Raw genomic sequence first — 60,948 nt, 5'->3', positions numbered from 1 at the left:
GAAAAAAGTCTTTGGAAAAACTATCTGATTTTTGAAGATACAACAGACTATGAGGCAAAATGTGTAATAAAATGAAGACCAAGAAAGCCTCAAGGAAGAAAGCTCAAGGAGAATCAATTAGCACTTTCCAGTCATCAAAAACAAACATGCACAACCATAGATGTTCATCACAGTTGAATCTATTCTCACACAAACAAATACATGGGTGGTGAAAGTAAATAGCTGCATTACCCTAAGTGCCTCATAATCATCCATAATTACGAAGAACAGCCATTATTACGATTATTATTACTATTAGACCTGTTAGACATAATACTGGCTTCAGAAGGCTTTGAATTAGGCCTTAAAGTGTCCCACACTAATATTGCACTGGTCTATGATTTCCATCTGTATTTTCTGATGCTTCCTCTACTTGTGCTTTACCATAATTTAAAATGCAGCTATTCCAGTGGAAGAAATTTCGTCTCTCATTTTCAAACTCTGCTTTTGCTCAATCACTAACAGAATTTTATTGTGTCTTAGTTTGGTTTTTCATTTCCATAGTGTTTGCAACAGTCTGCATATATGACTCTGACAGATATAAACAGTTTCTATAAGAGCAAAGATTTCTCCCTAACATCATTACGCTAATGCTTTGTGAGCATAGCACCTATGGGAATTTCATGTTGTCAAGGTTTTTTCTAAAAGGCATGTGTTATGCCATTGTATAATATACACTGTCTCTGCTGCAACATTAAACCAAGGGAGAGGAGAAAATTTAATCCAACTTGCAGAGCAATTATTCAGAACTAAATAGAGCAGTCACTTGCAGTAGAGATAACAGCAAAACAAAACTCTGGTACAAACCAAATTCCTGACATTTTATTTCACTCCCTACCTCTTTTTTTTTTTTTTTTTTTTTAATCGCTATGTACTTCTGATTGGAGTAAATTGGGTCAGACTGTCCTTTTCTGTCTACAGAATCTGTTTTTTTTTTGGTTTTTTTTTTGCTTGTTTTTTGTTGTTTTTTAATTATTATTATATTTATTATTATTGTTATGACAGATTTTCCCAAACAGCATTAAATGACTTTCTGTTATGGACTGGGAAATTCTAAATTACATCCCTAGGTACAATTTTCCTTGCATACAACTGCCCACACTCCCAGTCCTCTTGTGAGTGGACCACACGTTACATGTCAGCTACTCCTCCGAAAAGAATTCCATGATTTAAAACGCAGACTCTCATCTATTATGCAAAATCCATGATTACAATGCAAGTTGCTGGCTTCCTAAGAGCGTAGTCCAGCTCTTTCATAATGGAGACTGGATGTCATTGAGTATTTTATAGTGAATGTAAGCACTTTAATAAGAAAGTGATTGATTTTGCAGCTGGCACGAGATTCTAATGATTTAAAATAATGTATTGATTTTTTTTTATTTATTTTATTTTTTAAATTAAAGCCATCTTTCCATTCATAATGGAAGGTCCTGCCCTTCTTGAGATTTATCACCATAGACCTCGGACGAAGCCTGCAATTTTGCTCTACACAGTGAACATAAAGGAAGAAACAAACAATTAAGATAGATGCCTGTTTTATTTTATTTATTTAAACTTTGTTAGTATTAGATTTTTATGTAGACAGAGAAGTGTGAGCAAGAAAATCTGAGAAATTATATGGGAAGAGAAGAACCAAAAGAAGTGGAAGCCTTGACTCTATATCCTGCTTTACCCAGGGTAGTCCTTCAGGACCGAGACTTCAGGCTTTCAGCTGCCTGCCCTCAGCTGTGAATGCCTGATTGGAAAGGTAAGACTCAAGGCATATACCTAAAAAAAAATGTCATTCTGTGCCAGTGACCTGGCTCTGTACTTGAAAGCACAAGAAAAAAGGAGGCAGTGCACTGAATTACAGGTGACTTGTCTCATCACAAACGTAGACTTGATCCCTTTAAGGTAAGTTTGCCATTGCTGTGGCAAACTTACGCTGCTTTTAGAGTTTTCTCTGGGCTAATGGGATCACACGTGCAAGGTCTGAGGCTTTTGATCCAGAATAATCCACAAGAATATGGTGTCCCTTTGCCTCTCTTCATTGCTTTTGTTGATGTACAGCATTGTTTTTGTATTTTCTTAAGCCAATATTTGTAATTATTGTTGAATTTATTATTGCTTATTTTACTAGTTTATAACACCTTCTGCCTAGCAAAAGTGACTTTAATTTAATATATATTTAAATTTTAAAAATCCCCATGAATTAACATGTCATCCCCAACAAGTGCCGGTACTGAAGCCATCACTAACTTGTCACTAGCTGATGATTAAAGCAAGTGGCAGAACAATAATCTACCTAAAGCCACGCAGCAGCAAAAGCTGCATGTACAATATGCAGAGGAGCCTTGTTCCTCCTTGCAAGCAGTATCGCGTTGAGTCCAGCAGACAGGAGACCAACTGTGGGAAGAGGAGTGTGTCTTTCTGGCTCAGTAACAGTGGTTTTGAATTTGTCCAGCCTATTTATGTTATGATGATGTTTTTCTCAGTCTGAATGCTGGTATAACTAACTACAGTTACTTTGCACCTGTCACCGGATATAATCTGTGCCCAATGCTAAAAGCACCTGGGCTTAAATATTCCAGAGCAGAGTGCATGGGCCAGATTTTCCTGGTGGTGTAAAGTAGCTCCACTGAGGAAGGGAATAAATAAAAGCCAATCACTGGACAAGAGTGGTGGAGTCTCGGGGTACCCTGAAGTTGTTTCTGTTCCAGTTGTATTCACAGTCACAGCTGTACCAGCAACACACAGAGGTCTCCTATTTAGCTTTCTACCTGCCTCTAATTTTAAGGCCTGATCCAGTGATCACTAAAGCCAATGGAAATCTTTCAGTTGAGTGAGATTTTGAACTTGCTATATTGTTGCTAATTAGAAACACTCAACCTGTGCTCTATGGGCCTTGTGCAGTTTGCTAGGATAATTTATATATGCCATGGCGTGCCCCGAGCCTCCCTCTTCCCCTGGGAAAACATTGCCTCCCCATCATGTGATGATGATTTGGAAAGATTGCAGATCAGGCAGGCTGGATTGCTGGAGAAGAAGACATCCCTGCCTGTCTCCCTGCTCTTTCAGGGATGTCTCAGGAACCAACAGGCTCCTACCTGTATGCTGCTACTCTACAACGTGTGCAGAGTCAGTCACATAAACACAAGCATATTAAAACTGTGCATGTAGCAGCAAGCCCACAGGAGCCCCACGAATAGCCTCTGCTCCACAGAACAAGGTATGTTCTCCTCTTGGCTGGAAGCACTGGGTCCCACATGATCACAATCATAATATCATGTACCCAGACCGTGCAGACGGCGTGCTGGGTTAGTCTGCGGTCGGGGAAAGGAGGTGTGTAGTTTTTGCTGCTCCTGCTGTAACCGACTTTCCATTCTTTCATAATGTAAAATTCTCCCTGGGTTGCAGCCCAAGCCTTTCAGTAGGCAAAACCACTTGCTGAATGTCATGAAGAAAGCAAGTTGCTATGCTAAAATGCTGGCAGGAGTTCAAACCCAGCAGAAAGTTTAGAGCAGTATGAAAACACAACACAGAAAATTCGTGTGAACAGCACCTTTTGTCTGCTGCAAATACCCAGTGTGCGTTTGGGTGACTTTTTCTATTATACAACAGTGGTTTTGCTTTTGTTTTTGTTTTGTCAAAAAAAGAAAGAAAGCGAAAGAGCATTTTCTTAAAGGGAGACCACCTGGAATGAACATAGCCACGGTTGTTAGCTTTGGCAGTAATTAAGAGGGGGCAGTTATTCATCAGCATAGTCTTGTTGGCAGTCTCTGCTCAGTGCCTATTGCTCTGGTGTTCATAATCACTGACCGAGGACACACAGCAAGAAAATGAAGGGTTTGAATGGGTTTGGAAGGCAGTGACCCGTTGTTCAGCTGTCTCTGGAGTGACTCTTTCTTACAAAGATACGCTGAGTCTGCTTAACCCTGCAAAGTGCGGATTACTGATACGTGCAACAAATTAGGGGTATTAGCCCACTTAAATTAATCTGAGCAGTGCTAATGTGCATAGACTGCTTCTGAGGCTTGGCTAAGAAGCTCAGAGCGAGCTCCTCAGTTTTATGCAGCGCAGACATACTTTCACAGGGCTGCGTGGGACTTCATCACTGTCACACACTGAGCACTTCTTCTGTCTCCCAGTGCTAACACTTGCTGTCTTGTGCCAACACTATCTAGTCCCTCTATAAAAACACTTGGTTGCACATTTTGTAGCTTCTGTAAGCCATGTTCTTGGCTTAGTCTCCTGAGGCTGCAGTCTTCCCTGTCTCTCTCCTGACATGTCAACCTCCTGTTGGTTTTTATTTCTTCACTTCCCTGCAATGCCTCCTCCCTGCTCCTTCATGCCAAGGAGTCAATAGAGCATTAGTTTCATTCTTTTTTATTCTGTTTTACAGATCGGGGAACCTAAAGTCTCTCAATTCAAACTCTCTTCCTGACTCCCCCGTTCCATACTCACACTGTTTTGACTCCATTTGCCTCAGTTATATGTCTCATGCACTTTCTTCCCCTGTATTTGAGTTTCAGTTGGCCCCAGCTCCCCCTCTTCTTTTCCTGCTCCCTTGCATAGTTTCCTTCATGTTTTCATGTCAAAAAATACCCGTATCAAACCTTCAAGTTCTGGCCAGCCTAGCAGTTATCACAAAACAGAGCATTTATTTGACCTTAAATTGCTGTGATGTTTAAGGGTTGTTGTTCTGTGGTTTTTTTTTTGGTGGTGGTGTTTTTTTTTTATTTGTTTGTGTTTTTTTTTAAAGAGCTTTCTCTTTTTACAGGGGATGTATTGCTAACCAGAGAGACAACAGTCAGTCCCTGGGTGTCTGTCAAGGTGGATGGCATTGCAAGTAACTGTTTGCCAGTAGTCACCCCGATACTGAACATGGTTATCCTCGGATGTGCAGCTGTAGGTTTGTGTACCCAGTAAATACACATTTCTTTCTGTGACTCACATTCTTTTGCCATGGTTGGCAAAAGGACCCTTACTTCTCACTTCCCTTCCTTCCTTCTCCTATGAAGTATCTTGCAGATAGGTCGCAAAGTTTTAGTGGTGTTTTAATGGAAACGAGATAACCAGTCCATGTAATGGGCAGTTAACTGGCAGATTCCCTTTTCTTAAAAGTACTAAGTTTAATGAGTTGAAGCTCACAAGTATAATTAGCTAAAGGCTTAAGATACTACTCTCTGAACTTAATTGAATTTAATTTACAGTCTGAACAATTACATTTACATGTTCAAGCAAATGTTTGCCTTTATTTTAAAGTCTTCATCTCTTCTTATCTTCCAGGCCTTAGTGAGGCAAAAGTTCACTCATTAAGCTTTGTGGTGCTAGGACTTCTGACTTTATTTGGCTTGGAAACCAAATTTGTGCAACGTGATCCCTGAACATATTGTAGAAGGATTTAAGCTCTTCTAATGGGAAAAAAATGTTATCAGCTTTTAAAATGTATGTGCTTAAGCCTTAAAGGAATGCTGTGTAGTATTAGCACAGCAACCTGCAAGTTCACGAGAAAAAAAATTCTTACAGTAATTAAGCTGTGGACTGTTTTTGAAAGAGGTAGAGTGTTTTGTTTTGTTTTGTTTTTAATTTCAGAAGAATTTCTAAGCTTATTGCTACAGGTCACTTTGTTGCTTTAAAGTATGTTCATTTTACTCTCTCACTGTAGGACTTTGTTGAAAGAGTTTGTAAATTATATCTGCATAAGCCACAGGACAGTTTGTTTTTCTATGGCATCTTCTAATACGCAGGTATCACAGTTAGCCAAGAACATCGTGCTTACAGATCTGAGCAACTTGGGCAGAAATCCTCCTTCACCAGCCAGAAGTCATGAAACCAAAGGCAGAAATCAGCATGAGGAGACCAGGCACCTCAGACTGATGGCAGAGTTAATCTTCAGAGCCCATTAAGGTAAATAAGGGCTTCTTCTGTTCTGTTCTGGACTTGGAGAGAAAATTCAGTAACAGTTGGGGCCTTTCTCTGAAATGACAAGAAGCCAACTATTCATCAGAATATGAAGTGTTGGAAAGCCATGGATGGCAATATCCTGTAGCAGCAGGTGCAGGGGCTGGTTAGCCCGAGTGGGGGAAGATGTAAAAGGTGAGAAAAATATCAACCTGTGAGCAGCAGAATGCTCCCAGGGCAGGCTGTGGAGAAGGGCGCTCTGAACAGATTCTCCACTGTCCTCCTGCCACTCCTATATCAATATTTTTGGAGAGAAACTGCTTCTTGAGAAAACCAATTAGAGAGAACTGAGTGCTGCAAAAGCAACACTGTTCTGCACAGGCTGTGTGATGGCAACCAGAAGACAGGTTTTACTTGCAGATATTCCTATTTGGTCCTGCTTTGGCAAACAGCAGAAAATTGTGGCCTAAGCAGAACAGTAAAGACTATATTCTGACTCTGACTTTTTCTCTCACCAAAGCAGTAAATGGAATCTTACAGCAAACAGGCTCCCAGATGCCCCAGCTCACGTGGCCTTCTTTCTTACTAGCTGAGAAGGGTCTCTGTTCTCTTCCTCAGTGTCACATGCGGAGAAATCAATAAGCAAGTTCCTGATTTCAAATTTGGTAGTGGTCAGAAGCCCCAAGCAGGAATCACTGAAGTGTAAAACCAGTCGGTCTACAATGCACTTAGTGTTTGTCTCCAGTAATCTTAGGGCAAGGTAAAAGTAAGGCATTAGGTTTGAAGGAGTATCTTTGATTGGTTCTGTGCTGCAGCACGTCTGGAAGCGTGCCCGATGCCTTCGGACTGGCCAGGCTGAGGGCAGCTGGCACGGTGCCTGCAGCAGCAGCATTGCAAGGGCACCTCCAGGAGCAGGCACTGGTGGGTAATGGTGGTAAGTTCGTTTAAAATTTAGTCTGGTTATGTCTGCGAGACCTGCAGGAATGTTTAATGTTGCCTGGGTGTAAGCCTGGAGCAAACCCACTCTGCCTTACTTAGTTAAATTTGCAAAGTCCGGGTCCAAACAGAAGTCTGTTTTGTTTGTGATGGGTGAGGGTGCTCTGAGTCCTCTCAGTGTCCATGGGATTCATTTGGCTGTATCAATGACCCGCCAGGCCTGCAAATGTTTGTACATTAAGTTGTCTCCTTTTAACACTACACCTGTGTGAAAACTGACTGGGGAGCTGCTAACAGACTCTCACTCTGTGGTTCCACAAAGCCTGTGCCATAAAAGCTGTTGTCTTTTATTACACTAACCATCAGCATCAACATATACAAAGGTGCTCATTTTAATTTGACAGCTCTTTCCAAATAGGTGTGCATGGGAAAAGGTCTGATTCACTGTGTGGGGTCGGCTGTGACATTGGCCTTTTGGGAAACCATTTGGCTTCTGGACCCTTGTGCAGCTGTTATCCTGCAGGCGCTGGTCTGGTGGTGTGGGAGCCCCACTGCCCCCTCTTGCAGTCACAGTGCTGCGTGGTGGAATTTGCTCTGGGTTTGTAAAACCCTCCTGTGGGTTATACGGGTCTTACCTGCTTCCTCTCTCTCCTCTTGTTTCAAAGCCAGGAGAATGCTCACAAGGTTTTCCAGCCCCAAGGTTATCAAGTTTTCCAGCCCCATCAGAATGACAGGGAAACACACTGGCACAGTGTGATCAGTCCCAAACACACGCCGCACTCTGGGATGTCAAGGAGAGCTGCTTGGGTGCAAGGAGTAAGGATAGATCCCTCGCTTCTGCTTTTCTCTCACACCCACACACCCGCTCATGTACATAAGGACGAAGCTCTGATCCCATGCCTGTGGCTACCCTGCTTCCTCTCAAATCACACCACCCACAATGTAAGCAGGCTTTAAAACTTGGCATTGAGAAAAACAGAAGTAGATTTCCCTGCTGGTAAATTAATCTGCCAAGGCAGACCCATCCCTTATAACATGAAACTTTAACAAGCTCTTGCATTGAGATGCCCTAATTTGAACAAGGAAAAGTTTGCAGAGAACTGAAACCTGACTTTTCGCTTGGAGATAAGACTATATACATCTCTGCCTACAAGCCCACGGGTATTTAAAAAAACCCACAAAACAAAACAGAATGTCTTTACATATTTAAATGAATTAAAATGATCTGCTCTAGATGAAATATTCAATTCAATTCCTTAACTGAGTTTCGAAGGAGTGAGTTCCACTACAAAAGAAACTTATTAAAGAATAATGAAGACTGTCAAAAACCATATGCTTAAAAGCTAGTAAATAACAAAGTAAGGCTTTTAGTCATCTTGACTGGACAAGGTGAGGTCAGAAAGAAACAACAACACATCCGGCACCATGGCAATGGACTTTTCATGCTTCTTGTCTTTAGCAACTGCTTTTTTAGAGAAGTCTTGCTTTTCCTTGGTCATATATTCTGTTCTGTTAATCATTGTCTTTACTCTGACCTTCTGATGCAGAAATTGTCTTTCATGCAATATTTTACTTGACGTGGTATCTCTCTTTTTTCTTTGTTTTTCTTTTTTTAACTGAAGCTGTAGTTCCCTCATTTGGAAGTACAGACAGCAGAATGAAAGAATAACATATTTTAAGCCACTAGTGAAATATTTTCTCAAACAATGCAATTTTGGATAGGTCCTGGGGCTGTCGTTAATTTCTTGACATCCATTTATACTGAATCAGTTAATAAGTCAGATCCGATGTCATGTAAAACATTTTTCCATGTTTATTTTCTTTGCATTAATGGCTATATTGTAATTGTACACAATGCCCTGAGCAAAATTTAATTCACTGGCACTGATTTACATCTGTAGAACATGTTCTGATGGGGATAGCTGTTGAAAAAAATTATGTTTAAAACATGCACAGCTGTAAAGAACTGATTGGTTGACATTTAGTTTTTTCTGTGTGGGAATGAATCATTTGTTAATTATTTTAGTTTTGTTGTTTTTCATTCCTTAGCATATTCTCTTTTCTTCTTTATAAGTAGGCAAATGATCAATGGTGATCAGGTGCTGTTCCATCTTAAATGCTGTTTGACAGCCTTAGGGTTAACAGAAATCTCATTGCAAAATGTTCATAAACTTATGGTGACAAGAGCAGAGACTTGCAGTACTGTGCTCATTCATGTAACAATGCATCTGAAATTGAACTTAGAAGACAATGGTATCTCAACAATCAGCAGTGCATATGTTACACATTTTTCAAGTAAAGCAAATGGTTTTCCAGTGTGATCTTGATGTGTAAATAAGGTAATTCATGAAGACATTAGTGCAATTTTATAGAACACAAATCTCCCCCTCCAAAATCTTAGCAAGGAAAGTCAAAGTGTATTTTGTTATTTTTAATGGCAATGGCATTAAAAAACAAAAAAGCTTAAGTTACTGAAGAAGGCTTTGATGGCCAGAATACACTGGAGGGACGATAAGGAAATGCTTTTAATAAAATGCAATGCTTATTCCTGTCCCTGGGACTAACATGGTGGTGTAGTTTTGCAGCTTGTAACATCCATTTCTGCCTCTCTCTTCTTCCAACTCTTTTACAGCAGCCAAATAAATAACAAAATATTCTTATCCTCACCTTAATATAAAAACTCTAAACCTGTAAACAATGTATCATTCATAATAAGAAGGCATTCTAAAACTAAAAAGTTTTGTCTGAGTATAACTCTGACACAGCTGAAGAAGATTTTTGACATAAATCTCATGCATAAGAAAAAAAAAAAGAAAAAAAGAAAAAAAATAAAACGTTTAACATAGGCCATCTGCAATTTCTGTGCCAGTAGTGAGTTACATAATTGTTTTGAAAATATACACCATTCATTTTATGTGAAGATTTATATAACCCAAAAAAGACATCACATAAATCATTTGAACAAAAGGGACCAATCCAATTTTGGCCCCGCTGAGTGTGTGAGGCACTCATTTCCAAAATATGAAGTATATTTTAAAATAACCAAGTTAATTTCTTAAATGTTGTATCAAACTGATGTACAGTTGCATACTTAGAGTGACAGAAGCGTTTAACTTTGCTTTCCAGTTGTCTTACCCTGAAAGCCTATGAGGCCTCCTGCTATAAGAAATAAAATATTTTTTTTAAAAAGTTCAGAAAAAGGGAAAAAAAGGAAAAAAATAAGGCAGGGAGGAACAGAAGATTGGAGAAGATGGGGACAAGAAAATAAGGAGGAAAGGAAGTAAAGAAAGAATGGAGGGACACATATGGGCAAAACTTGTGACTCCATACCGAGAAAAGTAACTCATACTATCATTTTCAAACAAGGATTCCTAAATTTTATTGTACATAATTATCTCTTCTTGCAAATTTAAACCTCAAAACTAATTGTTAGGCATCACAGGTAGCATTTACAAAGCATGTGCAATGATCTATAATGTCTACTTAGTCTGTGGCATTGAAAAGTCAAACTGTGAGTGTGAAGTAGGACACTCATTTAATGTCTCATGACTACAGTTTAATCTCCCTTTGTTGATAGTCTAGTGGTAGCTACCTTGCCTGCTATAATTTTATTTGTCTCAAATTTTTGCACTGAAAGGTTAACAGAAATTTATTCAAATTTTGTTTGTTTTCCCCAAAGATAATTACTATTTCTAGTAGAATTTGTGCTCTTTAGCACTGGACATAATCAAGATTAAAAAAAAAAAAAACACCTTTGGTGCTGTTTTTGAGATTTATTTATTTATTTATTTATTTTGCATTTCAAATCAGAAGAATAAAAAAATGTTCTGCAAATCAGAATTCCAAAACAATTGTTTGTACTCTGAAAAATATACAATTTTAACTTCTTTAATATTCTTTGAATATATTTAGTTAGTTTATGGTGTCATAGTATGGCATATCATCATTTCTGTTATTTTAAAGATAAATGAGAGCTGTACTCGCATTGATTATGTTTATACAACTTTTCTAGATTAGAACCTCCTGTTTATCCTATAGTGAAATGGCTTACAAAAAAAGAGTTGCATTTAGAGACTAAGACAAATATTACACAAATCGGGGTTCTCATTATATTTTCAATATAATTTTGTTACGTATTTTAACATTGATAAAAATATTGTTCATCTAATTCATGCCTTGAATAACTTCTCTGCTAAAGTAGTGTGTTGCAATGAAACATTAAGTATCAAATAATTCCATTACAACATGTGTTCTTGAAAAGATTAGGCATTTCAATTAAAACCAATTAATGGCTGTTTATATTTATTTTAAAAATTATGTGAAATGAAGACTTTTGATATGTTTACACATGATGTACCATAGTTCTAAACTGCTGCTGCTAACATTTCATGCAGAATTGTAAATAAATAAAAATGAAGCCAAGGGAAAACTATGTGGAACCCATGCTGACCTGACACTGAAGTTTGCACATTGATAAAAGTGATGGTAGCTATCAAATTAGTGCTTGGTCATTCACTCTGTTTGCATGTATGCATAAGTTGCTTCAAGATCTTGGCCTTTTCAATGTATAATACAAGTTAAGACACCCATGTATACAAAACTGTGATCAGTATTAAAAAGAAGCAATAAAATGGAAATCACATTTGGTAGAACTCTGGAGCAAGCTTAGCTTAGAGGTAAGCAGCAGCCATTAAGTGACGAAGAGTCCTCATGAAACCTCAGTCCAAACTGAAATGAAATCTTGAGTAAGTTCTGAAGTTTCTAGTTTTTTTAACATTCAGACTTGCTGGCGAAGTGCAGATGGTAAGCACACCATCAGGTTGTGAAGAGGGCTGTTCCTGCAGTATTGATGACTGCAGCTAGAGAGGGAAACGTTTTCATGCAATATTCTTATCAGTTTTGCAAACTCAGAAACAAACACACTGACAAAATTTGAGCCTGATATGCCTGCACAGATAATAGAAGCCTCAGTAGCTGAAAGACACATTATCTACAGCTTGGCAAAAATAAGACACTTTCCAGGCCACAGGATCTCTAAATATTCATTTGTTATTTGTTTCTTCTTTTACTGCACTGCTGTAGATCATTTCTCTTGTTCTGTCTCACATTGTTCTTGGTTAGTGGCACTTGCCTGAAATTAGTTTCTAATTGGGATAAATGAACTGCATGTATTCATGGGGCCTGGGCAGTTGTTTTTGGCTTCCAGCAAAAAGCAGTGAACAAGCAGAATCTGGTGGCTGCTGACAGCTGTTTCTCATAGGCTCATGTTATCAGGGCAAACACATGTAAACGATATGAATAAATAACATGCAAATGTTTATAAATTGAGTGAATTTAACTTTATCAGATTATCCCCAAGCTAGTTTTAGACTGAATTTAGTGACACAAAATCCTTTAGCAAGTACCACAGAACAATGCTTCCTATTAGCACAGTGAAAGGTATAATGCTTTATTTTTTTAGTCAACTTTCCACTTGATACCTACAGTGCAATAACTTATAGCTCATGACAAAGCAAGGGCAGCATGCATTGTGCACCAGCCATCCCCAGGTGCGTACCAGGGGAAGCAGTTCACCATCCTCCTGCCAACAAGCTCACCAAACCCACAACATTCAGAGGCATGTCCTTATTTTCTAGCCAAAAACATTTCTGTGTTTTGGCTTTCAGATGCCAACATCTACAAAATATAGTACATAGAAATGTCTAATGTGAACTGTAAAGCAAAGTGGGTGTTGGACAATGGTTCAGTTTGCTTGGATGCCAAGAATGGATTCAGAAATTGGACACAGAATTCTTCACTCATTTTCTTTGTATTTATTACTACGTATTTATTACTTATATAGTTTATTTATATATTTATTTATTAGAAATTCATTGAAGGGAAAAAAAAAAGAGAGAGAGAGATTCATGCAGAGTAAGTGATCTTAGTCCCCTGTGTCCTGAACAGAAATCCCTGCAAGAAGTAACCAAACATACTCAGGATCTAAGCTAATATTCCCATGGCAACTACCTCCACTGAAGTATGGTGAATGCTTACCCCGTTATGAATAGTATCCACTCTCACCACTCTCCATCACTTTTCTGTAACATCGGTAAACACCAATCCAGTCGTTTTCCAAATTATACAATGTTCTTTTTAGACCAGGTGTTTACACTGTGACACCTTCTACTGAGCTCTAAGCTGGCAATGTATAGTATCATTGCATAAGGATAGTCTTTTTTAACTAGAGAGTTTATTTAACAATTTCCACTTTCTGCTTCTGCTGGGGTCTGCTTTTGTCTCTATTTTATTTATGTCAAATTGCTAGTTGCCCTTCAATATGCTAAATTGCCATTTTATTGCTTCTGCTAAATATGCTTTATCCATAATCCTATAGTGGTTAAATTCATCTGTATGGTTAAAACCTTTGATTCAATTACACTCTGAATGAATATTGCATATTGAATTCTAGTCTTCTTTTTGTTTAATATGCATGAGAACTAACCATATAAGATTTTGATGTAAATCAAGAACTAAAATATTAGAGATGTATAAATATTTTTACCTCCAGAAGTCCTTGGAGATACACTAAAGAAGTAATGCTTATAGCAGAATTGAGTTAGAGTGACATTCAAAGCTGAATCCAGAACAAGTCTGAGTTTAGATGCAAAGCGACAAAACTTTCTCTAATTCCTTAGCATAAAAACATTGCATGGTCACTTTATTTTTTATTTTTTACTAAAGATTTGAATTTTGATAGTTAGCAGATATTACAGTAGCTCTTTCCACTGCATGTTAAAAATTCATTTCATTTCTAGCTAACTTTTCCTGGCCTTTCATCTTTTCTTGCTGGATCTTCATATGCTGAATTTAAGAATTTGCTATAAAATAGCTTCTCCCTTTTAGACCAAGCCACCTCTTATTTTTTTTTCTTTTCTTGATCAACAGAATAGATGGAGATCCTTGTTTGTCTTGAGTGCTCTCTCTAGTTTTGAAACCAGTACAACACATTATCTGTTCACATAATGTCTTGCCTGTAGACTAGAGCTGGGTTTGTTCTTTGTCTCCTATGAAATTAGAAGAAATGCAGATATTAACATGCTGGGCTTTTTACTATTTTCTTTCTTCCTTCTTTCTTCTCTGGCTTGCTGTCTTTTTGACTTTACAAAATTCTGATTACACCTGCTTTGAGAATAATGCTGTCATTGGTTGTTCCGTCTGAGACGGCTTTTCCTTACCAGAAATACAGTTTGATGCTTAAATGACCTTGGGAGCGAATCACTTCTTCCCCACTGGGCCATAGATTTGGAACAAAGTAATTCTGGGGAAAAGATCTGGCAAATGACATCATTTTCCTTCTTTCTCTGGCATTCTGTCAAGGTACATTTACCTGTGATAAAAGCACCAAACAAAATTCTTTAAAAATAAATACTGGTAAAGTTTCTTTCTTTCTGTTAGGTCTCATAAGAATTATGTGCAGTGACTACTTCATGTGCTTAGACATTAAGAAATATTTTTGGTCTTCATTTCTGAGTAAAAGATTTGATTGAAAATAAATGATCCCTCTCAGAATAATCTGTATTTGAAAGCACTTGCTCAGAATGTTGTGTTTGATACCAAGAAAACCCGATCTTGGGAGAAGACCTGAGCACCTTCCACCATGTTATTTGTTATTTATTAGATAATCACTGTTTTCTTGAAAGGAACTCGTTTGTTGGCCAAATCGAGGCACAGATATGATTTCTGCACAGTACCACAGTGTATCAATGAGGAGGAAGCAATCACTGTGTTCCTGTAGAGCACCTATGAGGGCGTTCAGTTACCAAATCATGCAGGCACATCCCTCATGCCTGAAGCCCTCAGTCTGCAGTGCAAGTATCAGTGGATCCTTTCTTCTGTTTCTACATCAACTGGTAACAGCAATCTTTATAAACAATCTTGAAAAACAGATGCTCCTGAAAAGTATATGTGCTATATTAGCCACACTGAGGTCAAAATGCCATTACAGAGACTGCAGCACTTGCATATGCCCCAAAGCAGAGGTTTCACTCTGGCTAAAAAGCACCACGTAACAGAGGTAGCAGATGTTTAATAGCTGCACCATTGACAATGTGTTTAACTGTTATTAATATTTATAATTCAGTAATGATAACCATGGCTCCAAAGTGCACTAAATGCACTATCATTATTGCTTTAAGTTAAACCTTTGTCTCAGTTAATTGGCTATGTGTCCCACTTCTATGTAGCCCATATGGCAAGTCCAGGAAATAATAATATTGTTATGCTGGAAAAAATGAGTGACTGCTCTCAAGTGACGCTTTGGTCCCCAGACAATTATTGAACTGGTTTAAGCAATGGTCATGCTAAACAGCCCCTCTTCAGCCTTAAGGAAAGGAGTAATTAAACATCTTCATTTAGTGAGAACCCCAGAAACAGCAGAAGCCATTGTCTGAGGCAGTGGGTAACATGGCAAAACTTGATAAAAACTGCTACCTGTGGTTTGAGAAGTTGACTGGTTAAAACTGCAGGGATAAAAGGCTGATGTGGCAATCTATGGATAGGTGTTTCAGAAGAGGAAGTGAATATAAAAAGCCATCAGAGTGAGAGTTAGTCATAGGCACAGGAAAGGAAAATGGAGAAAACATTTCTTTGTCTTGGAGCTAAGTAGAAAGATAAGTTAGGGATTTCTCTGTGGAAGAGTGGCTATTTATAGCTAGTGAGTTCCAGCAAAGAGCCTGTGTTGTGTAGCTTTTCAAAACAAGGAGGATGCACCAAAGAATATACCCAGGAAGTTTTCCTTCCTTCTATTACAAGGAGTACCTTGTAATGGAAAGCAAGGCTACTGGCATTAGGATAAGTGCTTGTGTCAAAAGGGTTAACAACCTTACAGCTTTGGTCTTATACAATGCATTTGTCTGATAGTCTATTTGTCTGATAGTCTAACTAATCAATAGCTAATGACAACAGTATTGCACTTCATGTATGTATGAAGTACTTCATACGTACTTATGTATAAGAAAATTTTCAACGTTTGTATCTTTGGTTAGGCTTCATTCCTCCCTTTCATGTAATTAGAGAAAATATTTTTATTCCTGCACAAGGTTGGATCTGACCAAAGGCAAATGAGGATCCAAATATTGGATTAGGGCTGGAAATAGCAGACTGCAATTTTGGTGATACCTACATGACATATCTAACATCCAGGTATATTCAACTTAGAGGTGCTTCCACTCACCTCCTGGGGAGCTCAGGAGAGGAGAATGAGTCTGCTCGATTCGTCCATGGCAGTTTTCCTTTCCAATGTCTTGTCCTACAAAGCTTCCCAGATGTGCACTGGTCCAAGCCATCACTGAATGTCCCATAGTCTATTCCCATATCTGTTACATTTGTAAGCTAAATTAGGATGTCTTGTTTCACTGGAATCTTTTTTTTTTTTGGGGGGGGGGGGGGCAGGGGGCATGCTGTTGCCTTTATTCTGCATTAAAATGAATGTTAATTCTACCTCTCCCATAAAAATTGTTTCTTGGCCTTCTCAAATACTAATGACAAGATAACCTGACTGCTTTCTGATGACTGTTCCCATTATTAAATAGGTTACATGGTACCTGCTTCCTGCAGGTCTGGCTGGCTGATCCCCAGATGAACTCAAAGGGTTTACAAAGCCAATTTCCCTCCTCTCTTTGCCCAGTCTGCACTCTTGTTCAAAAGATCCCCACCTTGACAAAGTGTATGTGCGTGGGGAAGTTAGAGGCAATGACAGAGAGGGATGCAGAAGACGTGGATGCAGAAGAGGTGGAGGGGCAACCCCTAGCTGTGCAGCATCTGGACCAGCCAAAAAATCCTTCTGGCCACTGGGCCAAAATATTAAGCACATTGGCAGTCTGGATTGAAATCACGAAGAATTGTTAAATAAATACTGTCACTTCTTTGTAATTTTCCTCCTTCATAACAAGTACTTGTAACATTAAAAGTCAGTTAGTTATTAAATCACACTGTGCAAGGGTGTATTTCTAAATATGTGACAGCTTCACATCTAAAACCATAAAGAAGAAATGAACATCAATTGAGATATTTTTAATATTTAGATTAAAAACAAAATTCAAGGAATCAAAAAGAAAACAATAAATTAGAAAAAAAAAAAAAAGTTGCTAGATGAAAATCTTCTTCCATGAAGCTGCTGCAGTCTGGAACTGTTTTTGCCTACCTCACCAGATGTCAATTTAAAATACATTCCTTGCCTCTGATCATTTCCTCTTTCTCATTTCAGTATACACAAAGAAGTCTTGCCCTGTCATTGATTGAAAAGCATCGTAGCATCATGTGCTAGGTTCATACATATATACTTTACCAATATGTTTCGAATATCAGTAGAAAATAATAACGAATCACATTTATACATGCAGATAAATGCACTGTTGCCAGGATGATCAACATTTCTTGACAAACAGAAATCCTGATTCTTGAATGTTACGTTAATAAAATGAAGAGTATAGTTGCTGATTGTTCTGACATACATTCCTCATAGTTCCAGGATCTTCTAGAAGCTGCCAGGTATTCAGGGAAATGTTTGAGTCCTAAAAGTTACATGAATTATGTATCTCTTGTATGAAATTTCAGATGATCCAATATTTGTTATACCCTATCGGCTATTCATCATTTGCTATTCATTATACTTGTATTTATAAGTTTTAGTTACCCAATCAGGGAGTGCAGACAATGCGATATGATTTGGTTGACCAGTCAAACACTTCAAATAGTGAATAGATGACACTAACAATTTGAGAACAAAAAATAGGCTGAAATCTGTTCGCATAAAACTGTTCAGTGAATACTTACAAAGAACAAATGTGTTTGTAGAAATCAGGATTGTTTCCAGAATGATTCATGAACAGCAAAACGGCCAAATTAGCAACAAACACTATTTGCAATGGATAATTCAATCAGTCATAGATAAAATAGAATTCAGCAGATTCTCCTCTCAGGAAATGTTGAGTAGCGTTTTCCTTCTCTGCTCTACCATCAAAGCTGACTGGAAAACATGCTCTTTTCTTGCAAACTTCGGTTTATATGAGACATTAGCAATACTTTTAATCTTAACAGCATTCTGAAAAATGTTGTCCTCTCTTTCTTGAGTCCCCAGGTATTTTTAGCCACATTGATTGGCAATAAACCGAGGCATGACTGTATTTGATTAAACCTGAAAATTCATGCCTGCTTGACGTACCTAAATAATCAATCAATTTTGATACTTAACTTTAGAAAGCTGGGTTTAACTATTTTGGGAAAACCCCAGAAAGATGGTGTCAGGGCTGGATCTTCTCCCCTTTCAGTGTCCTTAGATTATCTGTGAGATCCACAGAGACCACTGAAGTTTGTGACTGCTCCTTTTCTGTTCAGGCAGTGACACTAGTGGTATCATCATGATCCAGTGGGATGATCGATGGTTGAGCTGTATCATACAGATACAAAATATTGTATGGATTTGGCAACTCTTTTTGAATAATATTCTAGTATAGGGATTGACATTCCCTACCTTTAGCTATGTAAAATATCAGGGCCCACTCCATTTAGTCATCTAGACTCTTTCAATAAAAAGAGAAAAAATCTACACCAAGTTGCCTGGGACAGATGATTGGCAGTGGAACGAGATTGGATGAACAGCCTTTTCCAGATGAAAAAGGTGAGATTCGTAGGGTGGTGTTAGAAACACCAGGTGTCCCATAAGGCCTCCCAAGGCCTCTCCAGAAATCTGTGGATCTCTCTGAGGTCCTGTGACATACGTGCCAGCTCTGCACTGGTGTTCTGCATACACCAAGCTGCATAAAATTGCAGTGGCTGTCTGTACACATTGCTCTAACTTTTAGATTACACAGAAAGAGTTTACCACTGGTATTAAATAACTACTCTCAAATCTCTGCGCTTACCTGTGCTTTGAGCAGATGCTCAATACCACTTAGACGATTTTTATTTAAAACCCAAAAAGTGTCTTAGGAAATGTTAGCTCTTATATACTATACTAAGTAAGTGAGGATAATATGGAAAGATCACACATTTTCAGTTATGAGATGGTGAATTATCTTCTTTTGTTTTAATTGTATTCACACTGTTGCCTCCTTCCATGTGTGCACCACTTTGTTCACAGAGCCCAGGAATGAAGGCTAGCAGGAAAGACAGGAGAGAATGCATTTGCAACCTGTACAAGAGCTTAGGAGAGGAGCTGTGAATCACATATATGGCCCCATCCTGACTCCCTGCCTGCTTCGTCCTCCTTGGAGAGCAAGAAAAAGAGGATGTGATACTATTTGTCTCCCACTTGACCAATACTGATAGGGATCCTCTCACACCTGATTTGTTACATATATCAAATGTTTTCCTTACCAGGTCCCCGCACCAAGCAGATATGCAAAGGCGGGAAAAGTGTCATAAAAAGCTGATGGATCAAATATTCTCTGAATTTATTCATATGCCATGTACGTTATGTACTTCCATTTCCTCATAAACAACTCTATCATCACTTTTATATATGGCATCAGGCTGAAAAACCTGTATTAATTGCCCCACTTCTTAAATTGTGAGAACTGTTTCTTCTGCTACCCACAGTTTAGATACATATGATTATATGAAAAATCTGCTGTATATTTGCAAGCGTTCTCTTTGATGTGTATAACTATGTTTGTTAAGTAACAAACCCGTGAAAATAGAAGGCAACAGAATGAAGTACATCAGGACAGTACTGAAAAAAATTGTTCATTTTAGCTTACAGCACTTGTCACAATGAAATCTCAACTTGAAATTCACATTTACATTTGTTTATGTATTATTTTAATACTGGGAGGCTTTAATCTTCAGTCCTGGAAATGTGGATAAATTTAACATCAATGATTTGCTCACCTACTTTATTGTGTTTCTTCCCTTTTTTAATATATCTGCAGTCTATATCCTAACCATGCAGCTATCTTTCCTCTCTCTCTCTCTCTCTCTCTTTTTAAACAGGAACATGTTGCTATTTTACAAGCCATAAAGGATTTTTTTTTTCAGATTAATTAAAAAAGGCTTACCAGGCTTGTACTAGAAAAAAACAGATGGGGTGGCTCTTTAAGTAGAGAGTCATTCGTTTACTTCAGAGCTTGAAATGAGTGGGGCTACTCAAGTGAGTCAAGTTACGTAAGTAAAGAATGGTTTGGACAATAAAATAGACTATTACAGCTAATCAAATGTTAATACTTGGAGTCCAAGGATGACCTTAGGTTACTGAATCTGGCAAGATGCTTTTACCCACCTTGAGTTGAAAAGTGTCACAGAGGAAAGCCTGAATGTTCACTGGAGAAACTTTAAAATAGAAGCATCATAACGTCTCTGAGTCACAGAGCTTTACAGAAAGCAAAGAGGTCATAGTGTGGTCATCCCCTTGAGGAAATCTGAGTAATATAAAAATTTTCTGCCCTCTGACTTGACTTCATGGGTGGCTGAGCTATTTTACCACTCAGGAAGTCTTGAACAGAAAAAATGCTGATCAGAGAACAAAAGTTGCAGCACTGTTTTCCTTCCTCATTCAGTTTCTTTCACATTTATTTTGATATTGGGGGTTTTAAACTGCATGGAATGACTTGGATGATAATGTTTACTGAAATATCCTGGAAAGAAACTCCTATCAGCCTTGTAAAACAGAAAAGGGTTTTGCTTTAAGAAATGTATATGAGGGAAGCAGAAGGTAAATTAAATTTTAGAGAAAGGAAAGAAAATGGGATAGCTCAGCCATATGTAGAAAGACATGAGTGCTCACAAATGTACATTCTTTGTGAGTATAAAAATAATATCTAAATATATGCAAACAGATCAACTCACGCAAACATTTGTATAGTCATATAGGGATACTAGCATAAGCATACATTTTTGCATTCCTTATACATCTTACAAAATTATATATAAACTGGCACATACCACATCATATTCATATTCATTGATCTAATTAGAAATCTTTTAGTCTAGCATCATTGTTTTTTAATCATTTCCACAGTTTATTTGTGCCAGAATATAGTGTTTCTGAGATTAATCTAGGAACAGTCTTACTGCCTGATTGGAGGCAGTATATTTCCTGAAAGAAATCACATTTGCTTTTATTTGTAGTGCTTTTTCATCTCAGTGTATTCCTAAACTTATTGACAAATTTCTTGAACTATGAAAAGCATTATAGGGATGTTTAAGAACAAAGTAAAGAACTTAGAAGTGCTAAACTCATGAAGAACTTCCTAACAAAATGCACCTACAGATACACCCAAACACCTGATTGTTTTCTGGCTCCTATTCACACATTCATATGTGCTAAAGGCAAAGTGTTGAAAAACTTGCTGAACTAGTTGCTTGGTTAGGTTTCTTCCCATCTACCCCTATACAGGTTATATCTTGCCATAAAGATAAGATTTTGTGGATTAGGACTATCTCTTCACTCTGTATTTGTATAACTATCACAGTGACTACAGCAAAACACCACAAAAAGGAAAATTCCTACTCACAAGGCCATGGTTAGAAGAATGCAAAAACTGCTGTTCTGGTTTAGGCCAATGGTCCACCTAGCTGAATATCTTGTTTCTATCAGTATTCACAAGTAAAAATCCAAGGAAGAACAAGCATACATACATAATGCTTTGCATATTCAGACTCAAACTATTTTCATTTCAAAGATTCTTCGTTTTGATTAGATTTGTCTATTTAGCAATATCCAGAGGGTGACTCTTTCAAGTATTTGTCCAGGCTCCAATTGATATCATGCTAATTTTATGCACAAGACCCTCTGGCAAGCTGTCCCATAGGTCCAGCACCTGCCACATGGAGAACCACCCTTTGAAATTTATTCTGAACATGGCCCTTATGCATGCACATGATGGTTACATTTCTTGTTTTTGGCAAAGAAAGTGAGCTGTCAGTCATCACATCACTCATAATTATACGGAGCTCTACAAAATCCTCCCTAAGTTTCTCTTCTGACTTAGAAGCTCCAGACTATGCAGTTGCTGTTTGTGCAGAAACCATTTTAAAAAAAAAAAAAAAAAGGATCAAAATAGGATCATCATCCTTGATGCCCCTCTCTGGACCTTCTCAAATTCTAATACACCTCAGAGACCATTTTATAAGTGGAGATGGGACTGTTTTCCCTCATATGCATCACTTTACATATATCTACATTGCATTTCATCTATCATTTTATTGCCCAGTCATTCAGTCTTTGTAATACTTCACAGTCTGCCCTTGTCCTGCAAGTCTGAATAACATTGTATCATCAGCATATTTTCTTACCTTACTGCCTACTCTCTTTTTCAGGTCATTTTTGACATTTCTGTCTGAGGCAGTGCTGGCTTAACCAGCTTGTACCTGCTGCACACCCTCAGCATGGCTGGGATAGTTCTCCATGACCTGGACTGGGGTAGCACAGTGAACTGGATCAGGCAAGTGACCTGCAGGTTTTCTTTCTGGGCTATTTTTAAACAGAGAGGCAGAAATAGAATAAACTGATACTGCCAGACATAGAAGCATTTTCTTCCACTGCCCTAGTGGTAAGGTGAATGAGCAAGCTTAACCTTGAAATCATCAGCTTACAATGACTGCAAAACTCACATGTTTAAAACGTCACAGCCACTGTATGTAATGCCCTTAGCTGATGAATAAAGCAAAGGATTGGGAAAAGAGGCACAGGTATGTAAGTTCCACTTCTGTGTGGTGATTCTGTGTGGGTTTGCAAAGCCTTTTTCTGTGTTAATTGTGAGAGATAAAATAGAATAGCTTACAAAAGAGGACATGGAGGAGGTAAAAAGGAAAGAGGTAAAAACAAGAGGAAGACTAAGTGAGGAAGAAAGTGCAGTGAACATACTAGGGGGATGTCAATCTACTAAACCTTACCACCTTGCTATACCTTTATTTCTGTCTTCACCATCATGTGCCTGAGAATATATCCCATTGGACAGAGATACTCTAGAAGGTTGTGTTTTTTTTTTCAGTTAGTTGTGGCAGTTGCCAAAGAACCCTTTCATCCATCAGGGGAAGTGTGGGAGTGCCTTGGAAGTTGCTTCATCAGCATCCTAACTGAAGAGTAGAGAGCACCTCATCTAAGTGAAAATGGAAATGAAGACTGAATTATTTTTGCAGCTGTATTGACTATCCCAAACTTAAGGTACTCCATACTTGGATTAAAAATTTTCATGTGTGTGTCATAAGAGATTGCAGCTAAAACATAGGCAGGACGTCTTATGGACTCTGTATGGATATTATACTTGTGATCTTAAGAGGAAGAAGATGGAAGAAATGTGGATCCGAATGAGTATGTTTTGGAGTAGGTCTCTAAGCTTCAATCAGTAGACAACTATACCTAGGCTCATCACTCCAAACTCCATTTAGCCAGCAAAGGCAGATATTTTTAGGAAGTAATTCACACAAAAGTAATTCACAAAACCTCTTTTGCATGTCCCTATTAGAATAGATTGTGCCTTTGATTCCAATGGCAGTATTGATTACATCACCATTGACTGTAAAAAAAGCTTAGGACAGTTAGTTCAGGAGTAGACATCTTGTTTGTAGAGCCCCAGTTTATGTCCTTTATGTCTTGCTTGTGTCTAGAAATAGTTAAGTAATTTGTGAGTTGGCATCTCATGCATTGGTTCTGAAGGGCTTAGTCCCTTTGGTTGAACTTTTCAGCACTTTCTGTCCCCATAAGACTCCTTAAATAATTTCATTCATCCTAGGACATCTAAGATAGACATCACGGATAGTATCTTCAATTTTTCTTATCACATTTGTCACAATAAATTTGCTGAAAAATCTGTTCAGCATTTCCAGTATGAGCTATTTACATGCTCGTAGCTTAAAAAAAAAATAATCTACTTCAAATTGTCTACAGCAATCTCATCTGCAGCTGTTTACCCATGGTTATTTAGTTATTTGAGTGGCAGAGTCGTTTAAAAACAGTGACCAGAACTGTTTAATAATAAAGAAAAAGATAGTTGGTTGTTTTTTTTTTTACATTTCTTTCCCTTATTCAAAAACAATTAAGTGAATGCTTTAGAAAGTTATGAAATATTGAAAATAAAGTGCGAGAATGGAAAATATTATACACAATCAATTATAGTTATCGCCGTTGCCATGATTGGGATTTACAACACGCATCTCTCCTTGCAGTAAAAAAGACATAAAACAGGACATGAAATTAGTTGAACAGCAATACCTTTTTCTCTATGTTTTCCTGAGTACCAGACTTCTAAAAATTCCCTAACTATGACCAGTTTCCTCCTGCATCACAATCACATTGGGAGTAGCTTTTATGTTCCAATATGAGAGGCATTAGACAGCAAAACTATGTGAAAATACAAGGTTAGCTAGCCTTCCTTAAGGCAAGTAAATGAAGTCAAATAGGATGCTGAAAAGTGGGACAACCTTAAAACAGTGGGACATCTGGCTAGCCTATCTGAGATGGAATTGAGCAGCTGCTGAACTGTCACAGGAATGCTCCACAAAGGCGCACAGGAATTGCTGTTCCAGTTCAAACTAATGGTACCAGTACCAGATGCTTCAGAGGAAGACGTAAAACTCCCATAATAGGCAATTATACAACAACATGTTGGTGAGGGAAGTTTCTCCTTTAAGACCCAGACATTTAGTACATGATTTATAGCCTGAAGAATGTGGGTTGATTTATGTCCTGGAGAAACCACAGTTATCCTTATAATTCATATAACGTCTAACCCTTTCTTTTGAAACATCTACATTCTTTGTCTCAGTTACATGTTATGGTAGTTGTGTATTATTAGGAACCAAATATGAAGAAATACTGCAACCAACTGAAATGCAGGGAAGAATGCAGAGGGAAAAGGCAGTTGGTGATGTAAATTAGAATATGGCCAAGAGGCCAGGCATAATCTTAAAAAATAAATAAATAAAAATAAAAATTTTCACTTCTAACCACATGACAGCACTAGGAATGGCAAAAACATAGCCAACAAAGCACAGGTTGGAGGCATCCAGGTGTGAGGCTGCGTGGATGGAGGGAGATGGGGAAGAGCACTGCCAGTTGCCTGAATGTGGCCCCCTGTGCTTCCTTGTGTCAGAGCTGCTAACAGCCACTCTGCCAGAGAGGAGAAGCACCAACAGCGAGGCTCTCTAATCCGGTTTCCTTAGGCACTGAAATGTGGCCTCAAGAGGAGCATGTCTTAAGTCCCGTCCTTCTCAGATACTTAGATTGCTTACTCTCATCACACAGTACATAGTCCGGTATTATCTTTGGGCAGCTTGAAGTTCAAATTTTGACCAGGCTGTTGAACTGGTTCTGAGAGCTGTTAAATGACAGACTAAGCCAGTAGATTTGTGTCATTGAGATGGCTTCTCTAAAGAGGGCATTAAATCCCCATTGGTCAGGGTTGCTACAGTAGACTGAGCAATTTTTTTCTCTCTCAGAGCATGAGCATGTACTCTAAACTATTTATGTTAAGAAAATGCATGCCAGGATCTGAATGCTTGCTAGGGGTATGACATGACAGGCACACATGCTACAGCTGTGTACATCCTGCTGCTGCCAGAGACTGTATTTCATTTTGCACTGCTTAAAGGAGTAGTTTAAATTTTATGGCAACCCACAAAGTGCATCAGCATATAAACACATTCTCATCTGAGAAAGGGGTTTTGGTCCATGCTACCATTTTCGAGCCAGCAAAAAATGGTAATAAACAAATGGAAGAAGTTCATTTAAACATGAGCAGACTAAATAGTTAAGTCACCCAAACATTTCTCAGATTATAAAACTGTGAGGAACTACTGTGTTAATCTAATCCAATCTTTCTGAAAGACAACCTATTGTGAGTTACAGATTGCCAGAGACAGAGATTCCACCATTATCCTTGTTAAATATTTCCCGAGGTTAATCATTTTCCTTATAAAACTACTGCCTGTATATTTGATTTTTTTTCAGCTTCAGTGTCCATCTACTTCATCTTGTTATGTCTTTGTCTGTTGGACTGAAGAACCCATAATTATCAAATATATTCTCTCCATGGAGATACTTATAAACTGTGATTATGTCATCTCTTAACCTTTCTTTTGATAAACTAAACAGATTGAACCCATTAAGTTTACAAGCAGTATTTTCTTGTCTTTTTACCATCCCTGTACTTCTTCCCCAGATTACCCCTTTCTCCTCACCAGTTAACAAATGTCTTTGTAAAATGGCAAACCCCAAAATTGGATCCATTAATCCAGTCACAGCCATACAGATACAAAATATAAAGATATAACAGCCCAACTCCTCTACACTCTTTCAAGACTCACAAAAGCCATATTTGTTCAGTTATGAGACCGTTTACATTTTGAGACCTACCAGTTAGCGAGTTCTAATAAACTCAATGTGTGCTGTGTTGACTTTTAGTCATTACAGTTCCTTAAAGAAAATGTTTGCTGGGCAATCAGATGAATGCGTGACATAAATCTATGTATATTGTATCAATGCTATTTACCTTTATTAATCCAGTTTGTAATCCCATCAGAGAAAGACATCTGCTTGGTTTGACAAGAACTATTTTCATAAACTCATGTTGATTGACATTTAATATATTATGCTCTTTTGGAAATTGCAGTATCCCAGTTGATAACATTTCATGAGGAATTATTCCATCAACTGCTGAAAGACTATATTCTGCCCCTGTGGAAATTCTGTGGGTCATTTTGTATTAAGTAGATTCTAACTTATATTAAACCTATTTCAAACTTTTGTCATATACTATAAAGCAGCCATCACTGCAAAGAGGCTGCCTTATACAAGTGAAACGGCTGTGGTAAGAGTGTAAACACTTCACTACAAATTAAACTAAGCAGGTAGTCATATTTAAGCCTTAGGCTTCCAGAAAATCAATCTTCCCATGTGAGAAAAACTCACTGATCTATAGCCTACATGAGTGTGTTTATTTAAAAAATACATTACATTTATTATGATAACATAGGTCAGTATATAAAAAGATGCATTAAACCCAAACCACTTAGATTTCTGCAAAGCCCATGTACCAATGATAATACCATACTAGTAGACAAAGAAAATTCTCGTCATTTATTACAAAACAGTTTACCCTCTTAAAGGCAACAGAAATAAAAATCTGTATTCCAGAAGTGAAATGCAATGGACAGAAGAATAATAACATGAAATGTAATCAAAATGCCCAAAGTTCACATAGAATAGGTCTGAAAACCAGTAGTGGGCTCTAGGGTCCTACAACATAGACCATATAATCAAATTAAAAATAAATTGAGGGAAAGTTACTACCTAGGCTTCCCTGGTAGTCTGTAATCCTACGATTAGGTCAATGAGAGTATTGCAGTTTAGAGCACTGCGGCATCTTGTCTTTAATTTATCCATCCAGGCTTGTTATATATACAAAGCATTGGGATAGATAAGCCTGTAAGAAGTTTTACCTAAGACAGCAAACTGAATTTTCTTAAACAGGATAGTAAGAAATTACAATAAAATCATTCATTCCTCATCCTTCTTCCTTGATCTCTGGGGCCTGGACACCCGTTTCTCCCATTGCTAACTTTCTTCCATGGAGACAGATCCTTTTTTTTGAAACCCAACTAGAGAAGAAAAAGGTGTTATCCCTCACCCCTATTTCCAGAGCTTCCAAGGGCTGGAACAGAATTAGGGGATCTGGGTTTGATTCCAGTCTGTGTCTAAAGAATCTGAACTTCCATCCAACTCCCTAATACACCATAGTCAATAGGAAGAGATGTAAGGGTGTTATGAAGTATTGTTCTCATTTCCATGTGCTGAAGTTCTTCCACTATATGTGACCCATTTAAACAATGAAATAGAAAAGAGAGCAATGGCTCTAAATCCCAGGGCTTAAATCACTCACAAGGATGTCTAATAATAAAACGTTTTATTAAATGAGACACTCTCCTACCCCAACCTCTGTTATTTGTACTTATTTTCTCTTTCTCAGTGAATGTTAGTTCAGCCATACAAAGTAGAAGAGCCTCAGCATGGGAGAACAAGGGTGTCCACACCTTCCCACTCAGGCTAGTGGTAAAGACACGCTCCAGGACACAGGAGATGAAGGCTTAAACCCACCTAGACCTAAGAAGAAGCTGAGCATTTGTCCTGGACTGGTGTTCTACCCACTGATGAAGAACACCACTTGCTGCATTCCTGTTTCCTGGCTTTGTTAGAGGTACATCAGCTGTTAGGTTTGCTCTAGAATGCACCGATCCTTTTAGGAGAATCTTTGTGATTTATGACAAGATTTAGGCCAGAGATATGTCTAGAGATGTTTTGGGAGTCTACCTAGGCTGGAAATTTAAGACATCCAAGGAGTATTAATCTCACCAAATTTGAGTTGCCTAACACTTATGTGCTTAGCCTAATTTGTCTAAGTTCAGTCTATATAGGCTGCGATTAAATACATGCTGCAGAGAGCATGTCACTCCAGCTATCATAAAAAGGACACCTTGCACACATACCTGTTTCTCCAGTGACTACAGAGGGAAGCTAAACAACTCACTCAGATTAGACACCTTTTTTTTTTTTTAATGGCTAAATTAAGGTAAAATGAAACCTAATCTTGAAGTCACAGATATACAAAACATTCAGGTTTAAGGGACAGTCAGTAAAGGAGTTGTGACGCTAATTTGTGCATCTGAGGTGACCAATCCCACCTAATAGTCCTTCTGGTTATGGCCCAGTCTTTTATAGTGAGATTGAAGAAAAAAAAATATCTTGCTTATTTCTTTTCCAGAAATTCAAAATCATCCCTTTGGAATTCACCTTGCAAGTCTAGCACTACATATAAAGTGCCATTCCTGCTTTCTGTAACACAGGACTCCCCTGTCCTTTTCCCTTTGACTGCACCTGTATAATCCCAAGAAAACATTATTTTCAGAGCTTAACTCCACAGATTGGTTGTGTTCAGTTGTGCCAGACCAAATGTACTTTTCTAAGCTCCAATTCAGATATCAACACAGTTGACACAAAGCTGACCTGAAGGCATAAGATAAAGTCCAAGACTACCTGGCCAGAAGCAATCAAAATTTCTTTATATTAAAGATAACCACTTATTAATTGAATTTTCTATATCCTTGTCTTATCTGGCTGATCATCAGAAATGTATCTGCTCTGACTGCTGGCCACTGACTGGTAAATTGATTCCTTTCCTGAGTATAGGCTTGTGACGAGTGACCACAGAGAGTGATTCTGCACAGATGATAGATATCTGAAATTTCCACACTCCAGATCTCCTGGGTTCCTGGAGAACATGTGAATTATTGTTTACTATGGGGGAGAAGGATAAAACTAAAAAGAACATTACTGATCTCATAGAAATTGAGTTTTCTATTTGATAAATTATTCTGATAAAACATTCCCAAGTAATGTTTGTGGGTTTTTTTTTGTTTGTTTGTTTGTTTTTTCATTCAATCAACTATATTTTTGTTCTCTAAGAATGGCACAATGTGGACAAGGCTGTCAAAAGGGTAAAACTCAGAGCAGAAAAGACTTGCACGCATCTTCCACCATGTTACTGAGATTTTTTCTGAGATTGTCTGAGTTGTCTAGATTAGCACTTTTATCGTTGCTTGCAATGGTTGTAAGACCATGTATGTAAATACCATGCATGCATAGCCAGAACTAATGATAAAGAGAAGGAAATAGGGTGGGATTAACTTCTGGAAAACCTGGAAGATTCTTCCAGCACTTTTGTGTTTCTAAGCATCGTTGCCAAGGCCTATAATTATACACATTAGATTCTTGCACCTGGGTTAATGGCGTAAGCAAGTCTGAGATCCGAGCCAAAATTGTCATGTGACATAGAGTCGGCTGCAAATCACAGACACGCTGAATCAAATAATTTCTAAAACTTTCTTTGCAAACTCTCCAGGAGCTTAGTTGACCCCTGTCAACCTTCCAGTATGTTATAGCTAAAAAATGAAAAATGCAGAGCTTGAAATGAAATGTACAGAAAACTGATTCAGCTGTCATTTTCCGATACTGAGAAAAACAGATACACTAAATAGGAAGTGCTTTATCTTCTTTCTTCTACCCCCACTTCAATTTTTAAGGACAGAAAGTCACGTTTTCCTATACACAGAAAAAGGCAACTCATTTTCCAACTAAAACAAATATTTTTCTTAAACCAAATTTTATTTTCCCAAATATTTCACAGGAGCAGACTGTATGGTTCTGAAGAAGTTTAGTCAGCTGTGCAGATTGACTTTTGAAGTGTAAAATAAACCTTTACTTAACAGATGTCAAGAATATGACTTTGTGAGATAATGACAGGTTTTGTAATAGGTTGGTGGTGGTTCTTTCTAAGTGGAATGAATGAAGTTTTGGTGCCAACTCTTTAAACTCTTTAAAAAATGACAACATGATTATTAACAATTGACTGGAATCAAGAAAGAAAAAGCAACAACAAAATTAGCTATATTTCTTTTTTGTGTGCTTGGAAGGCACACATTGCTCACTATTTTTGTGAGCCAAATTGTGCCAAAACACAACTGTCTTTAACGGGTACACTCGTCCTTCATTTGGGAGCTGCAATGGAACTGAAAGATAACCAAGGACAATGGTCTTAGACCCAGTCTTGAGATATCAGGAAAAACTGACCTCTCCCTTAGGCCCATCTTCTTCCACAGGACCTGGATATCTTGATCCCACACCGATTTGATGACAATTTCAGGAACTGACTCATCCCTTATCCAGTCAAAACCAGTCCACTGCTCCACCAGCTCTTACAGTTTCTACTTTTAGGGAAGACAAGTGGGAACCACTGCAAGAATAATGGTTTCTACCATCTTCCCAGGCAACAGGGCTGGTCAGTAGTCAGCATGGTCAACTGCACAAGGAAGGCATTAACATTCCCTCTGGAAGTTTCACACAGAGCCAACCCTTTGCTGTGCAAAACACCAGCCGTGAAGGCTTGGAAAAGTTGATGCACCTGAGGTGAGTGGCACTAACTTTCACTTCTGGCTGAACCCATTGGTATTTGGTAGTGATTCCAGCAAACTTTCTCATCTTCCAAAAATAGCCCTGTGGACTGTCACGGTGCTGTCTGGCTGGCTGCGATTGTTCTATACTGTCAGCCAGAGTATATCATCCTGAGCTGTAAACTGAAATGTGGGCTTATTGCAGGATTTGGAGAAAAGATGAGGGACAATTTTATCTCTGGTGTCCCCACTCTGAACTTGCTTGATGGCAATCAGGAGCTGCTCTGTGCAGACCTGAGAGCATGAGCTTTCACAGAGGCTGGGTCCCATTAGAGGGGAGTACTAACATGGACATGTGTACTGACTCTTTTCTTACTTGCTGGCCTTGTGCCTGAGAGCCAGACCTGCTTCTATATATATCAAAACCGTTGAAGTCCCATGGGAACAGCTATCCTCTGCCAGTGAAACCACGTGCTGCTCATCTCCCTGTTAATGCTATACTGCCAGCTCCCAGCCCTGCCAGCTGACACACCACTGCAGTGACAGCCGGTTGTCCCCACCTGCCTTTTGGGTCACCCATGGGCCAGTGCTCATCACCTCTCTGGCTTTCTTATTACTGTCCTTCAGACTGACCTTTCCAGTTCTTCTCCTGTAACCCCAACTTGTCACTATTTCTGTCCTTTGCTCATTCTGCCCACTTTTATTGGGATTTTCTTCTTCTTGTTGGCTCCTCACTGCTTTGTTGAAATGACGTATTTTCTTTCCTCTCTTCTTCCCTTTTATTTGCAGTTTACACTGTTGTTTCTCAGATTTCCTACCCAACCTTCAGGATCATATGAATCTTCTGCAGCCAGTTTTTTTTGGCGCTCCTCCACACGTTACTTCACCTTTCCTTCCATGCTATCAATACACACTTGACAGCCCTCTCCACTCTGTTGCTCCCCATTCCCTTGTCTGCTATAACCCTGAATATTCAGGACAGGGCTGTAAGGAGGAGAGGGATGAGGTAAAATCACCCAAAATTGCACTCACCATTGTACATAGGTACAAATGCCATTGCAAGTATGAGGTTTGTGAGGCCAGGCTATTAAAAGGTGACCATTAGTAACCAGGCCAAATGTTATTTCAAAGCATCCCCTCCTTTCCCTCTCTGAGTTGCTATATATTTACTTTCCAACAGAAGCTAATGAAGAAAAGGAAAAATCTTTGCTCTGCATAGGGAATTAATGCAGCAGGCCTGCAGTGGCTCTTCTGGAGCCTTCCTCATCCACAAAGAAAATCCCGTAAGTCCCCTGTAAATACACACCCTCAGCATTTCTGTTAAATGCATGCTATTTACACAATAGCCCATTACAACAGCCCATCTGTCAACCCTCTTTCATGACCACAGGTGTAGGATGAAAAATTCTTTTCAATGGAGCACTGAGGGTCTTTGGAGGAAAGCTTGTTTGCCACTGTGTAGCTGGGCCTCCCACAGAGCCAAGAGCTGCAACCTTCTGGGGCTTCCATCCATGGCTGGCCTTTAGTCAAAGAGTGCCCAGGGCAAGCCAGAATTTCATGCCTTTCCAAAACGCTAATTGATTGGGGATAAACATTAACCTAGAATTTCAGTCATGCACTCTAATCTTAAGCATGCCGGGCAGATGCCCAGCTAACCCACCCCTCAGGCTTACCCTACTTCAAGGGTCTTTGTATAAGACCCAGGAGGTCATGGAGGTTCAGTTCATTTTATTGTACAGAGGACTACAAAGCATCTAAATGTTTTTATTTTTAAGAGCTTCCCTGCGATTCAGAAACTAATTGTGAAAGCATGGACAGAGACATGGCATGTCCCAAGCTCTTAAGATGGACTTACTGGTTCGGAGATCAGAGCAATGAACCAGCACCTCAGCTCAGACTGCAAACTGAAGCCAGTGATTATTTAGATTACATAAACACTTACAGTGACAGATAATCCACCCATTCCCTGAACTCTAAGAGACATCTTGCCCTTCCAAAAATGTCATCACAGGTTCTCAGCAGATCTGGCAAAGAGTATGGGCCATTCCAATACCACTGGCCAGAGTCCAACACAGAGCATGTAAATCATGGCCTCCCACCCCACCACCAGTGTGGGAATAAAGTTTCTAAGAGGCAGTTAGAAATCAAAGAAAGAATGACAGAGATTTTTGTGACACTCTAAAACTATTTGCTGAGAGTTGTAAGATTGCTAGCCTCCTTTTTTTTTTTTTTTTTTTTTCCCCAGAATGATTCAATTACTCAAGTAGAAAACAAACAAGCCACATTGGCACACAATTCAAGCTAAAAAAAAAAAAAATGCCAGCATGCAGTAACCTGTCCTTAAAGCCAGTTTGCCCCTTGCATTGACTACATGCTACATGGAATATATTTACTGTATTAATTTTTCCATTAACTTTTTCTCTTATTCTGCTCATCTCGACATCTGTTTACAACTCTGCAAAATTCTTTCTCTTTCCTTTTTTATATATTTTTCTTCTTTTATTGGAAATGATTCTTTCTAGGCCAGCTACCCCAACTTTATCCTAACAGAACATGAAACCAGTAGTATTGAAATTAAACTTTCGAACCCAAAGTGTTTGAGTTGGTTCAAACTCAAGTAAAACCACCCAGAGACCAAAGTTCCTCCTTATGTTGAAAGAAGAAATTGTAAGATAAGACATGGAAGAAGTGATGCAGATAAACCTCTAATTCTCTGAAGCATCACCAGATGAGGATGTGTCCACACTTTCCAGTGCAATGCTACAACTTGGTCTGTTGCCCAAATCCACTTCAAGCAAAAGCACCCTGACACCACCATCTTAGCTCAGGTCCTGGAGGCAGAAGATTTACATTTTCTTAGCACAGGACCCCAACTAAATTAACTCTGCCCCTCAGCATGGCTAATTACAAAAGGAACTACTCTGTCCTGAAGCCAGATGAGAAACTGGCTTGGGAATATCTATAGTATGTTTTATGGTACAATATAGACATGCCAAATCAAAGCTACTTTTCAGTACAATCTTTCCTGTGAATGCTACTCCCACAAATGTCAGTCAGAATCATATTTCTGACACAAAATGCCCAATGACAGCAACTGCGAAGTGTTTGGGAGTGTGCTGCCTTCCAAATTTTAAGTTTTGTATGCATTTAAGATGTATAGCTGTCAAAAATAGAAGTTCTTCCATTATTCTTTGTCCTTTCAATCTTTTATTTTACAACTAGGCATCTTCTCTCCCATCTGCCTTCTTTCCCACAGATAGTCAAGTCTTCTGCCTGTGGTGCATAAATGCAAAGTAATGGGTTATGTAGGCAGGGATGGGGGGATCATAAGACAACAAAATATAGTAAATTCTATGAAAAATGCGCATATCTAGAATACTCAGTTCTGACAACCTAACTGTCCCATTGAAGTCGTAATTGCCCCATCAATGGCCTATTTCAAACTCCAGAAGTGTTGAGGTCTGAGCTGTGGGAGAGAAAAGTGTATATGTATATATATATATGTATATATATGTGTATATACACACTTTATATACATATATATTGTGTGTGTATATATCTATATATATGTATATATATGTATATATATGTCCTGGGTATTTCCTATACTCTTGACTATAGGTCAGTTCTAAACATCTATACAATTTTCTCTGGGTGCTGCCCAGATTAAGCGTGTGAAAAGTGGTACAGAACACTATAATTCTTTTATTCTAGGTCTGCAGTGTCTGCCTGTCTTATTTGTAGCTGATGGCTAAATTTCTATCTGATACAATTGCTGAAATAGCCTTGAAATGGGAACTGCCTGTAACTGATGTAGTGATGTCTATGAGCATTTGCAGAATCTAAATGATGAGCTCCAAACACTGGCCTCTGCTGGAGTTACACATCCAGTTCTGTTTCTCCCTGTTCCAAAAAGACATATTCAAACTAGTGCAGGCCAGGAAAATCACTCCCAGTTTGATATGGGGAATAGCTTTTATATTAGGAAAGGAGACGGGGAACAAGATTACGTAAGAGGATAGAGATTTAAGCTGTCCTTAGAGAATACTAGCCAGATCACAGCACTCTACTCCCATGACACAGCTGGGTCACATTTGACCCATTCCGAGCATGGCAAGAGTGGTTTGTCTGTATCTACACACTTGTGGTAGGTTTAGCCTACGAAGACAGAAGGTGTGTTTACACCAGTGTTTTGATTCAGATCAAGAGTATGCTTTTGAAGTAGATCTCCTGATCTGTTTGCTTCACTTTGCAGAATGTTTCTAGGGGGCACCCTCTGGATTCCTTTCAGATTAAATTTATCTAGCATGTGATAAAAATTCACCTTGTGATCTCCAGCCACTGTTAGGGGTTCAATCCATGGGATCAGGCTCAGCCAAGCAGAGTAGGTAAAATCCCCAAAACGTTTGTAATGTGGATGTGGATTCTTCAGCAACAAGTATCATTCTACAGATTTGGTCATACTATGCCATGCCTCTATGTAGACATAGCCAAATAATATGTCTACTTACTCAGAAGCAAACCAAGAGAGTCCATGCTTAGCACCACCCAGATAGATTGTTTCAAAAGCTGCTTGTTTAAAATTAGCCCAAGCATTTTCACGCTGCTCTAAGTTAACAACAGTGACTGCAGAGAAGAAATTAAAAAGAGCCATTAGAGTGATGAAGTCTTGGATCATTCTTTCAGCAAGACCATAAAAAAGTAAAAAAATTTTTTTAAGTTTTAACTTTTTTGAAAGAATTACACAACCTGACTACCTATGTTAAACAGGGGATGGGGAAGACTTTGTCATCCCAAGAGTTTCACCCACCTCTGCCTACTCATAAGGTATCATGTGTTACATTTATTTCAATATGGGTTGGCTAAGAACTAGAAAACAGTACTTTGAATAACAATGAAGCAAGAAAGTAATGATTTGAAAGAGAACTTTACTTCTTCCCCCTCCCTGTAGTAAACATCAAGGAGCCAAGGCAAGGTCTGTAGCACTGAGCAGGGAACACTTGAGTCAAAAAAGCGTCCCCCTCCCCCCCCCCCAACATCACATCTGACTAAAGCAAGCCAACCTTGGGAAACACAAGAAATGCATCTTTGTTCTTAAACCTGAACTAGATTCAGGGAATCATGACAATTTAATTTAAAGAGGGTAGATTTAGATTGGATATTAGGAAGAAATTCTTTATTATGTGGCTGATGAGGTACTGGGACAGGTTGCCCATAGAAGCTGTGGATGCCCCATCCCTGGAAGTGTTCAGGGCCAGGTTGGATGGGACTTTGGGCAACCTGTGCTAGTGGGAGGTGTCTCTGCCCATGGCAGAGGGGCTAGAATTAGATGATCACCAAGGTCCCTTCCAACACAAACAAGTCTATGATTCTATGGTTCTAACCCAGAAGAAGTATAGGATTATATGTGGAATAACTTTGCAATATAGATAGATATTTGCAATATAGATTATCTCTGCAATATAGAATGGGTTGCCCAGGGCGGTGGTGGAGTCACCGTCCCTAGGGGTGTTTAAGGAAAGGTTGGATGTGGTGCTTAGGGACATGGTTTAGTGGGTGACATTGGTGGTAGGGGGATGATTGGACCAGATGAACTTGGAGGTCTTTTCCAGCCTTAATGATTCTATGATAGATAAACATTTGCACGCATAGATGGACCCTCTTTCACAGACAATGGGTTTACTTCCTTTTTCAGTCAGTAGAGAAGCTTTGGGGAGTTTCTTATGACTCCTTAATTCTTTGTCAGGCTTACAAACAAAATTAGAGTAACTTGAAGGTGGTTGTAAATTTTACAGACTTTTTCCCGGGGGATTGTGTCTTTTGTGGCCTGTCAGAATGTACTCAGCTCCAGCACTTCTGCAATCATTGGAGCACACACAGCCTAGCTGGCACACACACAGTCTAACCCAGCAAGACCATCAATATTTGGGCTCAGTCCTTTGACCATAACAGATCTTTACATTTCTCAGGCATATGCCCCATGCTATGGCCTAAGCAAAGAATATCTGGAGCTGTAATTAGTGTCTGTCAGGGACTGATGTAGCAGAAACACATCTCTTGCATTTCCTAAGGCTAATATGGCAAGAATTAGATTCTGGCCCTTTCACTGTTTACTTTAAAAGTTTTGTTAGATTATACTTGCTATACGGTGAATTTTGCAGAAAAGTCTGAGTATGTAGAAATCTCTGAATGGTCAGGAATGGAAAAATCTCTGAGGTACACAGAAGATGAGTGGTTTTGTGATTTGTAAGCAGGGCAAAGAGTTTGGGAATTCTGGGCTTCTCATCTGTTCAGGGTTTCCTCTGAGTCCCTGGGAATGTCACTTGAACTTCTGTGCCTCAGAACCCGCATCTCTGAAATGGAGATCATGAAACTACTGACATGATCTGATAATGTCTGTAAAGTCACTTCACATCCTCCAGTGTCAGGATTCTACAGGTCCTAACAATCATTAGTGTGGGCTGAGAGATATACAAAGTGAATAGATAGAGTTCCACTCTAAAAGTTATTTAAGGAAAGTGTGGGTGTAAGACCAATATAAGTCATATTGAAGAAACACACTTTCTTTGTTTTATTATTAATTTCTTACTTGGCATTCAAAACATTGAGAGACTAATGAATGTTAACACTTGTGTATGTTTTTTTCTGTTACTGAGGATGCAGTAGTTCGTAAAAGTTGGACAAGTTTTTAAGGAACAAAGTAGAAAGACATAAACTTAAGAAATTTGAGCAAAAAATAATACCCTCTTAAGGGAGAAACTTTGTTTTTGTCTTTCTGGCTCTACTTGTGACAAATTTAAAATAGCATGACAACTAATTTTTCAACAATGAGGAACTCCAAAAATTTCAGTGTGATTGTTACTTAATTCTGCACTTTTTTTTTTTTAATAGTGTTGTTTTGAATGACTTTCTTAAAGTGAATGACATTAAATCATGTATCAGTAACAACCTTATGGAATTACATCAGGCACCATGTGTTGGCTCTGCCTGCTGTGTCTGCCCGTCTCTTTTAGTGCCACAGCTGTTTAGTGCTTGTTCATAATCAGAATGTCTATACGATTCCAACAAGAAGTAGTAAATCAAGTATCATAATCAGAGTTATCTTGAAAGCCCCGCAGCAGTCACCAAACCCTCTGAATGCTCTGCTACCTGACATTTATCCTACATATATGAAGGTCAAAGGCTGACATTAGGTCAAATGAGGGATGTTCAGATTGTGTCAAAACTAGAGTGGGTCTGGAGAGATCTGGGACTGAAACCATGATTCAGTTGGTTCCAGGATCAGTATTTTGGGACAACCCCATAAAACATTCTAGGTAAATTTTAGTTCTGTATAGATATAATCTGTACAAGCAACAGAATGAGGAGAATTTAAGCTAACAAATAGATATGCAAATATAACTGTCATTACATATGCACTTTAAGGCAGAATCAGTCAGAACTCATGCCAAGGAAAGTGATCTTGCACCTACCACTGCAGGCTGCTTGTTCATGCCTTTATGTCACCATTTCTTTGATTAAGTTCATAAGAGAGTTCATATGAATGGTTTTGCCAGCATAACAGAAAGAGCAGTGGGAGGATAGTGATGAACAGCAGAAGTAGAAGGGTGCTGGAACTTCTTAAGTGACACCAGTAACTCATGTTGCTGTAAAAGTGCAGCTTATGCCTGCAACAGAAAAAACAATAAATCTGTTTTCAAGAGGGGGTAATTTGTGTGACTTGTATGACTACAAGACTCGTCTCCTTATCTGTTCAAGTTTGTGACCATGGGAAAATCAGCAATGGGCTTCCAACAGCCTGATGACTTGACACTGACTTATAGTTTTTGAAGTGATTTTCATATGGGCTTTTCTTCTTGAAAAGAAATGGAGGAAAGATAGATTTGCTTTCACATTTTTGAGATCAGAGGAGGTTTCAGCTGTACTGCCCCTGTAGAAACCTCACGTGAGATTTCTGAGACAATGTCAGTTTTGCATTTCAGATGTTCTTGTAAGAATTTCAGCTATTCTTTATAGCATTTAATTTTGATCTGAGAAATTGGATCTTTCTGGCTTGAATTCAGTCCAAAGCCACAGGGAAAGCTGAGGTCTAGAACTTGGGCAAAAATCCCACTAAAAAGACACAAGAACCACTGCTGAGGAAATTCTTATACAAATCACATTCAGTTACACCTCAGTAAAATGCGAGATCAAGTGCCTGCCAGTCACCATGCAAGTTAGATTCAAAACAATACTGTGGTCACTGGCACACTTTGAGTCGCTATTGTTCCTCATAAGAACAAACTAGGGAAGAATGTGCAAACCAATCAAGGCCCACACACTGGGAGCAAAGCCTGCACATTCAGTTCCCAAAACACACACTGGCAAACAGACCTCTTCAATTTCCACAGCAGTGCTTAAGCTGTTCTGCTTTGACTCAGGTGCCAGACCCATCTGGACAGCCATCTACCATCATTTCTGCTCAGCACCTGCATGGCATACAGGGGCAGAGGGGGTTTAGTTCCCATCTGATCCTGACACTACAGAATGTGGCTGACCAGTCACAAGACCTGAAGCCCTACAGCTCACTCACAGAAAGTCCCACAGATCTCTGTCTTAAATGCCTTGTCTCATTAACATGTCTGCAATGGGCACTGAGTGTTGCCCAAAATAAAGCAATGCGGGCAAGACTGAGCCAAGGAGATATTCATGGAGAACCAGCAAAATTTCTGAAAAAGTACAGACTCTTACTTCCCTGCTTGCCATGAGGCTGTGAAAGGGACACTGACCACCCCAGGCACAGTCAGTGCTTAGGATGTCCCTTGAGCACCTTTGTGCAGCTCCCATAGCTGTCTTACCTCTTCTTTCATTTTACAAAGACATTCGATATAACTGTTGTCCATGCCAATGCATTTTCCTCCTTTTGTTAGTGACACGTGAAATCGCCTCAAAGGTTTTGAGAGTATTCATTCAGGATTTATGAATGGGCTTTAAAGCAGAAAACCTGCTGTTGAATATCCATGCTCTGTCACACTTTGAAAACCAGTTGCTTAGATGGTTAAAATATAACTTCTGTGAGATGGGTTTCCTCCCACTTGGGCAATTACTAAAAAAAGACTTCGCAGACTGGGACGTCTCACAACAGAGCCCTTCTTCCTGCTTCTCTGCCTATGGCTTCATAAATCTCTGCTTGTGACATCATAATCTGTTGCTGTGGGAATCCTGCTGGTATCACAAACAGGGGATTACGACCTCAAAGTGGGAGCAAACAGAAAGAAGAGATTGGTTCCGTGAGAAACAAAACATCATCAGGGAAGATAAATAGATCATCCTCCCAGACCTTTCAAGATCAGGTCCTGGAAACCTGAGATCAGATTCCAGATTGCCGTGTCATAGTAACCTTATGGACAGTGTAAAGGACTTGCTAAAGACTCCCTTCACATTCCCCTACAAAAAGCTGGATAAGGATGCAAGGTAGATAGGCATATAGAACAAGCTCTTAGGCAAAGAATAGAAAAAGATCTGTTTTTTAATGATAGGGTAAATACATTCCTACTACATAGGATAAAGTAGCTATATTCAAATATCTGTGTAAACTGAGTTTATACAAAGAAAGTTCCATTCAACCTCAATCTCCTGCTCATTTAATGACTTTTTTCCTTGCACACTCATCTTTAAAAAAGAGCATGCATGAGGTTTTGGTGGTACCACTGTGGAGATCTGTGGGTAGGGTCCCTAATGGGAACAACTGCAAAAGGCACCCTGTGCAGGGTGCTTACATCTGAGTAGCTCGGGGACACAGCGGGTCACAGGCAGGCAGTAGCAGTATCGTGCTCCTTATGCTTGCTTCGGTAAGAGGGAGGAGAGTGCCTGAGGACATTCAGCGCACCCACGCTAGGGCTGACAGAGATCCCCAAGAGTCTCTGCAGCCTTGGAGCCAAGGTCAGGGCTCACAGGAGCACTGCAGCTGGGAAAGAACACGGGGTTTGGTGCTGTCCTTCAGCCTTTCCACACAGGGCTCCTCCGGTGTTTATCCTTTATTACTAATCTATTCAAAAAGAATACGAAGGAAATGCAAGATCAGTAAAGGCATATGCAAATATAACTTTTTTCTTGTAGGTCATTGCCATAGAAACTATTGCTACAGGATCTAGAGAGACATGGCTGGATCATCAGGGCACAGAAATGAGGGTCTCAGGCTCTTGGGTCCAGTACCATTAACACTTATGATGGTTTGCCCCATTTTCAGACAAATTATTTATATTCCTTTCCTTAGTATTTATATCTGCTAAGTGAGAATAAAAATCCCAGTCCATCTCACTGGAGTATTAATAGAAAAACTCATTTTGTGTGGGTAGGCAGCTAGACACGGCAACCCAAGTGCCTTCTTGAGCGACTTTTAAGTGAGGATCAACCTCTGTTACTGACTCAGGCCTAGGGAGTCCTCGCATCCCACCATCCCAAAGACCCTGTTTGTGTCTCGGGATAATAACTGAGTGTCACCCAGCTGGCACTTACTCTTCACCAAGCAATGAATGTGCCTACAGTCACTGCAATATTCTGTGTTGTATCTTATGTGCAATGCTCCTGCACCATGGGAGGCACATGGAGGTCCCTGGAATGGCTCTTGCATGATGCCCAAGTCAGCATCATTCTCGTTCCTCTGGGTAGGTACTGAAGAACTCCACTTTAACTTTGTTTCATTACAGTTGCTTCCCAAATTTTCCTGGGCAGACAAAGATACAGGTAATGTGGCAGACTGTATTACATCTTGAGAGAGTACTGGAGTGGAGGGTACTTTGGAAGACTGCAATAGTTGTTGAAAGCTATTTGCTGTCTGGTTTCTAGGAGACAGCATGACTCATTGCATCTTTCCTTGTAGTCTGCACCTCTCAACCATTTATCAACTAACACACTTGATCAAGACTGATAAAAAATCTTTTAGAAAAATTATAGAGAGCTTCACTATAGAATGGGGACATTAAAGTGTGGAAATAAAATGATTGCTGAAGATAAGGTCTGCTCCACCAGCATTGAAGAATGTAGGCTCACATTCATCCCGAGGGATTTATTAGTGGAACTCCCACTAGTGCAAGTAATAAATGCGTGCATAAATCCCTTTGTATCTTGACAATTTTCCCTTAAACATGCTTTCACTGAACTTCCTAGTCAGCAGTCTTTCTGTGTGTGGGGTGTGTTTATGTCTTTGAATTACTATTGCCATTATTTAATTCAGCGCTGTCTAAATATATTGAAATTAGAAAAGAGCCTTAATTTTAGTTGAAAAGTATCATTTACATATGCACACCTTTATAATGACAATAAATAACAGTAATAGCAATAAAAACAGTAATGGTCCAGAACATGATTTCAGAACTGCAAAAAAAGCAGATGTGGATTTGGTGCAGTAATCATAAATAAGTAATAGGTTGCAATTAACACATTGCATTTCAAGCTTTGAAAGGAAAATGACACTAGTGTGATAAGGCTGTTTACTGCAGATCGTTTAGAATAGAGGTGTAAATGGCATATATGACATTTCACAACTGTATATGCCCAGAGATTAGAATGCAGGAAGGAAGGCAGAGACATCACATATAGATTTCAAAGGAAAGTTCAGCTATTGCTGTAGAATGTAAAGATTAGGTCTTATAAAAACAGCATTCTGAATGCCTTTTCTGACAAGCAAGAAAATGTCAAAAATTTGATTCATCAGATGTTATCTTCACTATACATGAAAAATATTCTAAGACCTGACAAAGCTCAGAAAGCAGAAAGTAAAATAAAATAAAATAACATAACATAACATAACATAAAATAAAAAGACAACTTTGCTGCCAAGACAGAAAAAATAAATAAAAATGACCACTGAAAATGAGAAAAGTCCTTTTTATGCAAATATAGGCTTCCATTTGGAGGTTCATGTGGTGAAATACTCCATTCATGGAATATTTTAAAAGGCAGAGCTGAAAAGTATGGGTGACATTTTCCTAAGTGTGTACCTGCTTTAAAACTGTAAACCCCATTTTTACTTGGTTTAGACATCTGTAAGTGACATGTTCAGGATGGAGACCCTAAATGTCATGGATGTGCACCAGAGGATGCAGTTTCAGATCATCCAGACCTACTCCTGAACCTAGGAGGAAACCAGGTGAGGGGAGTTGTATGAATGAAAAAAATGAAGACCCAAACTCTGGCTGAGGTCCCTCTCTTGTGCCGCCCACCTCACCATGAGTGCCGGGGCAGCTGCTCCCCGTGTAAACCAGGGCTTGATGCTGACGCGTTGCTAAGCCTACTGGAACCAGAGATGGCTTCCTCCTGGCCACAGGCTCCATGGTGCCACGGGTGGGCAGTCGGCAGAGAAAGGGGGCAGCCGTCCGTGCAGGGCAGCCTGGTGGAACAGCCGGGGGCAGCGGCAGCCTGGTGCCCCCCTGCCCTCCGCGCTTGGACCTGCCGCTCTGTGACTCATGGTGAAGCTTGGCCTTCTTTCCCAAGCATGTTTTCCTTTCACTACAAAGGCTGGATAATGAAATACTTCATCCAGCTGAAAACTTTACAGTGTTGTTTCAGTAAAATTTCCACCCGCATGCCCACAGAGTGTACACCACACTAATTTTAAAATGTGTTAATTTAACCAGCAAAATGACTATTTCAACTAAATGTGCAGCCTGCCTCCTAGATGGACGTGCCACTCTACTGATACGTGTTAGGATTACCTTGGATATTTCCAATTTAAATCATTAAAAATTAATACATGACCCATTTTGCTGGACAGAGCTTCAATTCCTGTGCATATCTATTAAAACTATATTTATTTATTTATTTATTTTTGCTACAGCATGAAGCATGCAGCATACAGACACATTTACTTGGGGGGTGTGGGGAAGGCTGGTGGCTGGGTGATCTGTTCTCCACTAGCATGTGGGAGAAGCAGGTTCTCTTCCAATCCTCTTGTTCCCCAGGCTGTCATGGGCACCGAGTGCTGCAGAGATAGCAGCAGCAGCTTCTCCAGCTGATTAACCAGAGACAGTGACAGACTTTAGCAGGAGTGCTACCCAGCACTCCAGAGCCAGAAGAATAGTTGCCTCAAAATAGAAGCAGATGGGGCTGTGCAAAATGATGGGACTTTGGAATTCAAAAAAAAAAAAAAAAAAAGTGTGTTAGTGGGGAGGGAAAGAGGGAATTGTATATCTCATTTTAAAAGGAATATGTACACGCTGTCTCTCGCTATCTTTTCCAGTAGGAAGATAAGGAGGTCAGGCTGTGCTAAAACATAATGAGCTGTGGTAAACTGTGATTTAAAAATATGTTGAAATCTTTAGTAATAACAGTAGAAGATATTTGTGAAAGTACTATATTATAGATCATTTATATAGGCATAGTTATCCTGATAAAAAATCTAAATGGGAACAAATATTTTTTCTGTCATATTTTGGACAAGCTAAATGGACTGTATGAAAAATAAGGAAATGCCTTATTTCACAAATCATTTTTGAGTATGGAGCTGGATTTGAAATTACTCACTGAGATTTCCTGAGTTTTCTGGTGTAAAGACTGAGCTCTGAAGTCAGTAGTCCTGAGTCTCCAGCAGCTTTTACACCAGGGTAACACCTTACATCTCAGTGAAATTGCCCATGATCTGTGCTCTGGCAACTGAAAAGAGAATTTTCCTCAAAGGAGGGTTTCCCATTCACTGTAGACAAAAATAAGGATTGGACTTTAATTTATTGATATGATCCCAATATGACAAATATATATCTTAAGGGCACGTTGCAGGGTTTTAGGACTGTTTTATACTGTGCTGACATGGAACTTATTTCTTCCCACGCTATATCACAGGTGTGCTGTAGTACTCTCCAAAATACTGAAAATTATGTTTACTGTAGGATTCAGCTCATCTTTGGTTAAAAACCTCGAGAAGTTCACACTAGAAAATGAGACTGGACCCGCTCTCTGACTCTGAGCTAACTTTCTCAGATCCATACAATTCTCTCAGTCCCCAAAGCAGACTAACTACATTAATTCACTTACTGAGAATGTGTCAGGCCCACGCTGAGCCCTGAGCTGTGTGTGGGCACTGTCTGGGAGAGCGTTGGGATGTCACTGACGGTGCTCACAATCTGACCATATGGATGGTCATGTGCCGGTGTGCAGGGCTTTGTGATCGCCTGGCTCCGCTGAGTAGTATAAAAATAGTCTGAGTGTCTAAGTCCCTCTTCTCTCTCTTCAACACCCTTCTCAGATAAATCAACATCTAGAGATGCCCATTTCTCCCAATTGAGTCTAGAAGTCGTCTATGGAGACTAACTCACACCTAGACTTTACCTTTCTCATGCCTAATGTGAAGTGTCTGCTAGCCAGAATGTTTCAGGGACACCAGATACATCAATGAAGAAAGAAAAAGGAGGGCAGATTTCTTGCTGTGTGTGTCTGGATTTAGTATCTGGTAAAGTTGATTCTTTGTGTAAAGAAATAAAGAGTGAAAATAAGGCAGTCTGTGCCACATGTAGATCAATGCAGAAGCAAGCACTCACTGAGCCAGGCAAGATGCTGACACCATGCCTTTTGCCTCTCTGCTCTGTAAGCAATATAAACAGTAATAGACATTGTATCATTTTAAATTGCTTCGGCATTGTAATGCTGATTTTAGACTTGGTTTGAGCCTCCTAGCTACTGTGGAGCAGAGAATATTTACTCTCATCTTAGAAGATCTTACCTGGCGAGACAGAATGAGCAGCAGTCAATACCATTAGGGTGAACGAGGCCCTTCTGCACTCCCGGCAATTCTTCAGGGCATCATCCCTGCAGAGCTCTGGAGAATCTCAGAATCAACTGGAAAAACAGAGTAATGGGCATGTCAGCGCAGACTGATTAATCATCAGTCAAGTCAGAGTTTGGGGGACACACGTACACTTATCCTAATGTAAGGAGAGTAAGCCCCCACTTACTGCTCCTGTTACCTAATGCCCGACATAGCCTCAGTACTCACTTAAGCCTGGCAGAGACCCAGGGAGAGATGCTGATACTCAAAGCTGCAGTTGCTGATTCTTAGAGTGTCCCTTGATGCATCTGATTAAAGCAAATGATCGATACTAAACTTTGAGAAAAACTAGTGTGGGGATGTTACAGATGACAGCCCATGAATAAATAACTCTGATAATGGCATTTGTCTTACTATAAAGCTCATTCATAATTTAGCAAGAATAATGCCCATTAAAGAACACCTAGAATGATCACTGCCAAAATAAAGACCTATTTGGTTTCTATCTTCTGGGAACTCTCTCATAATCAGCTCAGTATGGAAAAGTGGCTACAAACTCTATATAGTGATTATAAAAGTAACTACTTTCCATTTTACCTCCTCATTTAGTCTTTCTTCAGCACTTTTTGGATGTCTGCTTTTGCTATATGTCCTTTAACTTCGGGGAAAAAAAAAAAAAAAAAAAAAAAAGTCCCATCTCTATCTCTGTTTCTTAAAAAAAATAAAAAATAAAAGAAATAAAAAATAAAAAAAATAAAAAATAAAAGGAACGATTTGACCCAGTCTCCACTGAAGCCATCAGAAACTGATTTAGGTTCCAAAGTTAATACCATGGGAATCTTAAAGTAAATATTGCTCTTTATTAAGCAAATCAGTGTTGCTGTATGCTAAATTTAGAGGAAGAAATAACCCAGTTATGTCAGAGAAGTTATATACTTTAATAAAATGGAGCTTGAATATTCATACTGTACAGTTATGTAACGCCTATAAAACGTTTCCTGCCCCTCCACCAGAAAAACAGTTTGCAGATGTGTTTTAATCTCGAAATACTGTCTGTCTAAGGCAAGGGGAGAACGGCAATACCAGAACCTTGCTCTAACAAAATACAAGTGTTTTGTATTTTCACATAAGGGTTGTGCATATGCACTGGCACATCTGTTCACTATGCAGTCCCACAGCCTGGAATGGATAACACTGACTTCAGGGATTAATGCCAGCCTCACTCGAATAACAAACACTTGTACTCTAACAGCCTTTGCAGCGCTAAAGCAGGATATGTTTCTGTGGACATCATGTCAAAATGCAGAGTACCAGCTGATCCTGCCCTCACCAGGTGATCACCTGTTTCTATTTAACATCTTCTATTTAACAAGTATAGTATAATGGTGATGGAGCCAAAGAGTTTCAAAAGCATCCTGGAACAATACTCCATGTGGAAAATTACGGTGTCCCATAGTGTTTCGCATCTACCTCGACTATATTAAACACTACATAAAACAATCCAAATTCCAGACGTTCTCTCTAGATATTGTAAGTATTTATGAGATCAAAAACATGCCAGAGCTTTAAATCCGTGATTCTGTATAGAAATTTTGGTTTTCGTGCAATACTAAGCTTTCAGCACACTTCTCTCCTTCCCTGAACATGGCACAGCTACAACCCGGAATATGACCACAAATGTCACCACTGTCTCTTCTTTTGAGTCAAAATACAGAAAAGGAGGAGGGTGTATAACTGTGTGCTCCATAGCTCTGCTTTCTGAGATCAAATAGTTCAGAGGACCACTACTGAAATCCGGTCACTGCTACAGATCATCTCATCTGATGCCTCTGCACACAGTCCCTGGCAGTGCCTCTTCTGCCTCTTGTGCATAAGGATCAACACCAGGAAACAGTCATTGCTAACTGGCATTGTTTTAGCAGTCACATAAGTAAGAGAAACAGTTTCACAGGCCTGAAGGAAAAGGCCAGGGAGACTTGTAAGAGGGCAGGGATGGTGGATCAGCTCCCCGCAGTCCCACCAACCACAGTGTTTACTGAGATCTCAAACAATGCCCAGGGTTTGCACTGCTATCCCCTTGTACCACCATCCCCTGCATTACTGAGGTTTCACTCTCTCTTTCCAGGCTGTTTCAGCCCCTTTTACATGCTTAGGTCTGTAGGAATACAGAGAGTAGGGTGCTGAGGTATCAGGGCAGATGGATGCAGCAAAGCAGGAGACAGGGCAGGGGAAAAAATCCGGAAGGAAAAGTGCTCTTGTGGTTCTGCCCCCTGGGCAGAGGTATTGCAGAACAGAAAAACACCCTGCACAATATGAGGGGAACCATTGCAGGACAACTGCACAGCGTGCGTGCACACAAACACACACAAACACATACAGACACACAGACACACACACCGACAGACACACAAGTAGGTATTCTGGAGAAAATGAGATTGGAGCACCTTGAGCTCAGTTCCACCGCAGACCAAAGGGCTATGCCATGTGGTCAGTTTTCTGGTGGTTTTTCTTTTTCCCAGGGGCAGATGGGGTTTTCCTGGAATAATACACATACACCTCCATGCCCTGAATTACACTTTCCTTTTGTGGCTGTCCAGAGTGAATTGTGGAGAAGCAAAGCACACTAATGCAGAAAGCTCACTCTGTGTACACTATAGGAGGTGCACTGGGGAGATTCTACTCTCCAAGGACAGCAGCCCTACACATTTAATGAACATTGTTACTTCCTATTATTTACTGCAAGAGAAAGTTGAGACAGATGATTCACTAAGGACATCTGCATAATTGGGGTCCATCATTTCCTACAGAGAGGAACATCACAGACAAAGCAGACAATCCCGCCCCCCACACCCCCACACCCCTTCATCAATTCTCCTCAAGTAATTGTTACCTCCTCCACCTCTCAGAGGACTGAAGGCACAGTTATACCAAAGAAACCTTCACCAGGATAACTGCTTCCTGCAACTACCACGTTTACCGCAGCTTTCTAATGCTGAATAACTTCTGTTTAGGAAATGTTCTGATCCATTCACTTTATAAACCATGCACTAACCTAAAACCGAATTTTGGCCTGGCAGCTCAGGAACAGAACAGCAATCCACTGAAGCCTGGTCTGCGTCAGGATCTGCCAGGTGCCACAGGCATAGTGCAGACTGTCATAGGATCAGTCCTGGAGAGCAGCATCATGAGTTACTGCTTCAGCCAACTTCATATTTTGCTCTACTTCTTTCCCAGCAGACCGGGTGACTGCTGTGCATGACTCACGTAGAAGGGTTTCTCCAACCTGTGGTCACCCAGAGGGAAAGAGGGCATGAAAGAGGATGTTGAACAGTTCAAAATGGGGAGGGGAACATCGGGAAATTACAGAATAACAGCATGCTTGAGGTTAGAAGGGACCTTTGGAGGCCATCTGGTCCAAACCCCTGTTCAAGAAAAGCCACCTGGAGCAGGTTGCCCATGGCTGTGTCCAGATGGCTCCACAACCTCTCTGGGCAACGTGCTCCATCATCTGCACTGTAAAGAAATGTTTCTTGATATTTAGATGGAATGGAATGGAATGGAATGGAATGGAATGGAATGGAATAGAATAGAATGGTTCAGTTGGAAGGGGCCTTCAAAGATCATCTAGTCCAACTTCCTGACCACTCTAAACAAAAGTTATGCATATTACTGAAGGCATCATCCAACAGCCTCTTGAACTCTGACAGACATGAGACATCGACCACCTCACTAGGAAGCCTGTTCCAGTGTTTGCCCACCCTCCCAGTAAAGACTTTTTTATTTTCCTAATGTCCAGTCTGAACCTCTCCTGCACAGCCTTATGCCATTCACTTTTGTTCTATTTGTGGTTACCAGTGGAACCTCCTGTTTTCCAGTTACTGCCTATTGCCTTTTTCCTGGCACTGGGCACCACAGAAAAGAGCCTGGCTCCATCTTCATCAGACTCTCTCTTCAAGTATTTTTAGACATTGATAAGATCCCCCACGAGCTTTTTCTTCTCCAGGCTGAATTTTCCCAGCTTTCTCAACCTTTCCTCATAGAAGAAGTGCTCCAGTCCTTTAGATTCTTGTATTTCATACAAGTGTTAGTAGATGTTGGAAATGTATAGTCATGATTTATATATTTCATATTAGTTCACCAGAAGTTAGTGGCATAAAATTCTGATGTCATAAAAAAATCTAAGTAGTTCTGGAGCATGAGCTGGAGTTCACTGCTACCAACAAATGGGAGGTCCCACCCTGCTCCACCATTCCCACCTGTGAAACATTACCTCCTATTTCAGACTATCTGTGGCATCTGTTTGCACAGCCCTACTCCCTTCCTTGTGCTGGTTTGACTTGCTACTCAGGCAGAAAACCGATTTAAGATATGGGAGGAGGAAGAGGGGTGGAGAAGAGTAGATTTCTGCTGGCTCAGTGAGTTAAAACAGCCCAGGGAGGCACATGGAAATGATAGAGCAAGTGCAAAGGAGAAAGTAGGGCCTTAGGGGTAGAGACAGAAGAGGGGAAGAGGGCAGTGGTGAGAAGAGAGAGAGGAGATCAGCATTTCAATAGCAGCTAACTCTTTTACAGTCTCAGTTGATCTTAGGACAGGTCTCTCCTTTGTATCAACATTAAGGTAGGTAATACCAGCTTAGGACATATATAAATTAGGACACAATCACAATGCTTCTACTTTTAAAGCTACTTCAACATAAACATCACCTGTAAGCAAAAGCGGAGAGGAAGATTTAAAATGTGCAAATCAGACCTGAGTTTATCTTCGTTCAGAAGCTCTGAGCAGCTTAGTAACATCGCGTTGGAATGTCTCACTTGGGGATATCTACAGGACTGCTCTACCTTCAAAACTTTTTCCAACTTTTTCTCAGCTGAGTGTGCACATTTTACATCTTCTCTTATTTGGCTATTGTTTTTCTTATTCTGCAGCTGATAGGAGAATCCTGGAACTTGGATTGCTTTATATGTTTAATATAATTTTTATTTTTTTAAGGTCTTTTAAAATAAATTATATGACGAACAGAAAAAAAATCTTAAAAAGAAAATAGAATAATATATTTTATGCAGAGTCAATCAAATTAGGAAATCAAACAGATTTCCTAAAAAGTGTCCTTGTGAAAACAGACGATCATAATCTTGATTTTCTGTAAAGCACATGGACTGTATACTTTCCAATTTGCTTCCCCCCCCCCCTTTTGATTGCTAACATATTGAATTATTTTATCTCCAGTGTTCACACACCTTTCTCTGATTAGTCACTCAATATATTATCTAAGGAATCATTTTACACACCTTCCCTCTCAGGTCCAGCAAAAGCAGGAAGTTTCATAAATCATGTGAGAAAGTCTTTCCTTGTAAGGGTCTAAGAGTTAATCAGTCTGGATAAGTTTTGTATACAGTCCTAAGCACCTCATTTTTTCAGCTAAGCCTTCAAAAGTCAGAAATCAGCCCCTCTGCATTCCACCTTTTAAGATGAGAATAATTACCCTCAACTCCACGGTAGCTGGAAGCTTCAAAGCTACATCTAAAACCTGTGCTGTATCTAAAGACAATTTCAAATGTTTTTGTTCCCTTGTTTGTTTGTTTTCTCCCAGTCCTGTTAATACTTTTATTGCTTTGTAGATCAATAGTAACTTTTCCCAAGCAATCACATGCTTGGTAAATCAGAGTCCGGTTTGGGGCATTAATAGACGGTCAGCTTATGTTAGCTATTTTTTGTGACGTGACTGGTTTATTACAAAGCATTCACCAGCCCACATCTGTGGGGAAGTGTGGGCTGGGAACAGGGATAACAAATGGCAATCTGCCTCTCACGGAGACCACAGACATCACTCCTTTGCCCAAAACGCAACTGCCTGAGATTTCTTATCTCTTCTAGAGTTTCACACTAAATCAAAGATCTTGACAAGAACTTCCTGTCCCCCTTGTAAACGCCCCTCACTTAAAAGCTGCTGGAAACCTGTGGCCTTCAAAGGTGAGATTTGAATATCGTGTCTCCCCTTGTGCCGCTTTGCAATACAAAGGAGCCTCTGAGCTTTAATTGTCAGACAAAAGAGAGTGCCTTAACCTACAGTCCCTTTAATTAGGGTCTGCATGTGTATACATCAGTGACCTTTAATGGCAGGCCATTAGCACCTTTAAACATTACACCCACATTGGCTTAGAATCTGTGTGCAGAGGTTTTTGGTTTTAAAGGTCTCTTTTAATCTAAGGGAAAGGATAATACGATCCATTACCTGGAAACAAAAGTGCAGAATTTTGCATCTGCTCATTTCACAATTAGGATATTTGGCCACTGAAACACCTTCCCCAGAGCTGGTCTCTCTTGGAAGCTACAGCCCCTAAGTGTTGACAAAATTAAACCAGTCAACTGTGGTAAATACCAGGAAAGGAGTGTAAACTATAGAGGGATGTAAGTCTGTCAACGGGACTGCCATTGACTCATTCACCACACATCAGCTGAATCACCAGAACTGGTCCTCCCCTAGGGCTCCATTCTGGGTTGGCTCCATTCTCCTGTCCATGGCTGCTTGTTGCCCATGCCTGGCCTCCCTCACCCAATAGGTACCACCATAAGTGTTTGTGGGGCTGCAGAATGAACAGAGCAAGGGAAATAATTCAGGGGGGGAAAGCAAAAAATAAAACCAGCCTAGACTTCTTTTCACTACATTCATTGATCTTGTTTAAGGCAAGACCCCATCAACAACTGCACCCACAGACCCACAGAGGTGGTGAGGTCCTATAGGTACAGACAGGGCAAGAATAAGTGCTGTGAGGTGAAGTGTCACAGTGTTACTGCCAAGCATTTAACCTGTTCCTTAATATGCCTTTTGTTTTGTTCTGTTTTTCAATGTGAAGTACTTTAGCTAAATATTGAAATTATTAGTTTAGCTATATGGTAAGACTAAAGCAAACAAACAAACAGAAAAAACAGTAAAAGGATAAAAGGTTAGCTTTGGTTCTCAGGCCTCCTCCTGGCAGAGGATTTCCACTGCCCAGAGCTTTCCAGCGAGAACCTCCTAACTCTGGTCATTTACAAATTCTAAGTGTTAGCCTCCATGCTCCCGATGACCATGGCTGTTACAATAAGTTACAAAAGATGTTTTTTGAGGCCTTTGACTAGGGAGTTTTTTTATGATCCATTTAAAAGAAGTGATCTCAAACCAAAAGTGGTGTGAAAAAAAATCTACAATGCCATAGTAACAAATTTACTCCCAGCTAGAACAGGAATAAATTTGCCACTTTCAAGTGCAATATTTGATATTAAGCTTCTACATGGCCCCCTTCTGTTTCACCTAAAGATTTCCCTAAAAATTTCTCCACTGCCTTGCACCCTTTCAGGACAGGCCTATCTGATCAACTTCTCATCTCTTCCACTCCAACATCCCAGAGACTATCTGTCATTTCCCACTTTAGAGACTGGCCCAGAAGCACATTTTCCAATTCCACAGAGATTTCAGAGATGGAGACTCTGGGATCCCACCTATGCCTTTACCTCTCTGATCACTGTAAGTCTCCCATCCATCCCTTCAGGGTGCCTTATAAAGATTTTCAAATCCAGAGCCTAGGGCAAAAGCCTACCTGGTCTGAGAATATGGAGGCTGACAAGTCTATTGCACTGCAGATAGATGCCAGAAGCCCTTGAGCAAGGACTTTGAGGAGTGTAGAGGTGGGCAAGAGATATTAATCATCATTCCATCGCTAAGGGTGTCACAACCACTATTAAACAGGAAGCTGCTACAGTCTGCAAAGTCATCACACCGAGGCATATTTTGTTGCATTCTGCACTTGACTTGGATAAGGCTGGGAAAAATGGTGTGGGTAGATCCTCAGCAACCAGGACTCTCTACCAGCCAGGAGACTTTTTGGCATCATGATCCTGCACATACATTAGAGGCTCCTTCCAGACAATCCAAAAGCAGCTGGTGACGCTCATATTACTGTGGCTGTGGACTGCACCATGCCCAGATGTGAGAAAATGTTCCTTTCCCTTCCTTTGCCTTCTTACTTTATTTTCCCCTGGTATCCTCCTCACATAGAGGCTGTTGGCCAAACCAACACACAAAGATCTCCTCCCTTATCCCAGACTTGTTATCTGGCTTAGGCAGACACCCAGGTCCCTTCAGACTCCAGAGTTTTCAGCATGCATGCCAGGAACCAGCCATGCTTCGTGCACTCCTTTCTCCTCCTGACCTACCCCTGACATCCCCAGGCTGCTGAACTCCAAAACATATTTTTCAGTTATTCAGAATCCAATTGTTTATCATAGCAATACCCACCAGGGTTCACAGAGGAGCCAATAGGATGAGAACAAGCCTTCTAATTTACCACTGAAAGCATTGGATAGAGCAAACATAGGCCAGTGCCTGAGCACAAATGTTCTGCTGACCCTTACCCTGCCAAAGCCCAAATTAACTTTTTTTAGGAGAGCAAAAACACTGTTAGTCACCAGTCACTGCAGATAAGCATTTGTAATCTGACAGCCTTGGGTCATGTTTGCTTGGGAGATAAGTTGGAGGCTGAGGCACAGGAAGTACTGTGGCCAAGCTGTAACGTTTGTGATGGTGCCTGGCCTGTTCTCAGTTCCTGAACTAGCAGCATCCCTTTTCCAGACCTGCAAGAGCCCTGGTGGTACCAGTTTAACACTACAGGGCAAATCTTTGTGAAGATGCCCTTCTGCCACATCAACTGGGAACACAGCACTTATAACAGAAATTTTCTCTGCTCTTGTACAACCGATCACCTGTACGATGCTGTTCAGACAGCCTGCCTACACCACCACTCTTATAGAACCATCACCAACTACAAATCCTCCCTTCTTCTTTCCCTCCCACCATGAGTACAGGAGGATTGTTCAAAAAGCAGTGTATACCACACTAAGAAAAGTCTGGGGTTTCAAGAAGCCTACCTAGAGCACCAGCAGTTATGCCAGAAAAGAACTCCCAGGCTTCACGTCTCTCAGGAAAAAATATTTGTGAACGTGACACCTTAGAACTGATTGGGAGATCAAGAACTTCACCCACAGGCTACTGAAAGAAGAAAGTTTGTTACACTCTCTTGTGTAACAAACACAAGACAACAACAAACACATCTGCTTGTTACACTCACCTTTCAGAGTAGGCACCTCAAAACTTGTTGGTGAATGAAGCCACTGAGCACCTTGCTTAGCTGAGAGCCAAGAAGGAACCGAGTCCAGCAAGAGCTGGTAGACTCAGCCCTCTTTGCAGAATAGCATATAAATCCTTCTTTTTGTACTTGCGTTATGTGTTTGTTTTAAAGCCTTGTCCAAGTATTCAGTGTCTGGTTCTGTCCCAGAAAAATGTGTTTTTCTTGTGATTCAGGAGGTTTATTGTTCATTTTACCCGGCACCTACAGAAATCAGTTGATGAATGGGACTTCCAAGGAATGGCCTGTCCATGTGTGGCTGACAGACCAAACGTGCTTGGATTGCTGGCAGTCAAAGGAGTTTGCCTACAGCAGACACAAGTTTCATGATGGGAAAAATCAATAATTAAACAGGATTAAGGAGTGAGGTAGAATAACAAAAGATGTCCTCAACCAGTACAGATGTGGGCCAAGTTCCAGATAATTAGTTGACCAGCCTTTTGAGACACAAAGACTTTTTTTTTTCTTTTTTTTTTTTTTAAGAATTGCCCACATATAATTGCCATCTTGCTTTTTTAATAGGAAGCATTATGGCTTTCAGAAAGCTTGTGCTGCTTAGCAGATGTCACCAACCTCTGGGACTTTGGCCTTAACTGCTCCTCTTTTCCATGATGCTCGCTGACACTGTCAGTCACTGGAAGGAGGTTTTCTCTGCTAAATGCAGACATTTACAGTGACTTACCCAGACTGCACTTATAATAGTGGATATCTGTTCATTATGTCTAGTTCTCATGGAAGCCTGTGGTGGGCAGCTTGCCTGCAGATGTCTGCTCTGTGGGCAGCTAGAGTTAACTGAGATGAATCTTAACTTGTTTGTTTGCAGTACAGTCACTTCCAACAAATCCACCTTTATTTTCTGTATTCTTAACAGACCAGAGAGAGTTTCAATGCAAACCATCTTCATTAAATGTCTGTTTACATTCCCATCTTTGGGTAGATTGCTATCATCCTCCCAGAAAATGATGCAAATGTCTGGTCAACTGAGTGTTTCAGAAATCCCGTTCTTGGTCCCTTAATCTTGGAGATTTCTGATTAGCTGCCTCGAATATCCCACCAACCCCAAGGAAAATATCCCATGTTGCAGTGAGAAAGATCAGGCATAATTGGTGGGAATCTTTCTTTCGACTCAAACAGCTCATAGTCGATATTTTCAAATGGAAACACAACCGGACAGCTGTCCATTTCCAAGACATTTCCTAATCTGGGACATAACTGGAAAGGATCTTAGATATTTGATTTAGGGGGTAAGTACTGCTTTGACTAATTTGGCTATTTGAACTTGCCAGATGCAAATGCGGACATTTCGTAAAGCACCTGCTGTCTCCAGGGATATTTGTGAAAATGAGGTGCTGTCTCTCTTGTGGCTTATCTTGGCAAACAGAACTCAGTAAACCAAAGCCCAGCATTGCAAAATGTCTTTTCCTTTTTTTACATGTCTGCTTTTTAAAAATAAAAAGTAAAAAATCCGTGAGACCAAACAGATCCCAATTAAGTTAAATCAACTGAAGGATGCAGAGAGAGAAAAAGAGGAGAAGAATATTTCAAACAAGCTATTTTTGGTTTTGCCTTCACAAAACTCTTTTTCTTTCTCTCTTTGTTTATATGGCTGAGCTCAGCCTCAGCTAGAACAGCTGATTCCAATAAAGAAGTACTGGCAGCTTTCAGACCTGCTTTCCCCCTTGAATCTAAGAGGAAAACAGAGAAAAGTTTGCAAACTTTTCCAAGTGGACCTGGAGGGGCTTGCTTACTAGAATTTGAATGTCTGGCAAAAGAACTCATGCTAATTATAACATCTCAGTGCTCTCAGCTTCCCAACCCCTTTCCTGGCCTTTCCCCAGAGCAAGAGAAGGAATGTGCAAGACTCCTATTGCCAGTTAATGGTAAACTCAGGAGCCCCCATTTCTTCCCTTTCTCCAGCTGAACCCACACCTGCCTTGGACAGGTCCATCCATAACAGCTGTGAAATGCATGTTACATCCTTGCAGCTTGGAAATGCTAAGATGTGAGACCACGGCAAATTGAAAGCCTGTATCCTGCTAAGACAATTTGTCAGTCTTCATTTGCGGCAAGCTGTGTGGCAGTGCCACTACTAGTTAAAGGGTCAGAATGACTTTCATTTCAGATTACCTGTTCTTTTTGAGGGCCCCTCTGCATTTCCACTTGTGGGATATATTATTCCTTCTGCAATGAGCCACAGATCTACTTTGAAAAGCTAAGCCCGTAACAGACTGCTTGAGAATGAGTGTAAGGATGACTTGATTACCTGCTTCTTATTAGGGACTCTATCTTCCCAGTGGCTGCCTTGATACAGCAAAGAGCAGCTGGAAATGTGCTGTATATCTTCAGACAAAACCTTTCTTTTGCCTAGGCAGACCGAGTATGAGAAAATAGCTAAATGTTTTTGGCTTCTTAAATATTCTCCATAACAATGCATTATAAAGGACATGATTTTTGAATCTGGCCAAACAGCACATGGGTCCATTGTGAGAGGAGCGTGAAGGATCCTGCTATATATATATATCTGGAAAGCTGGGTACAGCAGGGATACAATAGGATTCCGGGAACAGATGAGCATCCCCCCAGGGACTCCGATTTGGGCTGGGACTGAGATGTCCTGAGGAACAATTACACAGCTGGCCTCACTTCCTTTTCCTAATGTATCTGTAGCACATCATCCAGTGCAATCCCTTGGATGTCATGGTGTACCCATATGCCAAGAGAATCTGCAACTACACAATTAGGGCTGCTTTTTACAGTTCTTTATGTACAGCAGAATAGCAGAAAGCAGAACCTGACCCAGAAAGCTTACCTTGTAAAAGAATCTATTGTTCAAGCTGGAACTTTGCAATGCTTTTAATAATTATTATTTTCTTACTATTATTTTCACTTAAATATTAAGCCTTTTATCAAGACCTAGTAGTTTATTTCTCATTTTCTATTTTTCCTCTGAACATTATTTTCTACCCATTTATTTCTCAGGTCTCTCTCTTTTTTTTTTTTTTCTCTTTTTTTTTCTTATGTCTAACGGTTTGCTTACACTTTTAAAGTAAATGGCAAAAAAGTATGGGAAATATATAATAAATCATGCTCCAGCTACCATCTCTGGGGGAAAATGGAGAAATCAAATAAAATGGTATTGCCTTGTGGGCCCTGATAATGGGTCTATGTCTCTGCATGTATTCTTCACCTTTTTTGCTGTTTCCACCTTCCAATATTTGTTTGTAATTTGTGTCCCAGGCTCCTAATACATTATTCAAACAATGAGTATCTCCTAATTTTCAGTATCTCCTCTGATAACCTTGAGCCTTTTTTATCTCTAAAACTAAGCAAATGAGCCTGTTTTATTTTTACACGCTGTTTGCTGAGCTTCAGCTAAGCTTCAGTTCTGAAATAGCCAGACTTACTGGAACCACAGGTTTGAATACATGTAGGTTAATCTTTCCAATGCACAAAAGCGAAGTCCAACAGTCTTGCTCAAACAATAATTTCTTTCTGAAAAGCACTCCAGAAATGGCAAGTTTTGCACGGGCACCTCATAGTCAGGTTTTCTTAGAGGTCTGCTCTTCTCAGAGAAGATGGGTAAGTTCTAAAGTCAGAGCCCCTCAAGAACCATGATCTTCCACTGGCAGGCTCCTTTCTTGTTAGAGCTCAGAAGATAAAGTGTGAGTCTGCACAGATTTCTGCTGCATCAGTGCAGCATAAAGAAAAAAGTAGTTTCTCAAGGGAGAAATTAAGCCAGTTAGTATACTGTAAATCCAAACCAACACTCTAAACTCCACCCAAAAATCAATAAGCAATCAACATAGATCACAGGGTACCCAAAATATAATCATCTCAACATTTCTCCAGTGAACAGCTGGAATCCCTTCCTCTGCACCAACAAAATTATTTTAAGAGATTTAAGAAGCAGATTTTACTTAAACCATTTTATTGTGGTTTTGCACCTATGAATGAAAATTGCACCTTCTTGTCCGCATATAAAGGTAAGAAAGGTGTTCTGGCTACTCCTAAGACAATCAAGAAATAACTGAGAATCAAATCAGACTATTCACTGGTAAAATAAAAAACAAATGGTTGACAAACACCTGCAATCCAACAGGAAGAAACATTACTTGTAATAATCCCTGTTTTGTTTGATTTTTAACAGTCTTAGCATTGTGACAGGATAAAACACTGGTGATGCTGGGGTTGGGTTTAGACTTTTGCTCTATAGGGAAATCCTCAAAGAAGGTCAAAGAAAGAACAGCTAGCTTTTATCTGGGGAAACAAACAAACAACAAAAAAGTAACCTTTCAAATAAAGGAAACTCAGCATAACCAAGGACAAATGAATGTTAAATCACATTAAATTAATTAAGTGTTAAAACTTGTGTACAAAGACTCTATCCTCATCCAGTGCATCCTTGCTTCCAGGCAACTCCATGACTGTGGAGTAGCAGCAAACTCTTCCCTGTGCCTTTTGGATTCTACGAAATCTGTTGTCATCATCTCTAAGGCCTGGACGGCTTCTCACAGCACCATGCTGCAAGCATCCAGCTCCCTGTGCTTTTGATAAGTTCATGGTGCAGTTTCTCCACCCCTTTGTGCCCAAATATGCTCAGCTGTCTAGGGGGGAGGAACAATCTCCCCTTTTCCCATGCCCTACCCAGCCAGTCACTTAAGGGAAGGTAAATATAATTGTGAAGATACCAGTAAAACAAATGCCACCCAATACAAGATTTAACTTTCATGTATCTATGTGAGAATACCAGCCAAACCCAGGAACAAGCATTTAACAGTGCCATCTGCAGCAGAAAAAAGAAAAGATAAAGCAAGTGTGTCTGTGCACTGAAGGCAAGGTAACCAGGTGTTCATACCAGCACCTTCAATAGCTTGTTTTCAAGCAGAGCAAGAGAAACAGAGCAGAATAAACTCTTGCAAAGAAATAGTCCTCAGAGGAGAGAAACCAACTGTCTGACATTACTTACTAGAACTATCTAGTATAAGAGCAGACCAGTGCATACCACTTATGTTTGGAGATATTTTAACAGTATCCGACGGATAGCCAAAGGGATATGCATAACTGCTGTGACTTCATCCATCAGTACAGGAAAAATCAGTTACTAGATAAAGTCCACCCTCACACTGTGCCCTGACTGGAAATGTTTATATGTGAATATATAATATACATACATGCGGGTACACACAGATAAAACCTGTAATTTTGGTCTCACCATGACCTTGTCAACAAGCTTCATCACAAATGAAAGAGCTAACATAAAGCAAAGCTGGGCAGCCCACCTGTGCCTGCTGATGGTGTCATTAATACTAACTATATCACTGCTGCTATAAGCAAAGCTGCTTGCCTGGGCTCATGAAGTAACTCTTCCATTTGCACAGGACCTCATACCTCCTGCTAGGATTTAATAGCTGTGAAACTCATGTTTTCAGCCTCCACGTCATGGCCCAAATGTCACCAATCTTTTCACTGCTGCATAGACAGGGACAAAAAATGAAGCAGAAAAAAAGTGTGGTGTTTCTGCTGGGAAGCTATTGCACTACCTCCACACAGACCATGTTGTTCTGAAAGCAGCTTGATTTTTCTCACAAGGATCTCATGTCAGTCATGGAGTAGAGCCAAGGTTGGATTGTTCTCTAGATATCTGTAGCCTAAAGCAACTAGGGTTTTTTTAAATCCTATGTGCAACATACCTCTTCTTTGCTTCCAATATAGCAGTGGTATTAGAGTTTTTAGCACATTTTTGCTGCAGTCAGGTAGCTGTTGCTTGAGATTCCTCCATTGTGGGCTCTGCCTACTTTCTGGCCCTCTTGGACTGTTCTGGATGACCCCAATCAATGTGATCTCCAAGTGCAAAGTTACGGAGGAGGAAATCTCAGAGTAAAATCTAGGTCTAAATCCATCAATAGAGTGCCGATGGGAGGAAAAATATCTTCGTCAGAGTTTCTATCTTCTAGCACAGGCCATTAAAACAAGAGTCCAATGCTGACAGTAGATTCATGACCAAATTTCTGATTAACAGCCTAAAGGAAAAAATAAAAAATAATAAAAAAAAAAGTGTCCAGACCCGATCTTAGGTCAAACAGCTCAAAGAATCTTCAGACTCCAGACAACAGCTAGGTTACAATGGGCTGCTGGAAAGCCCTGAGCTGCAGCAAAGCAATGAAACAAAGCTCTCCAACTCATATTTCCCTTCTCTTTTGACTCCCCTTCTGCAGAGACTGAATAAGTCCCTAACCACCTGTCAAGTCATGCCTTGCCTCCTGTACT

The 60,948-nt window shown here is 39.8% G+C and overlaps 1 long non-coding RNA gene across 4 annotated transcripts; it reads left to right on the top strand.

The window, feature by feature from the left end:
• The first annotated feature begins 205 nt into the window (after positions 1–205).
• Positions 206–27,776, top strand: LOC310893801. Of its 4 annotated transcripts, XR_014579298.1 has the most exons (6): positions 206–1,786; positions 4,799–4,926; positions 5,769–5,928; positions 6,738–6,856; positions 22,156–22,280; positions 22,830–27,776. It is a non-coding gene; the product is annotated as an uncharacterized lncRNA (long non-coding RNA). The 4 variants fall into 4 exon arrangements; XR_014579297.1 differs by lacking the exon at positions 6,738–6,856; XR_014579299.1 differs by having other exon boundaries at positions 5,769–6,856.
• Positions 27,777–60,948: the final 33,172 nt, after the last annotated feature.

This window comes from Anser anser (genome assembly GCF_964211835.1).
Source record: "Anser anser genome assembly, chromosome: 2".
NCBI lineage: Eukaryota > Metazoa > Chordata > Aves > Anseriformes > Anatidae > Anser > Anser anser.
The sequence above is the reverse complement of the archived record's forward strand: the minus strand, read 5'-3'. Positions and strand labels throughout refer to the sequence as shown.